Raw genomic sequence first — 60,424 nt, 5'->3', positions numbered from 1 at the left:
TAGGAGAAAATAACACAGGCCAACCGGAGTCCTCACTCACCTCATGCAGGAAGGAGGAGGAACCCCAAAAAATGGTGTGCAAGCCCTTATATAGACTTTTGAAATTGCCCACCCTGTAGCCCAAGACCACCCCCCCAAAGCATCATACATCCATCCATCACAGAAGAGGGTGGTCTACAGCAGAAATACATCGCAGGAGGTGGTCTGCAGCAGAAATCCTGTTTGCCAGGATATCGTTAATGGTCACTGGTTGCTTTACCTGGGCGGCCTGGCCATTCTTTCATGATGGTAAATATTTTTAATTCCTGAAACCAGGTCACAGGCTCACCCTATTCATACACAAATACGCTCTTAAGACAGGTAAGCAAAAGACGATGGAGAGGCTTCCCCATTTCCTTCCTCCTTGCAGGTAAATATTTGAGGTCAATTTGGGAGAGTCAAAATGGTTTCAGGATTGCTCTCCTGTACTATTTCAGACACATGGTTTATATACTTATGTATGTGTTTGCCTTGTACATTTATGAACATTTATTTTATATTTGGGACCTTAGAATTCTTATAACACCCCAATCCCAGCAGGCTCCTGGTTGGGGGGGGCAGGTCACTCTTGCCAGAGCTCTGAGATGACTACTTGAGGAGGGCTTTTAAAGTTAGGCAGAGGAGGACCAAGGTGGTCAGGTGGGGGGTGGAAAAAATAAGGGCCCCTCCACCTTTAAGAGAAAGTTAAGCCATGCTATGTTCAGGGGCCCTGTCTGTGCATCTGATTGCCCATCCAAAGTCAGCATCAAATTAGGCTGAATGACTGTGTTGCTCACTCTGAGCTACTGGCTATGAAGACTTGCTGTACCAGCAGAACACGAAATACTGAATGTTGCCACCACAGATGATAGGCTTGCGCAACATCCTACTGGTGTATCTATTCCGATGGGAACAACTCTGTCAACAGAACAGTCAGAACAGGGCAAGGATGTCAGTGGGATGTGGGGAACGTGGGAGGGGAACAGACTTATTCCCAGTTTTATCTTCCTTCAGGGTCCTCCTGTGCCCCCAACAATGGTGGAACTGTACACAACAACAGAACTGCAACATTCAACCCCCTCCTATAAAAGTCAATGGAAGAGGGGGGGCACCAGCCAACTGTTCTGCTCACACCCCCATTTTGAGTATAGGATATGGCAGAAGTCTGAGCCCCATCACAGCACACCAACACCCTTATTTAAACCCCACACAGGGTACCCATAATAACTCAGGTGACCCAGTGCGCAGCATGGGGCTGTATTTATTCTAGTTTCATGTGCATACAAATAAGAACTCGGGGGATGGGAAACGGGGCAGCCCACAAGGGCAAGGAAAAACAAGAAAGTGCTTTGCAGGAACAGCAAATTCCTCAAATGTTTCCTAAAACTCTCATGGGCAGGGGTGCCAACTTGAATAAAATATGGGGGGGCAGGTAAGCCCCACCCACATAATCACATGATGTGGTGCATGCACACCATTTGAATGGCAATGCCTATCAACTTGGGGGGGGGGTCAACCATCTCAAATATTTTATTGTAGGGGGTGAAGACCCCTTGGCCCCTAGGAGTTGGCTCCTATGTTCACGGGTATCCCAAAAGTGGTTGGCGTTCGGACCTCAAATTTCAGCAGCGCTCTGTGCGGCACTAAAATTACGCCCCCCCCCCCAAATCTCAACAGCACTGTTGTGGTGCCCCCTGCAGCGAGGTGCCCAGTGTGGCCGAACCAGTCACGCTACCCTAAAACTGCCTCTGACCCCACAGGGGTAAGCAAGGCAAAGAGGAATCCGTGTTACAGCTGCTGCAACCGTCTCCCACGCCCCTCACTGCAATTCTTTGCCACTGGTGAAAATTGCAACTTTGCTTAGACTGTATCACTCCAGCACGCCATCTCCCTGTGATAGCCGAGAGCTATGTCTCTCACGCAGATAAGCTGGCAAAGGCCAAGTACTCCAACTATCTAGTTATATGAGCATGTTTGCCTCACAGGAACACAGCTCAGGCGCACGAAGCAGAACAAACTGTCACTTCATGCTGCGTTCCACTGCAACCCCTTCAGGGGGATGTGGGTAAGAATTGCCTCAGTTACGGCAGGCATTTTCTCTCTCTCTCTCTCTCTCTCTCTCTCTCTCTCTCTCTCTCTCTCTCACACACACACACACACACAAATGAGTGTTAGCGCTAACATATCCCACAACCATAAGAATATCATAGGAACCAGACTGCTGACTCAGACCAAAGGCCCCTCAAAGGGTGGGCAAACCCAAAACAGAACAGGAGCACAACAGCTGTCTCCTGCTCATGAGAGCCCCACTCAAATTGGTTATTGATTCTCAAACTTTTTTCTCTGGCCCACACTTCCAGAATAAAAATTTACTTGTGCCTCACCGAATTTTTTATGGATACATTGAAAAACAAGAAGAAACAACTCCTAGCAAGGGCTTGACTTGTAACACAGAACACAACTGCTTCATAATATGATCACGGGACGTCCGGAAAGTATAGAGCAATGCAGCTACATGAGAACATGAGTCACCCCCCCCCCAAATACAATTATGAACGAGCCTGTAACATATGTACCTTAAGCATGTACACAAACTCAATGAGAGGTGTGAGCTTGTTTTTGTCGGGTAATTTCTTTTTTGTGGGGTCTAATTTGAGACAAACAAACCCCATCTCGTCATCAACGCAAAGCAGCCTCTCTCCTTTCTGATCGTTCTTATTTGATAATAATAATAATACCTTTATTGTCAATGTACAACCTATGTACAATGAAATTAACTGAGCCTCCCGCCACACTTGCCATCCTCTCCTGCCACACCAGTGCCCGCGCCACACCCTTTGACAACCACTCGTTAAGAGGCTGAATAATAATAATAAATTTTATTTATACCCCGCCCTCCCTGGCCAGAGCCGGGTTCAGGGCACCTAACACCAATAAAATTTCAGTAAAAACACAGTAAGAAAAAAAAATACAGGTTAAAATGCAATTTAAAATGCAGCCTCATTTTAAAAATCAAAACCATAAGGGGAGGGAAACATAATGGTCAGACTGAGTCCAAACCAAAGGTTTGCTGAAGGGAATGCATAATATCCATCAGAAGCTTTATTCTCCACAAATTGTTGAGGTCTAATGAAGATCATATTGACTAAGAAAGAAGAGAAGACATTTCGGGAGGAAGCAGGCCCATGATAGGACAAAGGTGGGGGATAACTTTCAGCCAGAGGGCTACTTTCCCTTGTTGCCAGTGGTGGCTGGATTCAAAGGCAGAAGTCGGTATAGCAATGCATGTAGAATCATAGAATCATAGAATCATAGAGTTGGAAGAGACCACAAGGGCCATCGAGTCCAACCCCCTGCCAAGCAGGAAACACCATCAGAGCACTCCTGACATATGGTTGTCAAGCCTCTGCTTAAAGACCTCCAAAGAAGGAGACTCCACCACACTCCTTGGCAGCAAATTCCACTGTCGAACAGCTCTTACTGTCAGGAAGTTCTTCCTAATGTTTAGGTGGAATCTTCTTTCTTGTAGTTTGGATCCATTGCTCCGTGTCCGCTTCTCTGGAGCAGCAGAAAACAACCTTTCTCCCTCCTCTATGTGACATCCTTTTATATATTTGAACATGGCTATCATATCACCCCTTAGTGACAATTATCTTTCTTCACTAGGTTACATTCCAGCGATGCAAATGTCACCGACTCCTACACACACAGATATACGTACATCCAGCCAACCAGGCAAGCAAGAGGCATTATTACAATTCAAGGACACATTCCAGCCGGGCAAAAGCATTCAAGGAGAATGATGCGAAGCTGCAATGATGGTCTGGCAGGGCTGGCCCACTCATGAAGCAAGGTGAGGCGACCCCCCCCCCTAGGGTGGCAGGATCCACAGGGGCAAATCCAGTCTCCAAGAAAGACATTGCCAGCTGCCGCTGCCAAAATATATTGAGCTGGCCCTGGCGTGTGACCTGGGAATAGCCCCAAAGGCCAAACAAAGATGCCAGGAGTGTTGCGCTTTCTCATTTCTTCAGTCTCAGATGCAGAAAAGCCCCTACCGGAATTCACAGCCTGACTATTGCCAGTTTCAGAAACTTGCACGAAATGAATTTGTCCTGAGATGCATTTTGGAGACCTTCACCCAGGCTTCCCCAGAGGGGGGTGCAGTGAAATCTGGTGGGAAGCTGTGGGGATGGGATTTGGGAAGCAAGTCCTGCGTAAGTGACCATAGAGGAATTTGGGGCGGAATGGCCCATTCCAGTTAAAATCAAAGCCTGAGCCTGGAGCAGCGGTGTACGGTCAGTGGACTAGGCTAGATTCCCTAATGTTTCCTTGGCACCTTCTTCCCAAAGCTCAGGAAGCTTCTTCCTGGCACAGGGAGGGAGGCACAATGCCCACATCCTTGACCATTCGCGTGACGTCACCTCCCCCCAATCACGACCTCACGCTCGTGCCTCTGCCCCTAACTGTACCCCTACGAAAAATTTCACCGCGTGCCACTGCTACATGTCCACTCACATTGCTCCATCCCTCACTTAAGCAAGCAAGACGAATGGTCCAAGGACACATTCCAGCCAATCAAACCTTGGAAGGACTGCTCCAGTTCCCGAATTTTTCGTAGGGAAACAGTTTGCAAACGTGATGTGGGAGCGACGTCACACACCTCCCTCCCTAAGCCAGGCAGAAGCTTCCCGGGCTTTGAGAAGGAAGCACCAGGGGAACATTTAAGAGACTAGCTTACTCCCCCTAGTCCACTGACCACACGCCACTGTCCCATGAGAACTGCCACATCTTTTGCACTACCGACTTTGTCAGCAGGCCCCTGCTGACTATAGCCCTCTATCGTTGCCATGGGGGAATTGTGGCCCCTGGTTTGGAAAAGGCTCCCTGCCCCATCCTACATGCAGAAGTGGCTCACCTGGTGGCACAAAGTGGCCACGCTCGCTTCCTGTCAGGTGTGACGCCTTCAATTGCCCACCTTGCCGATATCCGAGCTAAAGCATCACCCGAGGCGGCTTATGGCTCCCTTCCTGTATGGTTGCTCTGCAGGCTATCTTGCTTCCAACTAGATGCGTTTGTCTTGGCTCTCGTAGCTACGTTATGCGCATCTGCCGGTGTCCAATGTATGGTCTGGTATGTCGACAACATTGTGGGCATCAGCAGCCCTGGCCTCGTGAGGATTGGGCTCTGGGGCACCTGTTCTCTGCATAGAGTTACCATCAAGAAGATAAACGTAGTGTGCACAGCATTAGCTGATCATGAGTCCCTCCCTTCCGAAATGATTATTGATCAGGGTTTCATGCCATTAGCCTCCATTGCAAATGTGCTCAGTTTTTTGGATGCCCTGTATAATGTCTTCAAGCCCAGAAAACACAAAGGTTTCATCTTTACTCTCTTCCCCCCAACCCCACTGGAGCCATTCTGGACTTAGCTGCAGGAACATTCGTGTTCAGTTTCCTGGAATATGTCTTCCACCCTAGCGAAGGAAGGAAGTTCCCTGAAGTTTTGGGATCGCCGCTCCTTCCATAAGAGCAATGCATCGGAGATTCTATTTATGTGGGGTACTTTGCTGCAGGTACACACAGCTCTGAAGCAGAACGCTTGTTCTTGGTGAAAAGTATTTCTGGAGGTTCAGGGAAATAGACTCTTCCAAGGAAGCAATGGCCACTGATCCAGAAAACGTCATGGAAATTGAGAGCCCAACCCTGAGGCTAAATTGAAGGCCATGTGGATCTGCTGTGAAACTTGAGTTCAAAGACCACTCCACTACTTCAGGGAGATATAAAAGGCATATGAAAACGGAATCTATGCCAAACTCAGTTCTGTGGCTATGGGATGGCTCCAGTCCTGGATATTACAGTATCCAATTTGTTGCTCTCATGTACATTCCATTCAAATTATTGTTTTATTCCTGTTGTATCCTACCCTGGGTTCTTCAACTGGACTCTAGTGCTCAAGGGCTTTTTCCAGTTCTTTCTTACTTGTGTCTGACCTAAAAGATCTGAAAAGACTGGAGCTCGTCTGATCTGGTAACTGTAGCAACTGGAGCTCCTTTCAGTTCCTTGGCAGTTAGAATGCAGCTTGTTTTGAACGTTCACAACAGCACAAATCATAACTCCAGGCTACTGGCCGTTTGGAACGTTCGGCAAACAGAATTTTCAGGAGAACTCAATTTTCTCCATTACCAAGGCAGACTGTATTTAAAAAAAAATACTTTATTGTCACTTGTACAACTTGTATACAGTGAGATTACACGAGCACCCCCCACTCAGCTCTCTTCGTCTTAATTCCCATCATTTACTGACGCACACCCACCAAACCCGAAATTCAGTTGCCCTGTTGTTATCTTTTCATTCAGCAGCCTAACAGCCCATGGATGGAAGCTGTTCTTTACCCTGTTGGTGCAAATAATTATGCTTCTATGTCTTCTGCCTGAGGGCAGGAGATCAAGAAAGTGCAGGCCAGGGTGTGAATCATCCCTGAGAATTTTCCTCACTCTCCTGAGGCAACGTTCGTCTGCTATTTCATCCAGTGGATTCATGGGACAGCCCATAATATCTTGTGCTGTATTCATCACCCTCTGTAGGCACTTCCTATCAGTTGATGACAAACCAGCGTACCACACCATGATCCAGTATGAAAGGACACTTTCTATTGTTGACCGGTAGAAGGAGATCATCAAATGTTGATTGACATCGTTCTTTTGTTTGAATAAACATTCAGAAACTCTTTATTGTAATATATAGATAGATAATTTGAGGATCTTTACAATTTTACAACATGCAGACAGAAAGATGTGTTGAGAAACCAGAGAAAGGAGCTGAGGGAAGTCCGGTGGGGTGGGGGGAGGTTGGGTTTTTTGTTTAGGGGGGAAATGGAGGGGGGAAACAATGTGGATGACGTATTTTTGTTAAAATTACTGTGTTGAAATTTCTAATAAAATTTCCTTTAAAAAAAAAGGCATCGTTCTTTTGCAATACTCTGAGGAGATGGAGTCTCTGTATATATATATATTTAGAGCAGGGGTGTCAAACTCAAATTCATCGGGGGCCACATCAGCAGTTTGGTCACCCTCAAAGGGCCGGTTGTATCTGTAGGACTTACAGTACAGGAGAGAAGGGTTCAGGCAGCCATTGGATCTGTCACATCACAGGATGGCATGCGCTCAATATAAAAACAAGTGGAGGTTTCCTGAATGCATGTAAAGTGGAGGTTTTCTGTGTAGAACGGCCGGCGCCGCTAGAGGGCAGACGTTCTCTGGCTTGTAGGCTGCCGCGCATGCGCTGAAGAGGCGGCTTTCTTGTGTCAAAAAAAAAAGCGAGAATAAAAGGTGAAGGCTGGCGGCCGGCGGCGGCTACACGGGCCACACGACGAGGTCTGGCGGGCCGGATTCGGCCCGCGGGCCTTGTGTTTGACACCCGTGATTTAGAGAAACTGGAATTTTATGTATTTCAGCCATTTACATACCACTTATAAGAGGCAGTATGCTGCGAGAGTCCACACAACCTGATCTAGTTGGGAGGAAAGGAGGAGCGGCTAATGGGATTTTCAGGGCACCCCACCCCACACCCCTACTCTTTACCTTGTCTGGAAGGCAGGAATTCAAATGGTGCAGGCTTCCCGGCAGCCAAGACGCAGTGGATGGGCAAAGCTTCAGTACTAGGGGCTGGGTTTATCATCATCATCATTGTTATTACAAGTGATTTATCAATCACCTTCTCAGCCACTGTCTCAAGGCGACTTGAACATGAGTTGCTGACTGTGCATCTGCTAAAAAGACAGCAGCGCTGGTGGAAACAAAGGCGGTGACCAGCGACTGTGTAGAGAGAATTAATATTCCTCAGTACCGAAGAAGTAGTCTTATCTGGTGGCTAGGAAAGCAACCAATGACCTTGGGAAAAACTCTGATTCAAAGATCACCACCACGAATTCACTGCATGGTCTTAAGCAAGAAATTATCTTCAGAAATCTCCACACCTCTGCCAGACTGCAATATGGAGATAATAATTTGCCTGTCTTCTCAGAATTGTTAAGAATCAAAAGGTTTGGGCCCCTTCCCTACAAGAAATGACTGGAGAATATGAAGACTTTTTATTGTTTTCTTTTGTTGGCTCCTGGAGGAGGGGAAGGAGTGACATGACAGAAACTTATAAAATTACGAATGATGTGGAGAAATAAACGTTTTCCTCTTATCTTCCAGCACTCAAGCTCAGTCTATATATACACCATGCATTTAAAGCACTTTACTTGGTCTGATCCGTCAATACTACTGAATAAAATTGCTGTAATTCAGAGTGGTGTTCAAATCCCATGGAGACAATAAAATAGCACTGAACAGAAAGATTGGGAGAGTGTGTACTGGGGGTGGGGATCAACATTTTAATTTGTGCTAAACACTTATGCATTTAAACCCTAATACATGAATATATCATTTTTTAAAAATAGATCAAAAGGTACGCTGTGATGATAGCGCTGATACTGAATTTGTGTTACAATGTAGCTACATGTAAAAATAAATCTTTAAAAATAGATGGAAGACTAGGACTAATGCAATCTGTACCTGTTCTGCTGTTCTGTTCTCTCTCCCCCACAAAAAGCCTCCAGCTTTTCTACAGTCTGAAAAGGGGCTCAAAGAAGATAAAAGGCAGGCAGTGATTGGATTATCATATCATAAAAAGTGAGTCGATAAAGCTTGCCAACTCTGGAGTAACCACCAAGGGTGGAATTCAACGCCGCTGCTCTTATAAATGTTCCACCAACAAGGTTCTTGAGGTGCCTCCTGCTCCTAGTGTGGAAGCACCTGTAGTTATGGAACACAAATTTAATCCTGGCATTTGTCAGAGAAAAGCAAACCCTTTTGTTAAGGTAAAGGTAAAGGTACCTCTGACCGTTAGGTCCAGTTGCGGATGACTCTGGGGTTGCACGCTCATCTCGCTCTATAGGCCAAGGGAGCCGGCATTTGTCCGCAGACAGCTTCCGGGTCATGTGGCTAGCATGACTAAGCCACTTCTGGTGAACCAGAGCAGTGCACGGAAACGCCGTTTACCTTCCTGCTGGAGTGGTACCTATTTATCTACTTGCACTTTAATGTGCTTTCGAACTGCTAGGTTGGCAGGAGCAGGGACCGAGCAATGGGAGCTCACCCCGTTGCGGGGATTCGAACTGCCAACCTTCTGATTGGCAAGCCCTAGGCTCTGTGGTTTAGACCACAGCGCCACCCACGTTCCAAACCTTTTGTTACCTTTGACTTAAATCTCTTTCTCCCTCCAGCTCTTGTACTCTGTGCTTGGGGGTTGCAAACAGATTTCAACAAGCTCTTAACCTTCTTAGCTGCGATTCAGTGAAGCTGGGACAGTGGACCATGCTGAGAGAGAGTTGGTCTCCAAAATCAGTTGGGCAATTGAGATGGTGCCCTTTAAGTTGTGATCTGCTGCCCCCTGCTGTCCTTATATATGTGGAGCTGGGGGTTGATGTTTCACAGGCTTAGGCAATCTGTGGCTATCCAGATGTTGCTTGTCTACAAATCCCACCACTCCTGAGCCAAGCTAATAATAATAATAATAATAATAATAATAATAATAATAATATACCCCACCCATCTGGCTGGGTTTCCCCAGACACTCTGGGAGGCTCCCAACAGAACATTAAAAACATGATAAAAGATCAAACATTAAAACTTCCCTAAACAGGGCTACTTTCAGATGTCTTCTAAAAGTCAGATAGTGGTTTATTTCCTTGACATCTGATGGGAAGGCGTTCCACAGGGCGGGTGCCACTACCGAGAAGGCCCTCTGCCTGGTTCCCTGTAGCTTCACTTCTCACAGTGAGGGAACTGCCAGAAGGCTCTCAGAGCTGGACCTCAGCGTCTGGGCTGGGAGTGGAGGTGCGTGATGCATGTGCGGGGGGGGGGGCACCAGGACGGTGCCGGGGGCGGTGCACTCCCATTGCCTCCCCTGTTCCTCTGCCAGTGACAGCGAGTGAGTGAGCAAGCTGGCGGGTGGGTGGTGGCAGGTGCAAGTGGGTCCATGATGGGGGTTGTAATGTGGGAGGAGCACCCCAAATTGCCCTCCCTAAACATTGGAGGATGTGAAAATCCACTGACACTCCAATTCCATCACTGTTTCCAATAGAAATGAGGAGAATACATTTGCTCTGCTTTTGCTGTTGTTGTTCCACATGTTTTGGTGGCATTGGCAGATTGCTACTAATCTCTGGCTAAATTTCATTCCCATGTCTACCTAACAATGCGTTTCAGCATCACTGTTTTGCCCTGCTATCAGCTCTATCAGCCATGAAATTTCCAGCAATTTAAAAAAAGAGCAATTAAGTAATAGTTTCTGCAATGTCGCAGAAGAAGCAGAACTACGTTAAACCACATCAAAGGGGAGACCTTTGCTGACTGAAAGCCGCCATTCTAAACACGCTTTCTCTGGAGAAAATACCTCTGAAAGGAATATAATTTACTTCTGAATCAACATGCCGAAAACCTATCACATTACCAGTTCCAACTTAGTAATATGCACCCATTTTTTGGTTTAGCTGTGTGGCTATAGCATTGTGAAAAAGTTAAATGCAGTGTAATGTAGAACCACAACTGCAGTTCCACTTCCAGGTCATCATAAAAAAGTCTGGTGCTTTGGCTGCACAAAAGGACTTGGGGATGGAAGCTCCTATCTGATGTAGAAAAAAGAAAACGGGGGGGGGGGTGTCCTACCATACCCTCCAACATTTTTCTGATGAAAATAGGGATGTCTTAAGGAATGCAGGTGGCGCTGTGGGTTAAACCACAGAGCCTAGGACTTGCCGATCAGAAGGTCAGCAGTTCGAATCCCCGCGACGGGGTGAGCTCCCGTTGCTCGGTCCCTGCTCCTGCCAACCTAGCAGTTCAAAAGCACCTCAAAGTGCAAGTAGATAAATAGCACCGCTTTGGCGGGAAGGTAAATGGCGTTTCTGTGTGCTGCTCTGGTTCGCCAGAAGCGGCTTTGTCATGCTGGCCACATGACCCGGAAGCTGTACGCCGGCTCCCTCGGCCAATAAAGCGAGATGAGCGCCGCAACCCCAGAGTCGGTCACGACTGGACCTAATGGTCAGGGGTCCCTTTACCTTTACCTAAGGAAAAGTGGGACATTCCAGGATCAAATCAGAAACCAGAATGGCTCCTGTAAATCCAGGACTGCCCCTGGAAATTAGGGGCACTTGGAGGGTCTTCAAAGTACCATGAGACTCTGTTGTCTCTCGCATTGCTTGACTTTTTGGTCTCATGCAGGGCTTTTGTTCCAGCTGGAACTCAGTTCCAGCACCTCTCACGTGGCCCCATTGCCATTATAAGAGAATGGGGAGGCATTCACAGTGAGTTCTGGCACCTCTTTTCCTAGAAAAATATCACTGTTCTAACGGTGCGAAAAAACCAACACCTCAAAATTGTTTCTTCTCTTGGATAATCAGGATATATGTTTCTAGCCATACCTACATATGTGACCATATAGTCACTAAATAAGTGTGACCAAAAACATACATGATAAGAAACCTGTTTTCGTCTTTTGGGTGCTTCTGATTCTCCATGTGTGTTTTGTGTGTTTGTTTTTTGCCCTTTCTGGAAAGTGATTGGAGGTCAACGGATGACGACGAACAAAAAGGCGAGGGAAGATTGCATAATGTTTGAACTTTTTCCCCCAATCTGGAATTCCCCGTCCCCTGTTCTCTATGCAGAAGTCACCTGACTTCCCCGAAAAATGCCCAGTTTGAAAGGATCCAGCCTTCCCCATCTCGCAGGCTTGGGCCTGGCCAAAAAAGAGGATTGTGCAACCAGACTATTAGAACTTTCTCTCTCGGATAGGATTTCTTAGTAAAGCTGGAGGATGGCATCTTTCAAACAGCAGAGGGCAATGGAGGTTTGCAATTAAGTGACATTAACAGCCCAGAAATGTGGATAAGGGTCGGTGAGGATTATGAAGAGGGAGATAGAGGAGCTAGACAAAGAGAGAAACAGCCGCAGAGACGAGAAGTGCAAGGTAAAATTCTTTTTAAAAACTTGTTTTTTATATATAAAAAAAACAGAATCTGAGTATTAGCGTTTGAGTTAAATGTTTCCTGATGGGTGCCAGACTTTCTGGGAAGGAAAATGATGCTTCTCCTAAGCTTCTATGGCTGTTTTGAGGGGTGGGGTGGAGACAGCTGTCTTGCATAAGTTGCAGGTAACGTCTGTGATGAATCTCTCTCTTTGGCTCAGTTCCTGACCTATTGTCTTTACATGGCGCTAATGACCCTGTTGCCACTTTGTGGGCAAGCGTGCATCATGTTGCACTCTGCGCTACTCTAGGAATCAGTTTCCCTTGCTAAAGGTTAGTAGGGGCTGCGTGCCTATGGCTTCCATGAGCTGGGTTTTAACTCCATTGCTCTGCCCACCAACCAGGTCTGCTTCAGGGGAAGAAGACAAACAAGCCAGCGTGCTTTGTTTGTCTAAATCTGAAGTCCAACCACAGTGGATTTGAGGAAGAAGGCCAAGATGGAGCTCTTGCAGACTTGGTAAGTTATTGAATATATGAGCTAATAAGGTGAGACTCTGGCCAGCAACTACTTTTGCTGAAGAAGGGGTTGGGGGAGGCAGGCAAGGTGCACACCCCTCTCCCCACAAGACTTTGTGGCTTTGTTCTACAGTGGAACCTCAGTTTTTGAACGTAATCCATTCCGGAAGACCGCTCGACTTCCGAAACATTTGAAAACCGAGGAGCAATGGGCGGCCGGCAAAATCCATTGGGGGGAAAAATAAAAACATGCAGCGGAAGCCATTCGACTTCCAAGGTGTGTTTGAAAATGGAAGCAGGTTTTTGGCGTCTGGCTTCTGAAACGTTTGGCTTCTGAGACGCTCAAAAACCAAGGTTCCACTGTAATAGTTGCCAAAGATGCTTCTTGTCCACACTCCTCGTTTGCTACAGGATCATTAAAGGGCTAAATACCACCCATCAGAGAAAAGCATCTTCCTCAGTGGCCCCCGTTGCGGACCTCAAATCTAGGAACCAAATTCCCTCAGTTGTGTTTTTAGCAATGCAACTTTACCACCTACTCCGTAGATAGTAGAGGCAACCCTGTGCTGCTTAGGGGTGCTGAATCATGTTGACTTAACTCTTCCACCCCTTGGGTCATAGGGAGAGGGGGCAGAGAGTAGAACTGGTAGCCACTATCAATATTCCTTTCTCCTATTTAGAGGGACGCGGGTGGCACTGTGCCTAGGACTTGCCGATCAGGTCGGCGGTTCAAATCCCCTCAATGGGGTGAGCTCCCGTTGCTCGGTCCCTGCTCCTGCCAACCTAGCAGTTCGAAAGCACGTCAAAGTGCAAGTAGATAAATAGGTACCACTCCGGCGGGAAGGTAAACGGCATTTCCGTGCACTGCTCTGGTTCGCCAGAAGCGGCTTAGTCATGCTGGCCACATGACCCGGAAGCTGTACGCCGGCTCCCTCGGCCAATAATGAGCGCTGCAACCCCAGAGTCGGCCACGACTGGACCTAATGGTCAGGGGTCCCTTTACCTTTACCTATCAATATTCCTTTCTCCTGTTTAGGGGCTTTGTTTCCTGCTTCCTCTTGGCTTGCACTGAGGCAGCTTCCATGTACGGGGAAATCCTATCTCCAAACTATCCTCAGGCATATCCCAACAATGCTCTGGAATCCTGGGAAATCAGCGTGCCTCCTGGTTACGGCATCCATCTTTACTTCACCCACCTGGACATAGAGCCGTCTCAAAACTGCCAATATGACTCTGTGAAGGTACAGGGGCCCCATTCCACTCCTAGGGCAGATAGATACAGAGCAATGGGGTGTGTGCTGGTGCTGAACCAATGTGTCTAAAACACTGAGCCTCTTGGGCTTGCCGATCGAAAGGTTGGCAGTTCGAATCCCCGTGACGGGGTGAGCTCCCGTTGTTCGGTCCCTGCTCCTGCCAACCTAGCAGTTCAAAAGCACGCCAGTGCAAGTAAATGAATGGGTACCACTCTGGCGGGAAGGTAAACGGTGTTTCCGTGTGCTGCTCTGGTTAGACAGAAGCGGCTTAGCCATGCTGGCCACATGACCCAGAAGCTGTATGCCGGCTCCCTCGGCCTATAGAGCGAGATGAGCACGCAACCCCAGAGTCGTCTGTGACTGGACCTAATGGTCAGGGGTACCTTTACCTTTACAATCAATTTCTATAAGCAGAAGCTAAGAGAGACTTGTCTTGTGTGCCTGTCACTTTTAGGTCCTGATTGGTAACCACATTGAGGGTCAGTTCTGTGGGCGGAAGAAGAGCCGCACTCCTGGCTCTGCTGTCCTGGAAGAATTCCACGTCCCATATAACACGTTGACAGTCACCTTTCAGTCTGACTTTTCCAATGAAGAGCGGTTCACTGGCTTCACTGCCTATTACATTGCAGAGGGTAAGCCCTGGTCTGTCTCATCCTGGTGTATGAAACACTTTGTAGATATCATATTCCTCCCAGCAATGCTTTGGGATGGCTATAGGAGGAACCCTTTCAGATTGCACTGAATGGACAAGCCAGATTCTTAGCAAGGCTCAAGGGCCCACTTCAAGATTAAATATCTCTCCCTACCCCCCAGCTAAGAAGGGCAGAGTATTAAGAAAACTGGTTATGGAAATTGTTTAGGAATTATAGCAAGGATATCATAACAACTTAAGCCATCATCTAGTACATATCTGCATATTTAGTACATAGATTGCGTAGGATGCAGAACTAGGAGTTGACCAAGAATGGAGGTGTTCCTGAGGAACTGTCACGTGTGGTCTGAAATGGCCTGATGGTTGCGTGCATAAAAGACCACAAACTTCCCAATAGTCACCCTGGGTGATAACTTGAAGCCATTGATTCGAGTCCTAACCCCCAGAGCAGGAGAAAACAAGCTTGCTCCATCCTCCATGTGACAGCCCTTGAGATATTTGAAAATGGCTATCCTTTCTCCTCTCAGTCTCCTCATTTCCAGGTTAAACATACCCAGCTCCTTCAACCGTTCCTCATAAGGCTGGGTTTCCAGACCCTTGATCATCTTGGTTGCCCTCCTCTGCACATGTTCCAGCTTGTCAACATCCTTCTTAAATTGTAGTGCCCAAATAAAAGTTATTTATTTCTGCCCCACCTTTCCCCCTTATGGCACTCAAGGCTGCTTACAGATCTGTTTTGGATCCCATAAGAGATGACTGTCTTTTAAGCACTTGGGGGGGGGGGTCAAGCTCCGAACTTTGAGAGGAAGGCAAGTGGAAGTTTATGAGAAGTGGCAGGCCCTACCTGAATCTGGGTGTTCCAGGGAGGCTGTGTGAGGGTTGCAAAAAAGAAGGAATAATTGGGACTCTACCTTAAATGAAGGACCTCTTCTCCCTTAACCAGCACAGTGTTTATCCCACTGTCTCTTTTCCTTTCTGCCTTTTATGATATTCCACACACGTTCTTACCTCCATCTCTGTTCGCTTCCTGCAGATGTGGATGAATGCACAGATTTTGTGGAAGAGGCCTGCAGCCATTACTGCAACAACTATATTGGTGGCTACTATTGCTCTTGCCCACCTGAATATTTCTTGCATGAGGATCTGAAGACATGTGGAGGTAGGAGCCTGGTTGCTACTGCTCCAGCAAGCACAGTCCTTATCCCCACTGCTGATATGGTACTTGAAATGGGAAGAACTTCAGCAGTCTACTGTGGAACTGTGACTGTTTACACACTATACCTTTAAAGTACATTCAAAGCACACACATCCTCAAGGAATTCTGGGCACCGTAGTTTGTTACGGGTTCCTAGGAATTGTAACCCTGTGAGGAGTAAAATACAGTGGATACTCGGGTTGCGAACGTGATCCGTGCAGGAGGCACGTTCGCAACCCGTAGTGCCGCGTCTGCGCATGCGCATGCGCTGGTCGTAATTCAGTGCTTCTGCGCATGCGCAAAGCGCGATTTAGTGTTTCTGCACATGCACAAGCGCCAAAACCCGGACATAACCCGTTCTGGTACTTCCGGGTTCGGCGCAGTGCACAACCCAAAAATACGCAACCTGAAGCGTCTGTAACCCGAGGTATGACTGGACAGTGCCCAGATTTCTTTGAGAGAAACATTGCACTTTAAAGTGTTCACAGCCTGTGAACTTCCACAGAGGCTGATAAATGGAAAGAAACTGCGGTTGCTCACAAGGAAAGGAAAAGAAACTAGCATAGCATAATAAAGAAATATAATTAAATCATCCCAAACACTGGGAGGTAAGACCCCGCCCCCCCCCGATGTAATGGAAGGAGATTTAGAATGAGGAATCTGAAAAAAGGGTTTGGCTTTTTACAAAAAGCAGCTGAAGGATGTTTAGATAATGTGTCATACAGAAGGCCAAGGGGGCAGCGAGATGCAGCCTGCATAGACGTCATACAGGATTCAGAACTTAGATCTGAGCCCTTGAATCTTAGAAATATGTTGCTAAACTGTGGGAGACTAAGTGAGGGCATAGAAAATGGAGGCATGGAATTTCTGGTGTGACTTTGCCAAGCCCAGTGGAAACACAGTCAAGATAGGCATGTGCAAATTCTTGGCACTAATTCACTTGAATATATATTTTTGTTTCTTATTTCTTATTAAGATTTTTAAAATCACGAAAGAATAAGTCACATTTTAAAAGCGACAACCTATCACAGAAACTCAATACAGTAGAAAAGAAAAGTTGGCTTTGCTTACATGTACTAACGAGCTAGATTTTTTTCTTACCACAGCATGCTGGTGCATGTTGCTCAGTCATCCCAACGTTGCTCCTCGCCTGGCACAAGCAGGAGAAATCTTTGACTTCCCAGTACACTTGATCCAAGTCTCCCTCGCAAGGCATGATGGCTAGCAAATTACCGAAAATGGCTTCTTAGGGAGCAACAAACCACATTCAAACCATGGTGCCTGGTTCGAAGGCTGCAAGAAGCCAAGACTTCTTGGTTTGTTTCTCCTGCTTGGTCCATGGGAGGAGCAAACTGGAAGCAATTGAGCAATGTGCGGCAGCACACTGCTCATTCATGCTAAAGCCCATTAAGGCAGAAACCCCAGCATATCATAACAGGTAGTATTGGGCACCATGACATCATTTTGAGGTTGAATCCTGACAAGACAGAAGTACTGTTTTTGGGGGACAGGAGATGGGCGGGTGTGGAGGACTCCCTGGTCCTGAATGGGGTAACTGTGCCCCTGAAGGACAAGGTGCACAGTCTGGGAGTAATTCTGGACTCACAGCTGTTCATGGAGGCGCAGGTCAATACTGTATCCAGGGCAGCTGTCTCCCAGCTCCACCTGGTACGCAGGCTGAGACCCTCCCTGCCCACAGACTGTCTTGCCAGAGTGGTGCCTGCTCTGGTTATCTTCCACTTGGACTACTGCAATGCGCTCTACGTGGGGCTACCTTTGAAGGTGACCCGGAAACTGCAACTAATCCAGAGTGCTGCAGCTAGACTGGTGACTGGGAGCGGCCGCCGAGACCATATAACACCGGTCTTGAAATACCTACATTGGCTCCCAGTACGTTTCCGAGCACAATTCAAAGTGTTGGTGCTGACCTTTAAAGCCCTAAACAGCCTCAGTCCACCATACCTGAAGGAGCGTCTCCACCCCCATCGTCCTGCCCTGACGCCGAGGGCCTCCTGGCGGTTCCCTCATTGCGAGAAGCCAAGTTACAGGGAACCAGGCAGAGGGCCTTCTCGGTAGTGGCACCCGCCTTGTGGAACACCCTCCCACCAGATGTCAAAGAGAAAAATAACTGCCAAACTTTTAGAAGACATCTGAAGGCAGCCCTGTTCAGGGAAGCTTTTAATGTTTATCAGGTTGTTGTATTTTAGTGTTTTGTTGGAAGCTGCCCAGAGTGGCTGGGGAAACCCAGCCAGATGAGTGGGGTATAAATAGTAATTTACTTACTTACTTACTTACTTACTTACTTACTTACTTACTTATTATTATTATTATTAGTTTTCAAATTACTTGAACAGGGAAAACACAGGCAAGTAGCAACAAAAGTTTAAAATCAGAGCTGTGTGTTTGCCATGATCCTTCTGGGTGCACAGAAAAAGCATACACTGTAGTACTGGACACATATTTCAGCTTCCTGAGAATATCTGCTTTAATTATTTTATTTTAAAGAGAAAGTTTCTAGTCCTTATGGCTGTTTAATATATGCTTGAAAGTGTGCAGAAATCTCAGAAGCCAAAAGGCTTCAGTGTCCTTATCTCTTCTGTGCCCAGCAAAACAAAACAAAAAATCATGCAAAATAGCATATATCAGAATAAACCCACAGATTAAGAGAAATTATGCACATTATTAATACAGGTTACAGAATCCAGCTTCCCTAGGATTTTGGATTGCCTGTGAGCAGAATTTCACTTTAAGAAAACATGGAATATATCATAATCAGATGAAATCACTGGCAGGATTTGAAATTTGAGCAATAGGAAAATAATGATAATATATGAAATACAGAAAGATATATTGGAGGAAATATGTGATATAATAGAGGAATATGTATTAGGTGAAATGTATGATGTCATGCAGTGAATAAAAGGGATGGGTTTAAAAACAACATGGAAGGAAAGTTGGGAAGTCAATTCATAAGAGAACTGTATAAAATAATTGAAATTAATTGGCTAAAGTTATGAAAATCTAATAAGAAAAAAGAAAATATGGAATATAAAAAATCCTGTTTCAAGCTTCATTAGGAGTATCAGTTACTTTTGTGTTTTTTAAAATACATGTATTTTTGCAGAAAACCTTTTATTTACAAGTTAGAAACGGGTACAAAAAAAAATCATGCAACAAATAATATTAAACAAACATCCTAATTTGTTTTTGCTTATTGCAAAATGAACCTGAAATATAAAGAGAAGGAAGGTGCTTTGCTGGTGTTTTGAGTCTGAAAGCTTAAGGAAAACAGTGAGAGTTAACCAAGGGAACTGATGTCAGGAAGTACCGTATCTTTTGCTCTATAAGACACACCAGACCATAAGACGCACCTAGTTTTTGGAGGAGGAAAACAAGAAAAAAAATATTCTGAATCTCAGAAGCCAGAACAACAAGAGGGATCGCTGCGCAGCGAAAGCAGCAATCCCTCTTGCTGTTCTGGCTTCTGGGATAGCTGCACAGCCTGCGTTCGCTCCATAAGACGCACACACATTTCCCCTTACTTTTTAGGAGGGAAAAAGTGAGTCTTATAGAGCAAAAAATACGGTATTTACTATTACTGACACTTATTGGAGAAGCCCATGATATTTTGTTTTCTGAGATGGAAACACGGCATGCATCCATGTGAAAGCACACACACACATGCCATGAGGGTGGTAAAAATGCAATTGATTAAGTGTTGCCCTCTGTTGATATTTTAGCCCATCTAATATTTGGGCCTTAACACAAGGGGCAAAAGATATTTGGGGGGTAGCTTTAAGCAAGATACCTAGAAGAGCACTAGCTCCAGCAGAAAGTCATTTCACTTTGTTACGGATCTCCTGGCCGTTTCTCTTCCCTAAACTCTAGTGAACTGCACTGGGAATGTGTACACTGACTTGTCCGGGGAGATCACCAGCCCCAACTACCCCAGCCTGTACCCTGAGAACTCGCACTGCGATTACCGTGTCACCCTGGAGCCAGGATACCGTGTGGTCTTGACCATTGGCCAGAAGGACTTCGACATTGAGCCGGCTGACTCGGAAGGAAACTGCCCTGACGCCTTGAGAGTATGTGGTGGCTTAGATAAAGAGAGGGGTGTCTTTGCTCCTGTTCTGAATACATCTTCGCTGTGTATCCCTAGAAGCCAAATGGCAGACCGGAGTCCCAGGGGCGACATTTGCCGTTGGGGGTTGTGGCACACTTGGGCAGGAGCAGGAGGCCTGGTTTGGGGCACGGTGTCCGCCCTTTGCTCCTGCTTGCCTTTGCAGCACCACGCTGTTGTTTGCGCACCAGCTTAGTAAACTAAAAGGGGGGAAACCTCAGGACATGGGAAAGAAAGGACTGCATAGGTACACACACTCTTATGGTATGCCCCGCAGAGGATCTTAAGGTCCATGAATAATCATAGTTTAGAGGTCCCGGGCCCTAAGGAAGTCAGATTATCCTCCACCAGAAATATGGACAAAATACATTTATAGTAACCAGACAGCCAAAACTCATAGTAGCATTTTCCAGCCAACATTACAGGCTGATTTTAGTTTCGGGTGTGAAAATATCTGTTGTCCTAGTGACCTTTTCCCTCTCGCACTCTTCAAGTGTTCCAAACCTCTGCTTCTCTTTCTACTTGCCTGGCCCCTAGAGAATCTGCTCCCTTGACATCCCATCAATGGTCCATGTTCCTGTGGATATTTCTTGCAGGAAATAAGGGGGTGACAGAGCACATAGACAATGTTTTCTACTCGGTTGCTAAGTAAGAAGTAAACCTGCTCTGAGCTTCCAGTGCTCCTTCCAACAAGTGCCAATCGCTGGAATGATTGGCAGGCGTTTGGCACAAACCTCATTTCATTAAAAGTATTTAATAATTTCAGTAATGTACACGCATTTGAGGTTGTTGTTTGTTTGTATTTTACTGTGCGCTGATGTATCCTTAATCCCTCAAGTACCAAATTTCTGCTTCCCATATGCCTTCTCCTCTCCAAATCTTGAGTGTATTCCTTTTAGATGCATTTCCTGCTAAATATGCCTCTTTTGTCTTCCTCTATTTCCCCCCCCCCCCCAAAAAAAAACACACTGTTTCGTTCTTCTTGCAGTTCTCGGCAGGCGACCAGCAATTTGGCCCGTACTGTGGCAACACATTCCCTGGCCCTCCAGAAATCAAGACTAGAAGCAATATTCTTGACATTTTCTTCCAAACGGACCAGTCAGAACAAGGCAGAGGCTGGAAAATCCGCTACTTTGGGGATCGTGAGTAGATATCCCATGGGAGCAAACCTGTGGGGCAGACTCGTGAGCGCTCTGGGACAGAGATATATGTCGTTCTTAGGAGAATGGGCATGTGCTTGCAAGTAGCAAAGGTGCACCTTGAGTTGGAAGTCTAGGGCAGGAGAAAACAATTGCAGACAAGGGATTCAAGCAGAATGGCCGCTGTTTCTGAGAGCAGTTGTTCTTGGGTTAATTGCTGCAGGAGAGAACACTTGAGGTTTGCTATGCACCCAAATCGTGAATGGGTATTTGGGTATGGGGGAAGACTAGCAAATCTGGTGCATTGCTGGCAGAACATGTAAGGGGTTGGCTGGTGTGTTGACTAGTGGCTTCCTGGCTAGGGATGAGCCCCACCAGAACTGGAAGCAGGGAAAGAAGTAAAACCCAGTGGGGTCTTGAATTTCAGTGGTGCCCTGTGCAGCGCCAAAATTCCACCTCCTCTTGCCTTTCACTCTACATCATAGTTGCAGTGGCCCCTACAGCAACCCCGAGGCTCCACGAACCAGTCACACTCCCCTAAATCCACCTCTGTAAACCCATAGAAATCTGAGAAATCTCCTGATCTCTGGTGGGAAAATTGAAAGGGGAACAAGGGTTCCAGCTGAAGGCCCTGCAGGCTACAGCTGCCAGCTCTCAGGAGACAGGGTGAACCAATCCGTTCTTCCTCCTCAGTGGAGCCCAGTCCATTAGGGCAAGGGAGGCACTGGTCCTATGCCAGATCCCACAGAAACGGCAGATAGCCTTTCTCCTCCTGAGTTTTGGTGTTGCCTTTGTAGAACTCAACAGGGAGGAGGAAGGGGGGCAATACTGGAATCATGTGTCTGTGCCTGTCAATGGGCGCCAACCTCTACTTCTTCCCCTTGTTGATGCGGTCGAGCGTTGAAGAGGCTCGTTAACCCTCAGAGCAGAGAGGAAGTCGCATTAAATAAAAACACGGCTTCTGTTGGACTTGGCTGTGACTGCTGGGGACAGAAAATGACAAGGGGCGTTTGCATGTGTGAGAGAGCGTGTGCCAGGTGGTTCAGTGATTGTTGACTGGTTTCCTTTTTTTTCTCTCCATTTGCAAAGCAATGCCCTGCAAAGAAACTGTCATTCCGCATTCCAATATGGAACCCGTGAGAGAACGTTACGTCTTTAAGGATTCCGTGAAGGTGACCTGTGTCGAAGGCTATGAGATTGTACGGGTAAGTCTGTGCTCACCAAGGTCAGTTAGGCTCTGAGAATCCCCTTGGTATGAACATTACATTGCTGCTACTTCTACACCGATATGCATTGCGCCTCTTCTCCATCTCAACATAGCAGTGAGAGAGGATTCTTTCTGCACTATTGTCAGGGGCCCAGACCAGTGGGCAGCCAGGTCTTCTGAAATGCAAGCTTCAGGCAGATTGGCTGGCTGAATAAACAACTACCTAGGAACAATCTTGGGGATGCGGGTGGTGCTGTGGGTTAAACCACAGAGCCTAGGACTTGCCGATCAGAAGGTCAGTGGTTTGAATCGCCGCGACGGGGTGATCTCCCGTTTCTCGGTCCCTGCTCCTGCCAACCTATCAGTTCGAAAGCACGCCAAAGTGCAAGTAGATAAATAGGTACCGCTCTGGCGGGAAGGTAAACAGCGTTTCCGTGCGCTGCTCTGGTTCGCCAGAAGTGGCTTAGTCATGCTGGCCACATGACCCGGAAGCTGTCTATGGACAAACGCTGGCTCCCTCGGCCTATAGAGCGAGATGAGCACCACAACCCCAGAGTCTATCACGACTGGACCTAATGGTCTGGGGTCCCTTTATCTTTACCTTTAGGAACAATCTGGGACCAGCCAGGGGCTTGATTCACCAAATGAGAGCTGAGTGGTCTCCTTCAGGGACAAGCTTCCCACAATAAGAGTCTTTATACTCGCTGGTGGCACCAGATTGGTCCTCCCATATCACCAGACGTCCCAGGCCAGGTGGATTGTGAACTGTTATATCAGTCTCCTGTGGCCAGCAGTATTAGCAGCACAAAGAGCCAGCAGCCATTGTCTGATCTAGAGGGCTATTGACATGTCACCAGCCACCCTTCACTCCCCTCAGTACTTGACAATTGGTGCCACGGTCACAGACCAGGAATCCTGAGAGACGTAGCCATCTGGCAACATCAGGAGAAGGAGATGAATCTACTCCAGGTGTGTTGCATGTGATGCTGAAGTCACCAGAACCTGCATCTCCTCCTTTGAACTCCAAAGAGATACTTCTGCCACCGGACTCTTCAGCAGAGTCCTCAGGATATATTCCCCCATCTTGAAACCTCAGTTCCTAGAAAGCTAACAGCTGCAGAGATACGCCCTGGCCCTTAAGCTGGCCAGATATGGTGCTTCAGCTGCAGGATCAGTCATTGTGCTCCTGAAACCTACACTTAGGTCCCTGTCTAAGGCCCTGAGTGTGGCAGATATGTAGTCAAATCTAACAACACAAAGTCTTGCTAGTTAGCAAGTGAAGGGGTTAAGACCATAAAGCTGCAGACTTCCGGGTTGGCGCCATTGTTTAATGGCGGATTCCCTCCGAGCTCCGGAGGGAATCGGCTCCGTAGCGTCTGGGTCTGGCCGCTGCGGCGAAGCGGGGACCCTTAAAATCACAGGCGCGGATGCCTGTGAACACAGAGACTCGGCGGGCACCATTTGCGCCCCCCCAATCTGCGACGGAGCCTTTTTAAAGGCTTCGGAACGGAGGCAGGGTGAGGCGTGGTGCTGAGAGTACTCCCTCGCCTACGGAGTGAAGCCGCAAGCCATAGACAGAGAGCGCCAACTTCTTCCAAGATCGACTGGACTCTAAAATATAAACCCGTGAGTAATACGGAGATTGGGACTTTATAAAAAATTTAATTCTGGATTTGGAACGAGCGGGAAGGGGCTAAAAAGGAAGTCACCCCCCCCCCTCTTTGTAAACAATTTAAAGCAAAGGACCGGGCAGCTAAGGTCGAAAGAATCTGCTTCTTGTTTTTTTTTAATGAAAAGATTTTGATTTCACGGTTTTGACACTATAAGAAGATTTACTGGAGGATAAAAAGAACTTGGGGACTGAAATTTTACCCCCCCCCCAGACCCGGGAACGCCCTATGAGAAAGCCTGGTGTATGGAAGATTTTGACAGCTGTCAAGTGAGCTGTTAGTCAGCTAGCTGTCAGCTGGAAAAAGAAAACATTGTTTCTGCTGTTTCTGCTGGTTTATTTGGTACAATTTTGTTGAAAACAAGGAGGGCTGATACAAAATAACTGGACTTTTGGTTTTGAGCTGAAAGGAACATTAAGGAACTAAAATCCCCCTAGAGGGGGAATAAGGACACTACACTACAAAAATGACTGGAGTATGTAAATTCCAAGCAGAACTAGACAGAGTTTTCGTTCTCTTGGGAAACTTGAAAGATGAATACAATGCTTTGTCTACAAACGTATCACTACTACACTGGACAGTAAACAACAGCTTGGAGCCTGATAAGGACTTGAAACAGGAAGCCTATTTAACTGAACAAATAAATGAAACTGAAAGCGTAGAAACGATGGAGCAATGTGTTGTTTTTGAAGAAAATGAAGGAGGAGCAGGAGATTTGCAGGAGTTAAAGGAGAGTTACAACATGAGGCCTGACATGATGACAAAAAAGGATAATAAAAATTGGATGTGGAAAGCCTGGTCTGAATGGGAATCTGGAAAATGGAAAGATCTCCTCGGGAGGAGACCTGAAGACCTGAGGATTACAAATTGGTTGAAGGTGAAAGCTGGAGCTTTGGGGACATTTGGATCTGTAAGAAATTTGAAACAAGAGTTGGAGCACCCCATAGGCTTTGTTTTTAAGTATGGAGGACTGGCTGGAAGCAACATGGATTCTGTTGGGCCGGAGCCCCTCCGAGACTTGGGGCTTAACATTAAGGACCATCAAAGAGACCGGCGGAAAGGAACTGAGAGAGATATAAGGGCCTCGGACGTGAGATCTCCAGGCTAAATAAATAACATAAAGACTGATGGACATTGGTTGGGGTCTGGAACCGGGAAAAGGGTGGGCGGAGGTTGGGAATCCAAAGGGTGCATAAGGATAATTTGCTTTTTATAATTTAGTTAATGGTAAGGAAATTGGGCAAATCGTGGAAGGGAAATGTCGGTCGACTTTAGGAAAAAGGTTTAAGAATAATTAATGGGGTATAAGTATGGATGTGTGTCTTTAATAAGGTAAAATTGGTTTTTTCTTTTTAAATTAATTGAAAATAAGATTGTTAAAAATAAATGTAGGAAATGGAAAAAAGAAGGAAAGTAAAACAATAGTAAGTTAGAATAAATGTATAAGTTAAGGTAAAGAAATAAGTTAAGGACTTGCTGAACTGACAATTTAAATGGGAATACAAGAAGGGGAGGTGTGAGGAGGTCTGAGAAATAAGGTTAAGAACAATAAGTATCAGAAACTTTTATGTGTTTTTATTGTTGTTTAGTTTTGAATATTATGTATTTTTGTGTTTGTTTTTTTCTCTTTTGTTTTGTTTATTTCTTGTTCTTGTTTGTTGTGTGTTTTTTGAAAATCCTAATAAATATTAAATTAAAAAAAAAAAAAAGACCATAAAGCTGCATTGCTGATAGGCATACTCAGGCCATAGAAATGTAATTGGTAGAGAAGGCTCCGTATGATGTCGTTTCCCATCCTCTCCTGGGAAGGAAGAAGCAAAGAAGTATTTCCTGCTTCGTCTCTCTCTCTTCCACCAGCCATGTATATGGACATCTGTCCACTTGCTCCAGGATCAGGCACTTGCCTGAAGCTGTTTTTGCTGTAAACACAAGTATTTTACCTGCTTTTATTTTTACTGCTGTTTCTGCTAAGGACAAATGCTTGACTGTGAGAAAAATACATGCTTTAAACTTCCTTTTCAGTCTGTAGCCTGTTTCTTTGCTAAACTGGATAACAAAAGGGGGAGACCAGCCTAATGGCTAGTTCCTACACTTGCAATTAAACTGTTCCAAGATGGGATTTAAACTCTGTTTAGCCTCATGCTTTTAAACGCAAGCGGTAAGCTTGGAGATGAAATGCCAGCAATCTTGCTTGGTGCAAATGTTCCACCTCCTTAAACAACTTTTTTTGCATCCTCTCCATATATCTTCTCACTTTACACAAGAGCCCAAAATTCCCCTCATGTAACAAGGGAGAGAAAGCAGTGTGTATGTCATTCTGTTACATTTCTCAACCAATGAATTAACTCCAGTGTCTCTCAATTCTCTTCCCTTCAGTCAAAAGGCAGTCTCACATCCTTCTACTCTGTCTGTCAAAGCAACGGCGAGTGGAGCAACTCTGATCTCGAATGTGTCCGTAAGTGCTTGGCTTCCTATATTGGTGGTCCGTAACACACTTTCAGTTGGTCTTGAGACCATGGGGATCATAACAGAGAAGAATACTTGAGAAGCAGGAGGCTTTCTGAAGTTTTGACAAGATGCTGAAGAGGCAAGCCACTTCTAAATTTAAACTGGAAAGCAGCTTGCTTCTTCAGCAGTGTGAGTAATCACAAAGAAACTTCCAGCTTTCTTCATAACACTCTTCATAGCTGAGCTGGACGGCAGCCACACAGAATGATTGTTCCCCTTTGAGGTGGCTGTGTAAGGTAAGAAAATACAGTGATCCACAAAGTAATAAGGTAACCAAAATAGTGGTCCTCAGCGGTGCTTTTTTCGGGGGGGGGACGGACGCAGGGGGACACATACCCCTAAACATTTTGTGAAGCTTTGTACTTTTGTCCATTTACTGTATTTATTTCCCCCGATTTGACCTATAAAATGATGATTTTCTCGAGTCAAAATGAGAGTACCCCTAAACATTTTTTAAGAAAAAAAGCACCGGTCCTCAGTTCAGTTAAGCTTAAACACCATTGTGTGGATTACCTGAGATAAATGGGACTTTTCAATGGAGAGGGCATTTATGCCATTCCAGTTCTAGGCAACTGGTCCTGGAAGGAGATGGAAATAGGAAGGGATAACTTGGAAGTTACAGACTGGCACCCATGAAGGCTTTCTGAAATATACTCAGAGTCGCAAAGTGATTTCATGCTCTTTATTCAGCTCATAGTGGTGAGGAGGAATGAATGAATGTCCCCTTAAAGTATCTGCTTTAGATACATTATTTACACAATGGGCTGCACATGATTGGCTAATTCCAGAATTCTACTGTAAGCCAATCAGGTTGTGGATTCACTTCTATCTGGAGCATGATTGGGTGGTTCCTGCCAACCAATCATACCGCTGCATTGTTCTAGGACCAATCAGACTGCTGCATTCTGAATCCTATTGTTCTAGGACCAATCAGACTGCTGCCTTTTGGATCCTATTGTTCTAGGACCAATCAGACTGCTGCAGTTTGGATCCTATTCAGCTCAGTACATAACACTTTCAGTGGTTCCCCTGGGCAGGTGCCCTAACCTTTGAGCTCTCATTTGGGGGGGGGAGTATTTAGTCACCCTAGAAAGAAAGCTGTGGGACCAAATGTGTAGATAAGTGATTCCTAGAGCTTGTATATTGTTCTAGATTGTGGGGGGCTAAACCCTAGAACTTAATAAATGGTAGGATTTTGATTATTTGTAATGTGAAGGGAGAAATACAAGCTGCAGAGGAATTCCTGAGCTAGCCTGTTCAAAATGACCTGGCCAAGCTAGGACCATTAAGAAACAATAGAGGGCCATTGGCAATGCAAGAGATCTGCCCTTCCCACTTGTCCTGAGGTGTGAACAGAGATGGGGGGGGTTGGGAAGGTTGCCAGGGTAACCAGGTGTGGGGTGACAGGAAAAAGAGAGTCTTGAGCAGGGGTTGCTGGGAAGGAGAAGGAGGAAGAAGGACTGGGATCCATCTTGGGCAGGCTGGCTGAAGGCTGGCCTGAGAGAGATGCCTTGGACTCCAGGGCTGCACTGCTGTGGGAGACAAGCCCCTCTTGAAATCACCATGCTGTACAATCTGGACTCCATGCAGACTGAAGGTGTAAATAGGTAAATAAACCATATTTCTTTAAAGCTACGGCAGTCTCCACTGTGTGTCAGTTCTCCAAAGGAGCACAAGAACTCTGGCAGAGAGTGGGGGGGGGGGTGCCCAACTTCTGTAACAATATTTTTCCTAGTACTGAGGGACCATAATCAGGAGCAACAGGACATAACCAACTTCCCATGGTAAGCCTAAGGTTGTCATAGGTCGTTGCCTCTCTGATTTTGCATTATGCCACACCCCCTCCGTGGCAGCCATCTTGCGACCGACACTCTCACCAATTTCTCAAAATTTGAAGTGTGTCCCCTAGTCCAAAAAGGTTGGCGACCCCTGCTTTATGCACCATACAAAAAGAAGAAATGGAAAGTATGTTCAGGCCTGACAGAATATGGGTTGACCAGGATGAGGTGGCAGGTGGCAGCAGAGTGAAGATTCTAGTCTAACACCCCATCTTTCTCCCCCCGGCAGCCGTAAATTGTGGTGAGCCTGAGCACCTTGCAAATGGGAAAGTCACTTACCTGTCAGGAACTGAGGACAACACGGAGTATCAAGACACGATCAGCTATTCATGCAACGAGAAGTTTTATACAATGCAGGGCAAAGGTAATAATGTGTCCCATCCTTTTCAGATCCAAGCATCTGATTCAGAGCTTAAAAAGAGCGCTATTGTACTCAGTTTATGATGACAGAATTAGAGGTGGCAATGTTACGACAAACTCATTCCAAGAGTCTTTCACTTATGCTTCATCCCAGTATCATTGTGAAACTTCTTGGTGTGTTATCACTCACTTTGCGTCCACTAAAGCAACACCGTCAAAAGTGGCTGCTTTCTTCTTATAGGCAGAGTCAGTGTAGAATTTAATGAGTTGTAAACACTGAAACGATTCCTTCCAAAGCACAGTTAAAACATACGGCGTGTGCATGTGTGTGAGAGAGAGACAAACAAAGAACAAAGTTGAGATGAACAAGGAGACAGGGATGTGAAGCTCTTCCTGAAGAATGTTTCTGCTTCCACCTTCTTCAGCTGATGTGAATCAAAGGGTGCTGTAGCCAAGGTGGCCGTTCCTTGGCTCCTCCAAGCAACCTCTTTTTTGAGCATTCATTCTCATTGTTGCGCAGAGGTGATGCAATGGGTGGGATGTAGCATAGTGCTAAGAGGCATAAAAAGTAAAAAGGTAAAGGACCCCTGGATGGTTAAGTCCAGTCAAAGGCAACAATGGGGTTGCAGCGCTCATCTGGCTTTCAGGCCGAGGGAGCGGTGTTTGTCCACAGACAGCTTTCCGGGTCATGGGGCCAACTTCTGGCGCAATGGAACACCGTGACAGAAACCAGAGCGCAGAACACTGTTTACCTTCCTGCCACAACAGTACCTATTTATCTACTTGCACTGGCATGCTTTCGGACTGCTATGTTGGCAGGAGCTGGGGCAGAGCAACGGGAGCTCACTTCGTCACGGGGATTCAAACCACCGACCTTCCGATTGGCAAGCCCAAGAGACTCAGTGGTTTGGACCACAGCGCCACCCACGTCCCTACTAAGAGGCGTAGGGGTGTGTGGAACAAGGTCCACTCATGCAACTGGACTACTTCCCTCCCCCCACACACATACACACTGTGTGCCCAGGGGCACCCAATCTCGTTTCACCACCTGCGCCAAATTAGGAATGTGTCACGCCCTGCTCCCACCCACCGTCGCTCCTTCTCTCCACTTCTGCCTCCTCCAAACTCGATGAGAGCTCAGGCACTCCTCAAGGCATTGCCGCTCATTTTATTCCAGCTGGTTTTGGACTACAACTCCCATCAGCCCTAGCTATCAAGACCAGTGGTCAGGGATGATGGGAATTGTAGTCTGAAAAAACAGCTGGAGACCCAAGTTTGGGAAACACGGAGTTAAAGCATAGCTAATCTGTGTTAAGCTCTGGTCAGACCTCACCTGGAGTACTGTGTCCAGTTCTGGGCACCACAGTTCAAGAAGGACACTGAGAAACTGGAACGTGTCCAGAGGAGGGCAACCAAAATGGTCAAAGGCCTGGAAACGATGCCTTATGAGGAACGGCTAAGGGAGCTGGGCATGTTTAGCCTGGAGAAGAGGAGGTTAAGGGGTGATATGATAGCCATGTTCAAATATATAAAAGGATGTCATATAGAGGAGGGAGAAAGGTTGTTTTCTGCTGCTCCAGAGAAGCGGACACGGAGCAATGGATCCAAACTACAAGAAAGAAGATTCCACCTAAACATTAGGAAGAACTTCCTGACAGTAAGAGCTGTTCGACAGTGGAATTTGTTGCCAAGGAGTGTGGTGGAGTCTCCTTCTTTGGAGGTCTTTAAGCAGAGGCTTGACAACCATATGTGAGGAGTGCTCTGATGGTGTTTCCTGCTTGGCAGGGGGTTGGACTCGATGGCCCTTGTGGTCTCTTCCAACTCTATGATTCTATGATTCTATGACCCAGTGTATCCATTCTTGGTTAAGCACCTTAGAAGTGCTTTGCTGGATCAGATCTGGAGCCAACATTATTTACAGGAATCCCACGGACTAGCAGACACTACATGGCTTGCTAGGAATTGGCCAAAGGTCCACCAGTGGCCTGCAATCTGTTTTCTGATCTCGCCTGCATTTGGGTATGAAACGCAGATTAAAAACAAACAACTGAATAGTGCTATGTATTCTTTTATTCCAAAAGGACTTTATAGGTGTTCAGCCAGTGGGAAATGGGTGGATGAAGATGAGAAAACAGAGATTCCGGTTTGTGTCCCAGGTACGGTACATCGCCGTCTATTTATAAATGTGGATATTGTGGTCAAAGTGCTGTGACAAGAGTCCACCGCATTGTCTAGTTTACAGAAGAGCCTGCCAATATTTTAAAATTCTTGCTTCCTCTGCTGGGACGTGTTCTTGAATTGCCTCAATGATTCGAGATGGTTGAAAACCAGAGCTTTAAAACCTGCCCTCCTCTTAGATGTTTCCACAAAGCACCAGTCCTGCAGGAAGCAACAATGTTCCATGTTTCAAGAGTCCCTTCTTGCTGATCACATTGTTGAGCGCAGCTATCTTGGGGGGGTTAGGAAAAGGGAAGAGAGCATAGACCCACTGAAATATACTCGGAGTCGAGTGTGGATTTCATGCTTTTTATTCAGCTCATAGTAGTGAGGAACAGAAGTTCCCCCGAAATGTCTGCTTTATATACATTATTTACACAATGGGCTGCACGTGATTGGCCAGTTCCAGGATTCTCCTGTAGGCCAATCAGGTTGCAGATTCACTTCCACCTGGAATTGGATTAGGTGGCTCCTGCAGACCAATCAGACTGCTGTATTCTGGATCCTATTATTCTAGGACCAACCAGACTGCTGCAGTTTGGATCCTATTCAACTCAGTACATAACACCCACAGTAGAAGAAGAGGCACAGGAGCCGAACCTGCAGCTAGTTTCTAATAGTTTTGCACCCAGCCCTAGTCTGTCTGCTGTGTACATTCAGCTGTGATGGGACTTGGTTTTGGTGGGCTCCTGCAGGTTCTGAAGAACAAAACACCCCCTCCTGCGTACCTGCAACTGATACCTATTGGGCTATTTTTAATGGGCTATTTATTTATTGTTCTTCATACTTCATACTTTACGACCATACTTCGTTGGTCGTAAAATTCTTTGTGAAGCAATTTCTCTGAAAAGCAGTAAGTCTTTTAAATAAATAAAGCAAGCAAGCAAGCAAATCTCAGAATGGGGATATATGCATGGGCGTAGCCAGGATTTACGTTGGGGGGACGGACAGGGCACCCACCTGTCATGTTCCAGAACCAAGCTACCTGCCACACGATTGGTCAGTTTGTGGAAGCCACGCCTATCACTCAGTCGGGTTGCCAGTTGTGTCGCTAGAATGCACCACAACAAGTTAGGTTTAAATACAGTTGAGATTTATGTTTGTTTGTTTGTTTGTTTGTTTGTTTAAAAGTTTTTGGAAAATCAATAAAAAAAAATTGGGGGGGGGGGATAATGCACCACAACATCATCCAAGTGACCTCAGTGAAACTGAATATTTCAATTTCAAATATTCTGGTTATTTCTACTTCTAGTTAAATATTTTTATTTAATTACTTGATTGGGAGGAGCTGCTCCCCATGGCCATTCCCATAGAGATGTGTATAGCCCATAGAGATGTGTATAGCCCATAGAGATGTGTATAGCCCATAGAGATGTGTATAGCCCATAGAGATGTGTATAGCCCATAGAGATGTGTATAGCCCATAGATATGTGTATAGCCCATAGATATGTGTATAGCCCATAGAGATGTGTATAGCAGGCTTCATTCTCAATACAGTCGTACCTTGGATCCCAAATGCCTTGCAAGTCAAACGTTTTGGCTCCCAAATGCCGCAAACCCGGAAGTGAGTGTTCCGGTTTGCAAATGTTCTTTGTAACCCGAATGTCCGATATGGGTTCTGCGGCTTCCAATTGGATGCAGGAGCTTCCTGCAGCCAATCAGAAGCCGCGCTTTGGTTTCTGAACGTTTTGGAAGTCGAATGGACTTCCGGAATGGATTCTGTTTGACTTCCAAGGTACGACTGTACTACCCAGTTAATGTTTCTGGGCAAAGTTAATAAGCTACAGCAAGCAAAAACTTTGGAAGAGGTCCACACGCATGCCTGCCCACAGGTCCCAAAACTGGATTCAACTTGAACCCTCTACCCTAAAGTTATTGCTTGCTTTCCCTCACATCAGTGAACATAAATGGCTTTGATTATTTCATTTGTGCAAATCCGGTCTTCCTGCTGCTCGCAAGCTCTTATTTCTGCTGTTGTTGTTCTATCCTTTCTCTAGTTTGCGGAGTTCCCTCTGAGCCCGTTCAAGGGGTGGGGAAGATTTTTGGAGGCCAACAAGCCGGAAAAGGAAACTTCCCTTGGCAAATCTATTTTGAATACCCACATGCTGGCGGGGCTCTGATTTCGGACCGCTGGGTTCTGACTGCAGCTCACGTGCTGGATGAGACCCGGTGCCCAGTCATCCACGCAGGGATGCTTCGCATTGGGGCAAATGCCATGGAAGGCGCTAGGCCACTGGATGTGGAAGCCACAATCGTCCATCCCGACTGGTTGGAAATGGCAAACAACCAGCCCCGGACAAACTTTGACAATGACATTGCTCTAGTGAAGTTGGCGAAACCCTTGACGATGGGTCCTACCATCTCGCCCATTTGCTTGCCTGGTGCATCGTCCGACTACGACTTGCCGATGGGGATCCTGGGCTTCATATCTGGCTGGGGCAGGACGCCTAAGACGCGTGCAGCGATAAACCTTAGGTACGCCCGGATCCCTGTGGTTAACATGGACAGGTGCCGAAGCGTGAGGCCAGATCCCCCAGCAGATTCTTTGACCTATGTGTTCACAGACAATATGATTTGTGGAGGGGGCAACGGGAAGGACAGCTGCGATGGTGACAGCGGTGGGGCGTTTGCTGTCAAATATCTCCATGACGAATTGCACTACTATGTCGCTGGCCTGGTTTCTTGGGGGCCAAAGTGCGGCACCTACGGCCTCTACACTAAGGTGTCAAATTACGTGGATTGGATCACAAACGTCATGAGCCAGAATGAGACCAGGAGGATGCATTCGTGTCTGTAAAAGCACCAGGCTTCCTTGATGTTTTGGGCTCATGGCATTTCTCCAAAGTGGGACCCAAGCTGTTCTTGGACTACAACTCCCATCATCCCTAGCTAGCAGGGACAGTGGTCAGGAATGATGGGAGTTGTAGTCCAACAGCAGCAGAAAACCCAAGTTAGAGAAATACTGGTAATGCAAGAGAGGGGAGGTTGGAGTGAAGGTCTGTGCACTGCCAGTTTCTTTACGCAACCTGATTTCTTGAGAAGCAAATAGAGCAACCAAAAGCTTTCAGGCTGGATTTGTTCTTAAATGATTTCCTGTCTGCTTAATTTCTTCTTTTATATCTTATGTCTTTCTTTGTAGCTGCTTAAACTCCTTTGGAAAGTGCCCTATACCACAGATCTTTTTTTAAAAAAAACAACCAACAACACACATTTTATTAGAAGAATTTCATTTATAAAAAAAGAGAGTGAGGGGATGGGAAGAAAGAGAGAAAAAGTGAATGAAAAAAATACTGTTACATACCCATACATTGATATACAGGTGTGTATATTCTTATTATCCTAATGCACATATAATTGTCAATAACCTAATATGTTCTGTGTAAACAGATGATGCCAATAGGGATAAGAACTTCATATTTGTAGCTACTTATGGTTTGAACCATAAGGGACGCGGGTGGTGCTGTGGGTTAAACCACAGAGCCTAGGACTTGCCGATCAGAAGGTTGGCGGTTTGAATCCCTGCGATGGGGCGAGCTCCCGTTGCTCGGTCCCTGCTCCTGCCAACCTAGCAGTTCGAAAGCACGTCAAAGTGCAAGTAGATAAATAGGTACCGCTCTGGCGGGAAGGTAAACAGGGTTTCCGTGCGCTGCTCTGGTTTGCCAGAAGTGGCTTAGTCATGCTGGCCACATGACCTGGAAGCTGTACGCCGGCTCCCTCGGCCAATAAAGCGAAATGAGCGCCACAACCCCAGAGTCGGTCACGACTGGACCTAATGGTCAGGGGTCCCTTTAATTACCTTTACCTTTATGGTTTAAACCAGCTGAAGAAAGCACAGTGCTCATCTCAACTTGTGCTTGCCCTGCCACTTTCTCCTGGTGAAACCTGATCTTTACCGCTGAATCGGAGTAAACGTCAATTTGGTTTCCTCCAGACTGAAGTTTGCTCTTAGCAGGTTTTCCAGGGGAGAAGAAGAACAGCCCTTCAGTGAGGGGAGGAAGCCTGTTCACACCCTTAAGAAAATAATTATAAAGGTCCCCTCAGTGTTGGAGAAGGCAGGTGTGACTATACTTCAGAGACAGCAGGGGCCAACATTTCTGGCAATTGTGTCACAAGCAAAGTCCAAAAAGCATGACAGTGTCCTTCTACTGCATGTAGAACAGAACTGGGGGGAAAAGCAAAGACAGACCCTCCAAGTGTCCCTATTTTCCAGGGACAGTCCCAGATTTACAGAAGCCGTCCTGGTTTCCAATTTGATCCTGGAATGTCCTGCTTTTCCTTGGTTGTTGTTGTTTAGTCGTTTAGTCGTGTCCAACTCTTCGTGACCCCCCGGACCAGAGCACGCCAGGCACTCCTGTCTTCCACTGCCTCATGCAGTTTGGTCAAACTCATGCTGGTAGCTTCGAGAACACTGTCCAACCATCTCATCCTCTGTCGTCCCCTTCTCCTTGTGCCCTCCATCTTTCCCAACATCAGGGTCTTTTCCAGGGAGTCTTCACTTCTCATGAGGTGGCCAAAGTCTTGGAGCCTCAGCTTCAGGATCTGTCCTTCCAGTGAGCACTCAGGGCTGATTTCCTTCAGAGTGGAGAGGTTTGATCTTCTTGCAGTCCATGGGACTCTCAAGAGTCTCCTCCAGCACCATAATTCAAAAGCATCAATTCTTCGGCGATTAGCCTTCTTTATGGTCTAGCTCTCACTTCCATACATCACTACTGGGAAAACCATAGCTTTAACTATACAGACCTTTGTTGCTTTTCCTTAGGACGTCCCTATTTCCATCAGAAAAATGTTGGGAGTTTCTGCAAAGAGCACAAACCAAAACCCCTTTAAAAACCATTCCAAAAGCTGCATAGGCAGGGGGAGAGAAACAGTTCCTGGTCCTCAGTGATGCTGTAGAAGCTTTCTAGCAGATGACCATGCAATCTATAATCTACATATCTCTATTGCAGTAAGTTTTTTTCTTCCTGGAGGGTGGTTTTGGATTGAGGGAGGTGCCACTAGGAAGTGCAACAAAGTCTGGTTTGCTGCCACTGACGCATAGTGGGGGGGGGACAGCATGTACTGTGTGCAACAGGAAGACAGGAGCACTTCCCTGTGTCAGATAGTTAGCCAACCCTTGGAACAAGCCCTCGCTGCTGCTGCTGCTGCTGCTGCTGCTACAGCTACAGAATCTCCACAGCTACGTTTGTATGTTGAACGCAGCCCTGATTTTACAAATACATTACATATTGCTTGTAACACATACTCAGTTGGATTATATTAAAAAGAGAACCAAATGCAGAATCATGTGTGCTGCCTTCTTGACTCCCCCCCCCATAGACTGCAAAGGATCTTTACTGCTTTGTTAATGTATTGCTCCTGGCAGTCAAATGTTGACATTTTGTGAAACTTTGGGCTTCACCATATTTGAGCTGGATCTCACTTAGAATCCACATTGACTCCATTCAAATTTGGCCTCATTAGTCGAAACATGCATGTATTTGCAGTTGAAAAATCAAAACCACCTTCCTCTTCAATACTGTCTTCTAATTTGTTGCTTTAAATGTGTTAATTTTGTACAAACGTATGTGTGCAAGAATCAGATGAGCAGTGTGCATTTTTTTAAAAAAGAAACAAATGTGTTTGCCTAGGAATTGCACAATAGCACACATCCAGGAATTCCCAACTCAACACAAGCTTGCACACTCACATTTTATGTTGTCTTAAAATGATAGGCATTTTGCATTCTGAAACAGGAAGTTGGTTGTAGGAGAAATCAATACGGTAATATAGAGTTAAATCAGTAAGAGGAGTGGAAGCGTAGCAGGGAGATCTGGAGAGACCACTGTTTTTCATTATTGCACAAATCTGATTTTTAGAAAAATGGTTGTGGTTTCTGAAGCTCACTTGAAATCTTAAAAATAAAAGTTATCAGTATATAAAATACAAGTTAAAGTTATCAGTATAAGCACTGATAACTAGGAAACATTGGCCTGCAAGGGCTCCAATTGGAAATCAGCCTTTACCAAAGGTGTCACGTATTATGTATTCAATGGTACAGTGGTACCTCGGTTTATGAATTTAATCCATTCCGGAAGTCTGTTCTTAAACCAAAACCATTCTTAAACCAAGGCGCGCTTTCCCTAATGAGGCCTCCTGCCGCTGGTGCCCTTCCACCGTTTGGATTCCATTTTTAGACCGAGGTAAAGGGATGCGGGTGGCGCTGTGGGTTAAAGCCTCAGCACCTAGGACTTGCAGATCGGAAGGTCGGCGGTTCGAATCCCCGCGGCAGGGTGCGCTCCCGTCGTTCGGTCCCAGCGCCTGCCAACCTAGCAGTTCGAAAGCACCGCCGGGTGCAAGTAGATAAATAGGGACCGCTTACCAGCGGGAAGGTAAACGGCGTTTCCGTGTGCAACTCTGGCTCGCCAGATGCAGCTTGTCACACTGGCCACATGACCCGGAAGTGTCTTCGGACAGCGCTGGCTCCTGGCCTATAGAGTGAGATGAGCGCACAACCCTAGAGTCTGGCAAGACTGGCCCGTACGGGCAGGGGTACCTTTACCTTTACGTAAAGCTCTCAAACTGGGACACTATTTCCAGTTTTGTGGAGTTTGTAAACAAAATTGTCCTTAAACCGGACTGTTTTTAAACCCAGGTACCACTGTATGTGTTTGCCTGAGCTTGAGTCTGGACTAAGGATTCTGATCTCCTGTGTTCTGATTCAATACATGATATCCAATCACAGAACATTTCAGGATTTGGGCCTCTGTCATTGGCTCTTAAACACTGACTCCTGATTCGCAGCTTGGAAGTTTAGACAGCCAATAACGTAGGGAGTGGGAGTGGCCCGGGCCTTCAGACATGTATATAAGCAGTTGCTTTGCCCCTGTTGTTCAGTTCTGTTAGTTCAATAAAGGTTCTTGCTGTTATCACTGTGTCTTGCCTCGTGGGAACCCACCTACACTTCAACATGGACTTTGAAGACGCTCGAACTCAGGGCAAAAAGGAGAAACAAGCTAAGAGGAAGGCACCTTTGGCAAACCCTCACCATGATCAACTCCCAGCCGAAAACCTATATCCACACTGTGGAAGGATGTGTGGATCCAGAACTGGCCTCCACAGTCACTTACGGACTCACTGTTAAGTCTGTGTTCATAGAGACATAACTGGTGTTATGTCCCTGTGGGAAAAGAGACACTTAGAGGGTCTGGAAAATCCGTATTACTGGGTCCAGCTTTGGGGGGCTGTAAGCACTCAGAACTTTCCCCCCACCCCTCTCTGCTGACTCCTGCAGCATGCCAGTGGTCACATATTATACACACCCACCCACACCCATTTCACAGATTGTTTCCCTTTCCTTTGTAACCTCCCAGTTGCTCCACCATTTGTTCAGAAGCTCAGGCACCATCCGTGTCTTGAAAAGTACATTGTGCTGAAAGAGGCAAAAGACTATTGCTTTTCCAGCTTCCTCCTCCAACAATATATACTTTTCAAGATGGAGACCCCATAACAAAGTGGGCATTGAGCAGTCAGTTAGTAGGATGCTGGGAGATTTGGCAGGCACCAGAGGAAGCCTTCAAGGTCGCATGCCTTAACCGGAGCTGTATAAAATGGTGACATAGCTGGAAAGGTGCTTTTTAAAAAGGAAATTCAAGAAATCCGGGGTTCTCTTAGTTACGTCTTGGGATACTACATGTGCAAAATAGAGCTGTAGCAGCAGCTGTTTAAATAAACACCAGGGTCAGGATCCTCGGAAATAATGACTAAGCAGGCTGGGATTTTCCCCATCTGGGCTCAATAACTTGGAGAAAACAAAGACACAGTTTCATGATCTTTTCTACCAAAGCAGTAACATTCTTTCCTCATTAAAATAAAAAAAATAAAAATCCCCAGATTTCTGCATCTTAGAAATTCCTTTGGAGGAGCAGAGCTATCCCAAAGCACTGAATTCAGGGAGTGGCAAAGAGGAAGGGAAGGCTTGAAGGAGTTTCCAAAGAGGAGGGACAGAAGGACTGAAAGGTCGCGAGGAACTCAAGGGAGATCGATGTGCAGGGAAGTCATGTCCCTGCACTTCCCATTAGCCATTTGTTCTCAGGCTCTTCTGGGCTGTCATAAAGGTTTGAGTCCTGACTTCCTTTTTCTAAACAGAAAGCTGAAAAATGCACACCACTCTGCCTCCTTTTTACCAGGGATAAATGATTTTTATGTGGTGGGTGGGTGGGTGTGACCACAAGGTAGGCCAACCCTATCGACCAGGTATTATTATTATTATTATTATTATTATTATTATTATTATTATTATTATTATTCTGCCCTATACCCTAGGGTCTCAGGGCAGTTCACAGAATAAAATGAAGATATAAAACCATAAAACACATAATAAAAACAACAAGCTAATACCCCCCCCCAAAAAAACACATTTTAAAAGGGCATAGGATGTATAGGCATAGGCTGAAAAGTGGGACAGAAATTGATCTGCTATCCCCCCCAAAAAATAATAACTACCAGCAAGTTGTTGAAAGTCTAGAGGGTGAAACCCAGAGTTTTGTAGGGAAACGGTGATTACTGAATGACCGCGTGACTTAATAAGAGGCATGTGGGGAGCTGAAGCCTCCTAGAGTTTGTGCTTTGTGTAGACACACACTTTGTTGTCCTGGGGTGAGAACACTTTTGGGATTATTTTCCAAGAATCTTCCCCAGTTTGGTGCTTTTCAGATGTTTTGGACTGCAGTGTCCATCATCCCAGACAGCATGGCTGGTTTAGGGGGAAAGAGATCCCTGTGAGACAAGATGCCCTGTCAAGGTTCTGTTGAACACCTGTCATTCTCAGGATGAAGGCTGGGCTTTAGCTGCTCTGCAAACAGTTCTCCAAATGCAGCCCTTTACTTTTGCCCACTGAAGTGAATGGCAGCCCTTATGTTATGTGGCAGAAATAAAAGGGGTGCGTTCAAGGTGATGCCTTAACCCCGTCTTTGCTCCTGCTGACCCCCAAATACTGAAAACACAACTGTCCCTCCAACTGCATTGCCAAACCTGTGTACAGTGGTACCTTGGTTGCTGAACTTAATCCATTCTGGGAGTCCGTTCGACTCCCAGAACCATTCGAAAACCAAGGTGCGGCTTTTGATTGGCTGAAGGAGCTTCCTGCACTCAGTCAGAAGCTGCACAAGCTGTGTTGGAAGTTCGGCTTCCAAAAAACGTTTGCAAACCGGAACACTTACTTCTGGGTTTGCGGCATTTGGGAGCCAATTTGTTCGGGAGCCAAGCTGTTCGAGAACCAAGGTACCACTGTATTTGCAAAGTCCATTGTATTTCCTGGGTCATGGCAGGTTGCAAAAGAACATTGGGTTAGCATGATGGCTTTATGTATACAGTGAAAACAGAAAAGCACAGAAGAGTCTTAAAATAGAACCCAAAGTTTTGTGCAGCAGTAATTTTAATATTTGTAGAATGCCATTTTTGTGAGGCAATAAATGCAAATTTACAGTTAGGCAGGAACATTCTTTGGGGTGTACATAAGATGTGGTCAAGAATCTCTTGGCCAATAGTGGGACAAGTTCTAGAAGTCTGGATTGCACTATCAAGAGTTGGATTAAAAGTATTTCACTAATATAGAGTAGTTGCACTAGGAAAAAACATCAGCAGATAATTTGACTAGTAGTGAAGTAGGTTCTCTGGAGATGTATGACTAATAATAGCCTTTTAAATGAAGACCAACTGGGCTAAAGCCTGACTCACAGATTCACGTTTATCACTTGAGTACTATACACTTGACGACTGTGTGATCATCAGCTACCCTTCAAAAGCAATAAGATGTGAAAGTTCTGTGTGTCATGTTAGATCTGTCATGGCTCCATTGAAACATGAAAGTTTGGATGGGGCAGTCACCAAGCGATAAATATGCATGTGTGAATCAGTCCTTCATTACCCCTTAACCACAAAGAGCCCAGTTGTAGCCTGGGCACTATGTGAAGCCATTTTATCTAGCTCTCAGCAGTCCTAACAAATTTGAATCAAGGCATGGAGAAACGTTTTATCTGTTTTGGGCGGTGGGATTGCGCTCAAAAGTGGTTAGAGATGTTCTACACTTAAACCTCTCTTTGGTGTTTGAATGCAATAGCCCAGGAATCTCCAAAAGGAAGTAGGCTTGAAAACATTTGATCTAGCTACTGTAAAGATAAAGGGTAAAGGGACCCCTGACCATTAGGTCCAGTCGTGGCCGACTCTGGGGTTGCGGCGCTCATCTCACTTTATTGGCTGAGGGAGCCAGCGTACAGCTTCCAGGTCATATGGCCAGCATGACTAAGCCGCTTCTGGCGAACCAGAGCAGCACACGGAAACGCCATTTACCTTCCCGCCGGAGCGGTACCTATTTATCTACTTGCACTTCGACGTGTTTTCACGTTGGCAGGAGCAGGGACTGAGCAACAGGAGCTCACCCCGTCGCAGGGATTCGAACCGCCGACCTTCTGATCGGCAAGTCCTAGGCTCTGTGGTTTAACCCACAGTGCCACCCGCGTCCCCTAGCTACTGTAGCTGTGCCTTTAATAGTAGCTTGCAGACATTAACAGGGAATGATTTCCTCCAAACTGTGAAATGTATCAGCTGCTAATTTTTGTGGGCCATTCTCCTGTTAAAGGCAGAATAAGCACACCAGCCTTTTTTTTGTTCTTGTTGTTCCTCATCCACTGCCAACATTAGTGTAAAACTCACTGCTAGGTGGCAATGACTTTATTTTAGATGAGCCTAAGAAATGGAGGAGGATGGAAGAACGGAAACCCCTTTTGGGGCTATTTAAAGAAATATTATAATGTGATGGATTTGTGAGCAGGATTTGAACTATGAACACCAGAAATGATTAGAGACTATTGTATTATGGCTATGGTATAGAAGAGTGAAGATAAGTTGGGGCAATAAGTATTAAAAACAACAACAACACCACGGAAAATGGGATGGGAAGTCGATAAAACAGAAGAAAAATTATTATGTATGGGAATTTTATGTGAAATTTGTGGAAATTCAATAAAACATATTATAAAAGAAAAAAGAAATGGAGGAGGAAAGGATGTCAAATTCAGGCTCCTGGACCACCCTTTGGAGAATGGAGCTGATCCTGAATGTTAGTGCCCATGACTATCCCTTGTGACAGCCAGCCCTGCCTGACATATTTGGATCCACGGACAACTTCTACAGCTGCCTTATTAACCACAAGAAACTAGCATTCTTCCTAGCACAAGGATGTAATCAAAGGCATGCTGTGCTCCTTTGGGGATAGTGACACAGGAATATAATACGTCGTTTCTATCTGTCCATTACTAAAGCAAGTAGTACAGAAATCTTTTAGCGATTATAACATCGACACGGTTTCAAACAAGCTATCATTTATTTGATTGTTATATCAACCAGCTAAACCTTAGATTGATTAATGAAGAGGATTTGCTAAACCGTGAGTTAAGGTCCTACTTATTCATTCCTGGGAGGGAGCTATGAAACAATACATTGGAGGTGACAGTTCTTTACAAAATGGCAGGAGCTTCCATTGAATCGCAACGGATGCTTACATTCCAATATGTTAATCTGACCCTTGCATTGAGACCCAATCCTTCCCCACTATGCCCTTGATCCAGTCCAGGTAGTTCATGACTTTGGTGTAAAAGCCATAGCCGTTGCCGCAATTGATGCCCCAAGAAACAATCCCTGAGACCACCCAGCGCCCAGTCTGCGGGTCGCGCACAGCAAAAGCCCCCCCACTGTCACCCTGGCAGGTATCTTTTGTTTCGTGAGGGGAACCTGCACAAAACATGTTCTCTGTGAAGACTGGGTCCTGGCCGTCAATCTTTTGCCCTTCCAGCCACTGCTGGCAGGATGAACGCCTTGCTACTGGAATCGGTACGTATTTTAGCTTGTAAGCAAGGATGTTCTTCTCTACTCCGAAGCCACTGGCATAACCCATCCATCCTTGAGCGTAGTAGGTGCTGTTCCCTGGATCTGGGAGACAGATTGGCAGCAAGTCCGGGCCAAGCGTCACTGGGTCCTCCAGCTCCAGAAGGGCAATGTCCCCGTCAAAGTTCTCCGGAAGGCCCTGGTTGTACGCTGGGTGGATGTAAACCTTGCGGACAGGGCGATTGCCCAGCTTTACGAGTTCCTCCACAACCGTGTGTCCCAAGAAGACTTGAGTCTTCTTAATCACCTCAGAGAGCTCAGGGCTCTGAGTCATCTGAGATGCACTGTTCGGCTTGGGGTACAAATTGTGCGCTGCGGTCAAGATCCAGCGGTCACCCAGCAATGCCCCGCCTCCACGTCCGGTGACGTGTGTTTTTGCTTGCCATGGGAAGCTGCCTGGTGGCGCCTCTTGGCCATCAATAATCCGTTGGATTACTTTGATGGGATTGTCCGGTCTTCCACAGACTGCAAGAAAGACAATATGGTCAAGAAAGGCGACAGCCTTCTGCCTTTTCCCATTTCCCACATGACATTTCCTTATTTTGAATGCTTCCATTCGCTCTTAACAGAACATGTCAGACCTTTCCCACATAATCAGCTTTTCCCCACCAGCCTTTGCTCTTATTATTAACACACTTAGCCCAGTACCTGGAGATTCAGGACAGATAAGAAAACATACTCTTCTTAAATAGGGCATTGTTAAACTGTGTCATTCACCACCATAAGCTGGGTGTCTTTATCCAGTGCTTTTTTTCTGGGAGGGACTCGTGGGTACACACACCCCTAAACATTTTGTGACTCTAACGGGAGAAGAAACTAAAATTTTAAAAATTTTAAGTTTCTTCTCTAGCATGGTGAACCTTCAGTTCCATTGCTAACCCCGATGGCGGCCGCATTTCCTGTCACGGTGTTTCCTGAGTCTCAGATGGAAGCGAGCGTTTAATGTGTGAAGCAGTGTGGAATGTGGATGTATGGAATTGGGAAGATGTTAGTGCACACAACCTCATGCCAATGTGGAAGTTACTGTGAGCTGTCAGCTGTGTAATATGAGGTAATGCATGTTCTTTGTACTTTTGTCCATTTACTGTTTTTATTTTCCCCGATTTGAACTATAAAATGGTGATTTTCTTGAGTCAAAATGAGAGGCCCTTAAACATTTTTTAGAAGAAGAAAAAAAGCACTGGCTTTATTATAGAATTGTAGAGGATAAGGCTATAAATGGCTACTTTTCATAATGGGTAAACTCTAGCACCAGGACTAGAGGCAGAATAACACCAAATACTAGTCAATGGTTCATTGATCCTTCTCGCCTCTTCAACGGTGTCCCTCAGCTTTAGCTTCGACTTCTCACCTGAGCTGTGGGCTCCACCCTTACTCACTGCCTCTGCCTTCGGCAGACTGTTCACCTGAAGGAACCTAACCTTCAGGACGCTAAGGAACAGATTGCATGACACAAAAATCTGTTTCTCTCCCCCCCTCCCCGCTCCAACAAAATAAATTGCCCATCCCTGGCAAAGATCCCTTTTAACCAGGAATTGCTTGAACCTCAGAATCTTAGGGCAGAGAGAACGTGCTTCACCATCAGGCTACTGTCTCTCTGTTTTTGATCTCATCTTTTCTCCCTCCTCTCCGGTAACCTCATGTTCTATCTTGCTCTTTTCTGCAGTGTTTGCCTGGTTTGTTTTTTTTTAGACAATATGAGGAGGAGGGTGGAAGAGTGCCGATTACCTGGCAGGCACACAGGGATGTCCTCATGGTCATCTTGGTCCGTCCAAGACCCCTTAGCAGAGCAGGTATATATATCTGAGGAAGGAAACCAGAATAATGAGAGCACAGTCTGAATAAACTTTGCCTGCTTAAACACCTTGGTTTTTCGACTCTGTAAGGGCACAGGCTGGGATAGAAGGAGCCATTCTTGGAAGGAACAGTTCTCTCAGTTTCTAATTTTTTCCAATCACGAATTCAGTTCTCTCGCCACATACCTGCAACAACTTGGGATTATTATTATTTTTCAGCTCCCAAAGGCAAGACCCAGCAGTTGTACTGCTTCTTTTGCCTTAACTACTTTCCCACCTTCCTTGTGCCTTTAATGCAGAATAGCATTAACCCCCACCCCAGAACTGACCCATTTCTGCTTTTGCAGCTTCTGCCACACAGTACCGTACTTTTCCATCTATAAGACGCCCCCATGTATAAGATGCCCCCTATTTTGGGGGGCTCAAATTTAAGAAAATTGGGGTGGGGGGAGATGGCACCGAGTTGTTGAGCTTTTTTAAGGAGGGATTGCCGAAAATCACTCACCCACACGCGTCACAAAATCTGCCTCCCTTCTGTCCCATCGCCAGCAAAAGCTGCCAATCGCCCGCACAAATGCCCGAGCATCAGCCAATCAACATCACCCATTGTGATGGCCTGGGAATCCGATTCAGAGGCCAAACCGGAGGAACCCCAGCCTGCACAGGAGTCCCGCCTCCAGGGCCAGCTGAGCTGGGGCAGGGCCTTGGATCTGAAGCACCTGCACCTGTGCCGGATCCTCAGGAGCAGGCACCAGGTGAATCCTCTCTGGCTCCAGAGGTGATTGAAGACACAGTGCCTACAGGTGCGCCTCTCCCAGCCCTGTCAGGGGAAAGTGAGTCTCCCCCTGGGTCCAGTAACCCTCCAGCCTCTCCTGAACTGCAGAGGCTCAGGGCAGAGAGGCGGAGGGAACTGGTTTCTCCCAGGAGGAGTGCTCGCCTTAAGGCCAGGAGAGGCGGGTCTCCTGGGGGCCGGGACCACCCCTGGCCCCAGAGAAGATAAAGGCCAGTCAGCCCGGTCCCAGGTTGTGGGAGCAACGTCGTTGAAGAGCTGTTTCGGCCAGCACCCAGTCCGGTTCCCCCAGAGTTCCTGTCCTTGCCTGGCTCCTCGCTGTGGACCCCGCTTCGCCCGTGGAGGACTGTCTGCCGACCCTCGACTCAGGTCCTGGACCTCGCCCCACGGTAACCTCCCCCCGGGACCAGCACACCCATTGACACAGCAACCAATAACACGCACAATAGCTGCTGACAGCTGCAGCAGCAACCAATCAAACGTCCACCCTATGCACTACCCATGTATAAGACGACCCCCACTTTTTAGCATGATCTTTAAATTTTTTAAAAATAGTCTTATGCATGGAAAAGTACAGTAAGTACAGTAATGCTAGAGCGACACCCTGTGCTGCTGCCCTAATGTGATCATGCAGCCTTTGTGAGGCAATTATTTTCCATGGGTAGATGCCACAAAAGTGGAATCCCATAGTGAAATGGCTGTGAACATGGCTGAGAGGCCCCTCGTGGAATGGAGGGGAATTCCTCCGTCCGCACTTCACCTTTAAAGCACATTCAAAGTGTTAAGTTGTGGGTGAACATATCAGACGACACAGCGATTCTTCAACAGCTCTTGTTTATTCACAGGCCAGGACAGAACTGAATTGAAGGGTTCAGTCAGCCTGCTTATATAGAGCTCCAGTATAATGTTACGGTAGCAACTTTCTAAAACTATCCAATCACTGAATGTCACTTTCGATCCTTCATTTGCATAACTATCTACAGTATCCCCCTGCTGGCCCAGGGTGAGAACTTCAGTACGTAACGCAAAGCTCATTCTTTCCCGGGAACCGTAGCTTTACCTGTCACAGGTATACAATTCTCAGCGATGCTTAAAAGACAGAATGGAAAAAGGAATGGGACTGGGGGGGGGCACAGTTTGTGCTGAGCAGGACTCACCTCCTCCATTACTGAAAAGTCGGTAATAGCGTTCTTTGCAGCTGTACTTGACAACTGACAGGTACTCGTTATTGTTTGGCTGGGACTCATAGCTGAAGCCCCCGTTGGTCAGGCTTTTCGGTTTGCCGCAGTTCACAACTATGAGACAAATTCGACAAATAAAGGAATGGGAGGAAATCTTTCTTTCAGGAATCTTTTCAAAGTCCAGCTCAGTCATAATCATTCAGTGGTGATTTCCTGCTACCAGTTGCCTACTAATCAAAATCACACACCTCAAGATGGCTTCCCACCCATGGAGAAATGATTGCAGACCCTCCAAGCATCCCTATTTGCCAGGGACAGTCCCGGATTTACAGGCGCCACCCCAGTTTCTGATTTGATCCCAGAATGTCCCACTTTTCCTTAGGAACAAGAGTCTCCTAACAATTATCAGCATCCATCACAAAACCTTCCCTCTGGGGCAAGAAGCCATGACTGCTTAAAGAGGTGGTTTCAATGTTGCGTGCAGAAGGGGCCTAGACCTTGGGAACAGGCCTAGCCCTAGATGTTTTGGCATTTGAAGCCTGCCCCCCACCCCAGCCCTCTAGCAACTAAATGACCTTAAAATAAATGAATAAAATCATTGGCAACTTGCCATCTTTTAATAGTATCGTATTTTTCGCTCTATAAGACACACTTTTCCCATCCTAAAAAGTAAGGTGAAATGTGTGTGCGTCTTATGGGGTGAATGCAGGCAGGAGGCTCTGCTCAGCGCTCCTTTTAAAGAGCCGCGTGGAGCGTGTGTGCAGCTGCTGGGGGCTTTTCCCCGAGGAGGGAGAAGGGCTGCCCTTCTCCCTCTTTGGGGAAAAGCCTGCAAGTGCTGCACACATGCTCCATGCGGCTCTTTAAAGGGGGCGCTGAGCAGAGCCTGGGATGCATACAGGCTCTGCTCAGCACTCCTTTTAAAGAATATTTTTTCCTTGCATTCCCCCTCTAAAAACTAGGTGTGTCTTATGGTTAGGTGCGTCTTATGGAGCGAAAAATACAGCACTTCAGATCTGTGGCTAGCTACTCACTTTCACATCGGGGCATTGGGCGGTGCCACGTCCCATCCTTTTGGCAGACAGCGGTGAAGGATTTCAGTGCTTTGTCGCCCTGCTCAAAAACAAAAAGGCAGTCGAGGGTTGGGCAAGTCCCTGCACACAGCTATGCCCCTTACCTTTGTCTCAGGCAGTGCCAAAATTAGCCAGGTGCATTTTGCACCTGGCTACCGGCCACTTGCGATGCCTGGAGACCATTGGATTAGGAGTGACCTCACAGACAAATATCACATCCTGTAGAAATCGACCAGCTATATTTTATCTGCACAATCAGAATGAATTTCAGGAACCAAAATGCTTTTTTTGTGCAGCCTGAGCAGGAGCAGTGGACGACGTCATGGCTAATTGTTGTCGCTCGACTTCACTTACCCCCCCCCCGCCCTGCTCACAGTTGGGAAGACTATCCCTGCATTTATGAATGGTCCCTGTCACCATTAAGAAAAAGCAGTTCGAATAGGCCAATAGGTTTGTGGAATGTCCCTGGATCAAGTGACTTTTCTTCTTTAAGTTCTCAAAGCTCTTAACCTGGCTCAAGGTTGCCATCTGAACTAACCAGATGACTCAATCACAGTCAGTCCATCATTTGAAACATAAGAGTTAAGAGCCATCTTGCCCCAAAATGACAACTATACATTCAGTTTTGGATTAAGGAGCCATTTGGTGCCTAGCTTATATATCTGAGTTTCTAACACTGGTCTCAGGTATCTGTTCTCCTGTCCCCAAACTTCTTGTAGCATTACTACTAAACAAAAAACAATTATTTGTACACTTGTTGTTAGTCAAAAGGTTGAGAAGCTATTGAAAAGCAGTGTTTTTTGTTTTGTTTTTAATAGAAAAGACTTTTAACCGCTACACAACCCACCCACCCACCCACCGCAGTGGACTTTTCAGCGTTCTAGCCCCCGGCACACCTCCATTTTCAGAGAAGTCCAAGAAGGCATAAAAACAGCCTAGGAAGTGAACAGAGTGTCCCTGCGCCATAGAGAGCTCCCTCACAATAGACATGGCTTCAGGAAGGCAAGCTGACAAGCTACAGTTGACAAGAATTATCTTTCTTATTTTTTTGTTTTGTTTTGTTTTGCCTTTCTCCTGACACTTTGCAGCACTCATGGAAATTGATAAAATGAGCAATGTGTTCTAGCTCGGGCTCCTACATACTCCTTTGGTTTGGTCAACCTTAGCTGGAGTCCAAAATGACAGGAACAGCTTTGCTGAGCCCCACCTGGGATGGCTTCATGACCCACCTGTTGGATCCTGGCCAGTGGGTGGAAGACCTATATCTTAAGATAGCAAATACTGTTTTAAAAATCTGTTAATTTGTTCAAAATTCTACCTCAGATTCAGGATCACTGGGTGGTAGTTTTTCTTATTTTCATTGTGGATACGTGTGTGTGTGTGTGTGTGTGTTAAGGTACCAAGGGGTTGCTCGAGAGCAAGTAGGCAAATGCCTCCCTGCTCGGCTGTGAAGCCTTGCTTTTGATGCCAAAATAAACTTTCTCTGTGCAGAGCGCCACTCTCCCGTGGCTGGCTCATTCACTGGCAGAATCTGTGAGTGGGCGGCCCTTAAACCTTCCCCAGGAGAGTACAGTAGTTTCTTGGAGCCCAATCTGCGCCTCCCCTCTCGGCGCGGAAGCCTACTGCGCAGGGAGGGCGTGGGGAACGGAGGACCTCTCTGCTCCCCGCTTTGCTCAGGCAAGGTGTCCTGGCACCGCATCGCCTGCTCCCATGATCTTTGGGGGCTCTCTGTAATCCATCCGGCTTTTACCCTCTCCCCCCTGAGCCGATGGCAGTTCCCTGACAATATATATATATATTCTGATGCTCAACTCTGCACAGAATCCACACCCTCTGCCTTGAATACCCTGCTACCCTAGATATCAAGTGTGGAGGGTGCTGGGGGCTTAGCATGTTTAGGGAAATCCCCTTGGACATGCTTAAAGGAACTCACCATTGCTACTTTAAACCAACATCTTTCCCAACATCTCCCATCATCTCTGCTTTGAGACCAAAACATCTGGAGGGCACCAGGTTGGGGAAATGCGGTTTTAGATGCTGGCAGAGCTGAGTCATAACAGCCGAAACAAATTCTGGGGCTGAACACTGGATCAATTTAAGGCCTACTTGTTTGTTCTGCTCTACTTTCGATTTCCCCACTTTTTCACGACGCTGGCCAGAAATTATGCAATCGCCACATCTCTTTCTGCCTTAATCAGATCCACAAGCGCAGATGCCTTTGGGAGATAAATATTTGTTGAATCAAATGTTTCTCTTGCCCTGACATATTCCTTAAACTGTTCCTAGGATAAAAGCTGGGAGATGTAAAAGGGAAGAGAAGCGTTTAGGAATGGAGGAACACACACACACACACACACACACACACACACACACACACAGCCTGAGGGATCATGAGGTCATCAGAAGAGGGAAAGGCTTAGAAGGCAGAGAGATAAAGTAATGGAGAAGCCACTCAATGTACACATTATACCTTTAAAACACATCCAAAGCACATTCTTTCCTTCTCTAAAGGTTTTGAGGTGTTTAATAAGTGTTTACGCTAGTGCAATTGAGATTCATGTGTGTAAACCTACTTCTGAGCATCAGCAATTAGCATGTGATGAGTTAATTTAACCTGGGCAAAGGTCTAAAGTGTGTACCAGCCTCTAATCCTACGTGTTGATGAAGTCACACAAGGAATCATGCTTGTATGTGCCCTGGAGACCAAGACAGGTTGCAGAACAAAAAGGAGTCTGGTTCTGCTGCCGTAAAGATAAGCTGGCACCTTTAGGGGTGCTCCTGCTGTGTGCCCTTTCATTGCCGGGGGTTGGACTAGCTGGTCCCTTCCAATTGCAGTTCCGTGTTTCTATGACTTAAGACTAAAGGTTGTATATAAGTGTAAAATAAGCCATATATTATTAAGACACTAGCCTCCATTTTTGCAGTGCCGGATTGCCAAATAAACAGAGGAGGCCTTTTAGGGCCTTCGCAACAATGGATCAAAATAATATTGATTTAGCTTATTAAAATTGTTGGTTGGTAAAATAAAAAACGTATTAGGAGATAATTTGCAAGGGGGCTCCTGAGATTTTGACTGCCTAGGGTTCTCTACAGGGTTTAATCCATCACTGCCATTATGCCTAATTTCCCCATAAGAACACAGACACCAATGGAGGGCCAAGACCCCCTGAAATCTTGTGCACTGCTAGGCAGAGATTGGTGTGGCTTGCAATACTGGTGTCAGAAGTAGAGTCTCTTCCTTGCCCTGCTCAAAAAGTTCTGGGCGCTGCTATTTATTAAGGCTTGCTGGGAATTGTAACTCTATGAGGGGTAAACTGGGGTGCCGATAATTCTTTGAGGGGGGAAATGTGCTTCACATGTGCTTCAATGTGTCCGCAGCCCTAGATAAATGAGTCCCACCTCCATCAGCCGGTATCCAGTCCTGCAGCTGGCAATGAAGTAGTCCTGGTATTGATACAATGGCTGTAGGTCTTGAATGACGGTGAACTCATCATTTGGAACAGGCTGTGGGCAAGGGACTCCTGTTGGAGATAAGAGAGGAATGAAGGAAGGGGTGGCAGATGGCTGAGTACCATTTATCTCCGTCTGCTGGATGGGGATACTTTACTTTCTGTGCTGTACCGGATCTTCCACCCACGGCTGTATCCTGAATCATCCGTGTGGAAAAGTACGTCCACCGAAGAGCCATTGGTTTCGATGCTTCCTGGAGACGTTGTGCCACAGAATTCGCCAACCTCTTCCCCACCAACTTGGATCTGGTGAGAAGCAGAGAGTTTGGGAAGAAGAGTTTGGATTTGATATCCTGCTTTATCACTACCCGAAGGAGTCTCAAAGCGGCTAACAATCTCCTTTTCCCTTCCTCCCCCACAACAAACACTCTGTGAGGTGAGTGGGGCTGAGAGACTTCAAGAAGTGTGACTGGTCCAAGGTCACCCAGAAGCTGCATATGGAGGAGCGGGGAAGCGAACCTGGTTCACCAGATTACGAGTCCACCGCTCTTAACCACTAATCCACTAATCCTTTGGGAGCAAAGGATTTGCTGTCCGTACGAGTGTGAACGCTATTCAGCACTACATTTACTACTACTACTACTACTAATTATTTATTTGTACCCCGCCCATCTGGCTGGGTTTCCCCAGCCACTCTGGGTGGCTCCCAACAGTATAATAATAAGTGATAAAACATCAAACATTCCCTAAAGAGGGCTGCCTTCAGATGTCTTCTAAACGTCAGATAGTTTTTTATTCCTTTGACATCTGATGGGAGGACATTCCACAGGGCAGGTGCCACTACCAAGAAGGCCCTCTGCTTGGTTCCCTGTAGCTTCACTTCTCGCAGTGAGGGAACCGCCAGAAGGCACTCGGAGCTGGAGCTCAGTGTCCGCGCTGAACGATGGTATTTGCGAATATATTAGCTATTTCAAAAACACTCTAATGATTTCTCTTTCCAAAAGAAGTTCAGCCTGTGGGGAAGGTGGCAATGAACATACAGAACAACATTCTCGATATATTCAAAAAATGGCTTTCAAGAAAATAGCAGGACTTCTTTATTCCGCATGCTAAGAGCTAGATACTTCAAAGACAGATTGCAGACATTTGTACATTTTGGAGTATCCCTCTTTCCTCATTTATGATCCATTTGGAGTAAGTAGGGCTGAGTGGCACAGCCCCAGCTGGGGGTACAGTGATCTACAATACCTTGAGCTGGTCATAAGGACAGCGGACTCGCTGGTGATCATCAATTTCGAAAGGCTCCAGGAATTTGAGTGTGATGATCAGGCCTGCCTCCACTCGTATACTGTAGTTACAGCGCAAATCAGCTGGGTAGGGCTGAGGATAACCAGGGCTTGACAAGTACCCAGATTGCTCCGTGAACAGTTCGTTGCTGCAATTCACTGCAGGGCAAGGAAGCAAAAGAAGGTTTGCTGAAAGCCAGGGACCCACAGGGCATCCTTTCCTTGTAGGTGGTCCATTCTTCTCTCTTTCACCACACTATTCAACTGGAAGAATGGTCGGTCCCTGTTCTGTAGCCACAATTTCTAACACAGATTATTAGGACCCTGACCATTAGGTCCAGTCGTGACCGACTCTGGGGTTGTGGCACTCATCTCGCTTTATTGGCCGAGGGAGCTGGCGTACAGCTTCCGGGTCATGTGGCCAGCATGACTAAGCCGCTTCTGGCGAACCAGAGCAGCGCACGGAAACGGCGTTTACCTTCCCACCAGAGTGGTACCTATTTATCTACTTGCACTTTGACGTGCTTTTGAACTGCTAGGTTGGCAGGAGCAGGGAACAAGCAACGGGAGCTCACCCCGTCGCGGGGATTCGAACTGCAGACCTTCTGATCAGCAAGTCCTAGGCTCTGTGGTTTAACCCACAGCGCCACCCGCGTCCCAACACAGATTATAGACCTCACCTATATCAACACAGATTGAAAGTGCAGGAAAAGCTCCCCTTTTGTCACTCCGATGACCCATACTGTGAACGCAACGGATTAAATGGGATTATGAAGGTAGCTAATCCATACTCAGTTTTATCTTCAGTATGGAGCACGTGGCTAAAACAGGAATACTGAGCATTTGTGCAGCATTTGCCATATTTAAAATACTTCACGTGCTATGATTACAGTAATCTTTACATCCACACTGTAGCGAAAACCACTACCATTTTCTATACATTGCAGGTGTGAGACTGAGGCCAAGAGAGAGTGGCTTACTTAAGAAGAAAATAATAATAATAATAATAATAATAATAATAATAATAATAATAATAATAATAATGTCCCCCCCCATCTGGCTGGGTTTCCCCAGCCACTCTGGGCAGTTTCCAGCACATATAAAGACGTAATAAAACATTCCCGATACAGGCAAGATTTTAATGTTCAATGTTTTCTTCTGTTTTTATGTGATTAGTCACGAACGGCTGACATCTTGGACCACAGCTTTCCTTAAGCACTACAATGCAGCAGCCCTCCGTAGTCCCACCCATTGGCTTTCTGCAATATACACGCTATAACTTTACAGCGTGCATTTGAAGCACACTGTTTCCCTCAAAGAATTCTGGGCGCTGTCGGTTAAAGGTTGCTGGGAAGTGTGACACTGTGAGGCATCAGCGACAATGCCCAGAATCCTTTGCAGCGGGAAATGTGCTTCAAATGTGTTTCAGAGGTACAGTGTGCATACAGCCTGGCTCGTCCTCTTACCTTTACAGGAATGTTGGTCACTCTGGAGACGGTAGCCGGGCTGACAAGAGCAGAAGTAACCCCCTATGTAGTTGTGGCAGAAGTGCTGGCACCGAGGAGTGCCGTCTTCGACGTCATTTTCAAGGGCGCACTCATCCAAGTCTGGGGATATCACACAACGAGAGTTAGAAAATGTTTATACACTAATTTGGCTTAAAGGTTTTCAAGGGGTTGGACTTGATGACCCTTGGAGTCCCTTCTATAATAATAATAATAATAATAATAATAATAATAATAATAATAATAATTTATTTATACCCCATTCATCTGGCTAGGTTTCCCCAGCCACTCTGGGCGGCTTCCAACAGAACACTAAAATACAATAGCATATTAAACATTAAAAGCTTCCCTAAACAGGGCTGCCTTCAGATATCTTCTAAAAGTCTAGTAGTTGTTGTTCTCTTTGACATCTGGTGGGAGGGCGTTCCACAGGGAGGGTGCCACTACCGAGAAGGCCCTCTGCCTAGTTCCCTGTAACTTGGCTTCTCACAGGGAGGGAACCGCCAGAAGGCCCTCGGCGCTGGACCTCAGTGTCCGGGCAGAACGATGGAGGTGGAGACGCTCCTTCTATAATTCTATGCTCTGTGATTCTAGTCAGACTGACCTTTAACCTTTAGGAAGGTTAAAGCTTACTGTGAATTGATATATAATGAATTGAAAAAAGAAGTTTAAAATAACATTTGTAAAAAACAACAACCCAGAAGCTTTCCTTTGGGGAATTATAGGGACAGAACTACTCAAATGGTATAGAAATTTATTTATGTATGCGACTATAGCTGCAAGAATGTTATTTGCCCAAAAATGAAAAGAAGAAGTCCTGATGAAAGAAGAATGGATACAAAAACTAATGGAATACGCAGAAATGGCAAAACTTACCAGAAAAATACGAAATCAAGGTAACAAACTTTTTATAAAAGAATGGAAATGGTTTATTGAATATTTACAAACAAACTGTAAACAGAGAAGAACATTGGCAAGATTATTGTAATAACCTGCAGTTTTATAAGAGTATACATTTAAAGTAGATGAATAAATGATTAAGTTAATTTGGAATATGCAGAAAATGTTAAAAAATAAATTTAAGGAACTGGAGAAAGAGGGGGAGGAATTCGAGTTTCGAAATGTTAAAATGACAGTAGAATTATTGAAATGTATAAAATTGAAAATCATAAATAATTTTTTTAAAACAATTCTAGTCAGACTGAAGCTGGTTTTAACCCCCCCATCAAATAGCAGTGTTTGTCAAGAAACTACAGGATCAATATGAATTGTGCCTAATATTGTGTGCATGCAGCTTTGGAAACTAGCAGTGAGAGCACAATGGATGGTAATCTGAACACACCTGACACAGGGGTCAACTTTATACTGAGAGATCCCTCCCTACTCACAGTAGTAAGCTTTGTCCGTAACTCCCCAGTCCGGCCTCTGCCTGTACAGTTGTACCTCGGAAGTCAAACTGAAGTCCTTTCAACTTCCAAAATATTTGGAAACCAAGGTGCGGCTTCCGATTGGCTGCAGGAAGCTCCTGCAACCAGTTGGAAGTCGCAGAACCCTCACCGGACGTTCGGGTTCCAAAGAACATTTGCAAACCGCAACACTCACCCTTGGGTTTGCTGTGTTCGGGAAGCCAAACGTTCGAGTCGAAAGGTGTTCGACTTCTGAGGTACGGCTGTAGTCACTCTGGCATCATTTGCACCAGCCCCACCTTTCCCCTTCTGCAGAGAATGGAGGCGCTATGCTCACCCACTGCTTGATAATAAGCCTGGAAGCCCTTGTAGAAGACATTGGTGCCATTTTCTTCATTGGAGAAGTCGGAGTGGAACAGCAGCCGCATTCGGTTCCCAGCCGACAAAATCTCTTTGCCTCTAGGGTGGTTGCCGGTGGTTGAGTCTTGCTGGCCGCAGAACCGGCCTAAGTCTTTCTTGTTGGCTGTGATCTGCCAGAACCCAGTAAGGGGAGGAGAAAGTATTAGAAACAGTGGTCTTAATAGACCAAGATCCAAAGAACCTCATCCCTAGGTCTGCATGCACCCAAGCCCAGTGGGTTTCCAGCTTCCATTTCTTAAGCTGTGCTGTCTCTTTGAGGAGGACGCCATGTTGTGGTGAATTGTTTTTGAAACTGGGGGGTGGGTTAAAAAAAACAGTGCTGCTGCTGTATGTTGGCCAGCTGTTTGAAAAAGAGGGAAAGGCCCTTGGAAGGTAGGTTGTTGACATCCATCTGTCTCGAGAGGCAATGGAGTGTACCTCCATGGGTGAAGTCAAACTGTTGCTTGAGCAACACCAAAGTGACCTCTCCTGGGTGCAAGTCTGGGCAGTGTCAATGGAGGTCCCGGGCTGCCCAGACAACAAGACCCCCCTCTTGGTCTCGCTGATGTGGTCCAAAGGAAAGCAGAGCAATACGATTGGCACCAGCTTGGCTACAAGAGTTGCTGGAAGGAGGCTTACAAGGCACCATCCACTTTGGACTTGCGTAGGGCTTTGTCAGGAGTCCAGGTTCCCAGCTTGATAACACAGTAAGCATAGGTAAAGGGGGATCTATTGCAAAAACAAACAGATAGCTCTGGCAGCTCTGACAAGGCCTTCAGCATCATTACTCAAGATGACCCTTCTGAAGACTTCTTCCGGCCGCAAGAGAAGAAATTGAACTTCTGACTCTTAAGTCTCTTGTTTTGCTTCCTATCTAACAGCTCTCCCATTCGCCACTCTTAGGGCTGAGTGGATCAGCTCTAACCTCTTCCTGGGAGCTTTGGCTGTGTTCCCGCCTGCTCTCAGCTACTGCCTTAACAGCCAGTTCGTCAAGGTCAGGAAGAGCCGAAGTCTGCAGCTGCCGGCTCTCTCCTGTCTGACTAACATCTAAGCCTCTCTGTTCCTGGCTGCTTTCTGCAGTTGGCTGCAAATCTTCTCTGGGAGCTGGCTCATTCCTGACAGGTTTACTCCTTAGCCTTTTCTTTTCCTGAAGATGTCCTGCAAGGCAGCAGGGGTTTAGGATCAGAGCTTTCTTTCTCCTAGATGAGCTATCTTCCCAGGTGGATGAGCTCCATCTGCGCCTCACTTCCCTCCACAGCACATGCAGAAACTGCCTTCTTGAGCGATGGACCCACTATTGGTCTCATCTGTTCAATCCACCAGAACCTGTCTTTGCATGCAGGGGAAGTCCCTAACTCACCACCTCCCCTAAGGTTACCAGATTTCCCCCCCCCCCATGAATCCAGGGACAATTTTCAACTTCAGTAGGAATGATAGGATTTTGTATGGGGACTGATTTGTAAATCCGGGGACTGTCCCCAGGAAACAGGGACATCTGGTAACCTTAAGCTACCCTCACCTGCTTTAGCCAGCCAGTGGAAGCCATTCCTGGGGTGTGGCTGCTGTCACATGCTGACAGCTTCTAGGAGGTGAGAGCTGAGTGAAGGGTGGGGACCAAAGGTGGACAAACTGCCCCATAAGGAGTGCATCATCCCCCCAGCAGAGGTACTAGAGGTAAAGGTAAAGGGACCCCTGACCATTAGGTCCAGTAGCAAACGACTCTGAGGTTGCGGCACTTATCTTGCTTTATTGGCTGAAGGGAGCCGGCGTACAGCTTCCGGGTCATGTGGCCAGCATGACTAAGCCGCTTCTGGCGAACCAGAGCAGCGCTCAGAAATGCCGTTTACCTTCCCGCCGGTGTGGTACCTATTTATCTACTTGCACTTTGACATGCTTTCAAACTGCTAGGTGGGCAGGAGCAGGGACCAAGCAATAGGAGCTCGCCCCGTCACAGGGATTCGAACCGCCGACCTTCTGATCGGCAAGTCCTAGGCTCTGTGGTTTAGACCACAGTGCCACCCATGTGGTGAGGTACTACCCCACCCCTAATACCCCATACACCCTGGGGAGAGAGGGAAACATAATAACAGAGCAGAGACTTGTGGGGCCAAGCTATGCAAAATGGAGATTCAGCAACTTGGAAATGCAGCAATTCCTCTACCACCCCCTCTGCATCCCAGGCTCTGTCCACACACACACCTTGACGTAGTCATAAGTGCAGTCCTCAGATGGCTCCAGATCGAACTGCCAGAAATTCAGCTTCACTCTGAAGCCCTTTGGCACAGAAATGTCCCAGGTACTTTCATTGTTGTTTGGGTATGGCTTGGGGTAATTGGGGGACCTGACCTCCCCAAAGAGCTTCCTTGTGGTTGGTGTGGAACTGACAGCTCCGAAGATGAAAGCTCCCTGCAGAAGGAGGAGTTGGAGAAGTCGGGGGAGCCTGTAAACACAACACACACATTTGAGAATGAAAGACATGACCAAAAGGAAAAGGAACTTGGTGCTAAAGACCCTCACATTCAGGACTATGAAAAAATCTGCTTACGTTGAAATGTTTTTGCATCTGTTTCAGATAGTCACTGGATGGGCAAAGGAGCTAGATTGTGATCTTAAGTCATATTAAATATCTGGCTTAGCTACTATTTGTGAATTAGATTCCCTGTGTAATTTTAAGCTTATATGTGTAGCCTTAAGGGCTAAAATTTTGCTTTTTAAAAAAGGAAAAAAATAGAAGCTTATATTTAGCAGACTGGTGAATTCTGCACTCAGTTCAGCACTTGTACAGTAGTGATGATTGAATAGTCACACTATAAAACAACTCGTTATGTGGGCTAGATATGGAACTGGGTCTTGAATCTTTGGGCACAATTATGGATGTGCTGGGAACTGATCAACTGCACTAAAAAGGGTCCTATTTTTTTTTCCTAGAAAAGGCGTAAATCAGCACCCATTAAATGTGAGGTGGCTAGTCTTTGGCCATGCAGATGTTGTTGGTTTCCAGGTCCCATCAACCCTGGCCATTAGCCACACCTACTGGAGCATTAAAGACCTGGATCCCTCAGAATTGGCATGACAGCAAGAGAGCATCATGCACTCAGTGGTCCTTGATGGCTATGCACATCTGTTAAGAGACCCTGGAACCAGTGAGGAAGAGTTGCAGGCAGCACTGAGGCCTAATGAGAAGCCACAATCCTCTTGTGCAGTTCTTAGTTTTGCTTCCACTACTCTCAAGGCAGCAGCTTTTGTTTTTGCTATTTCTCTGAGTATGTTCTGTGCACAGCTCCTTAGACCTGAAGGCCACAAACTTTCTAGTGTAGGGGCTGGGAGGGAAATCATCAGCCATTCGCAAGAACTAAAGGCTTTGGGTCTTTACACCCCTGCTTTGACTAGTGTGGTTGTGACTACAAAGCGTCTTGGAAGAAGCACCCTGTTGAGATAAGAGAAGCATCTAAATGGTAGTGCCAGCCTCTTCAGGGGCTACCAGAGCAGACTGAGAACATGCCAAGTTAGAGACATCTTTAGACTATAAGTTGCACTCCTTTAAAGCTAAATGCCGCTCTATAGGTCACTTCCCAGGGGGTTTCTGGTTGTGGTTAATACTGCAAATGGGCCATGCAGATACAGTGGTACCTCTGGTTACAGACGCTTCAGGTTACAGACTTTGCTAACTCGGAAATAGTACCTCGGGTTAAGAACTTTGCTTCAGGATAAGAACAGAAATCATGCTCCAGTGGCGGCGCGGCAGCAGCAGGAGGCCCCATTAGCTAAAGTGGTGCTTCAGGTTAAGAACAGTTTCAGGTTAAGAACGGACCTCCGGAACGAATTAAGTTCTTAACCCGAGGTACCACTGTATTGCAAAGGGGGTGTTGGCAATACCTTGGTGCTGTTGTTATTGAAATTTCCCCAGAAAGAGTAAGTGGGGACTAAATGGGGACAAAATATAGGCTGACATTTTGATGCCAATGAAGTCGGGTGAATGCTGCGAAAAAATCTGCGTGCACAAAGAGCACCCATGCCACAACAAACACCCATCTGGCAGCAGCCCCAGACACCATGCTCTGTCCATGCATCCAGCGTCATTTGAGAATGGAGACACTGTAATATAGTCTTTGGATATTAGATTTGGCCCCAGACTTTGCCAGAGTAAAGCGAATCCTTTTGCTAGCGTTAGGCATGCCACCCTCTCCCTTCGCCGCACAGTCAACACTCACATGCTTGCAGACTTGAGTTAACTCTCTTCCTCCCTCCCGTTCTGGTGGTCTGTGCTTGGGAGCCGCAAACAGATTTCAACAAACACTTAACCCTGTTAAGCCGTGATTCAGGGAAGTTGGGGCAGACCTTGCTGAGGGGGAGGGAAGGGGGAGATAACTGGTTTCCAAATCAGTTGGGCAAGAGAGATGGTTTCCTTTCTGCTGTGTTCTGCTGCCCTCTGCTGTCCCCACAGAGATGGAGTGATGGACAGAAGCTTTCTCAATCAGATTCCAGAGGAGTAAAACTGTTCCACAAACAGTTCAGTTGTGCCTTAACTGCAAAGGTTGTGAGCCTTGCAAAGCTCCAGCCCACATCAGATGCAGGAGCGGACAGCCTCAAGCAACACTTTCAAAAAAACATCTCCAGTGCCTTCACCCCCAAAGGAAATCAAAGCATGGGGAGTGCTCCCCTGAAATGTCTCACTGCTTGGGGAAATGGGAGCTTGAAAGAACAGAAATACAAGTAACCACCCTGGCACATGTCAACATGGAGTTCGCCAGTCTTTATGTAAAAAAGGTAAAGGACCCCTGGACAGTTAAGTCCAGTCAAAGGCAACTATGGGGTTGTGGCGCTCATCTCACTTTCAGGCTGAGGGAGCCAGCGTTTGTCTGCAGACAGCTTTCCGGGTCATGTGGCCAACATGACTAAACCGCTTCTGGCGCAACAGTAC

At 46.3% G+C, this 60,424-nt stretch overlaps 2 protein-coding genes across 2 annotated transcripts; one reads left to right on the top strand and one right to left on the bottom strand.

Annotated features, from left to right (window-relative positions):
* Window positions 1-11,452: 11,452 nt before the first annotated feature.
* C1S (complement C1s) lies at window positions 11,453-33,884 on the top strand. The gene is made up of 12 exons (XM_053370277.1): window positions 11,453-12,026; window positions 12,428-12,540; window positions 13,576-13,780; window positions 14,247-14,424; window positions 15,478-15,603; window positions 19,528-19,727; window positions 20,751-20,904; window positions 21,991-22,106; window positions 26,155-26,233; window positions 28,354-28,488; window positions 30,566-30,640; window positions 32,700-33,884. Exons 2-12 carry the CDS (start codon window positions 12,521-12,523, stop codon window positions 33,497-33,499), a joined length of 2,088 nt encoding a protein of 695 aa, XP_053226252.1. The 5' UTR covers window positions 11,453-12,026; window positions 12,428-12,520; the 3' UTR covers window positions 33,500-33,884.
* A 7,774-nt stretch (window positions 33,885-41,658) lies between these two features.
* C1R (complement C1r) lies at window positions 41,659-59,873 on the bottom strand. Its single transcript, XM_053370276.1, has 11 exons — window positions 59,715-59,873; window positions 57,703-57,943; window positions 55,442-55,634; window positions 53,660-53,800; window positions 52,156-52,352; window positions 51,066-51,213; window positions 50,858-50,979; window positions 47,420-47,498; window positions 46,365-46,502; window positions 44,350-44,424; window positions 41,659-43,086 (listed from the first exon to the last, which is right to left on the bottom strand). Coding segments are annotated over exons 1-11 (2,172 nt in total). The 5' UTR covers window positions 59,717-59,873; the 3' UTR covers window positions 41,659-42,250.
* Between the last annotated feature and the right edge of the window lie 551 nt (window positions 59,874-60,424).

Source organism: Podarcis raffonei, chromosome 17 (genome assembly GCF_027172205.1).
Source record: "Podarcis raffonei isolate rPodRaf1 chromosome 17, rPodRaf1.pri, whole genome shotgun sequence".
Classification (NCBI taxonomy): domain Eukaryota; kingdom Metazoa; phylum Chordata; class Lepidosauria; order Squamata; family Lacertidae; genus Podarcis; species Podarcis raffonei.
This window is presented reverse-complemented; position numbering and strand designations above follow the sequence as displayed.

Excerpts from the sequence above, each read along its gene's own strand:
- C1S (XM_053370277.1), top strand. The coding sequence starts at position 12,521 with ATGGAGCTCTTGCAGACTTG. Across the intron at positions 12,541-13,575 it reads ATGGAGCTCTTGCAGACTTG|GGGCTTTGTTTCCTGCTTCC; the intron begins GTAAGTTATTGA and ends TCTCCTGTTTAG. Across the intron at positions 30,641-32,699 it reads GATTCCGGTTTGTGTCCCAG|TTTGCGGAGTTCCCTCTGAG; the intron begins GTACGGTACATC and ends TCCTTTCTCTAG.
- C1R (XM_053370276.1), bottom strand. Across the intron at positions 51,214-52,155 it reads GTCCTTATGACCAGCTCAAG|ATCCAAGTTGGTGGGGAAGA; the intron begins GTATTGTAGATC and ends GCTTCTCACCAG. Across the intron at positions 50,980-51,065 it reads GATCCGGTACAGCACAGAAA|GAGTCCCTTGCCCACAGCCT; the intron begins GTAAAGTATCCC and ends TATCTCCAACAG.